Source organism: Dipodomys ordii, unplaced genomic scaffold, assembly GCF_000151885.1.
Source record: "Dipodomys ordii isolate 6190 unplaced genomic scaffold, Dord_2.0 Scaffold41, whole genome shotgun sequence".
Taxonomy (NCBI): Eukaryota; Metazoa; Chordata; class Mammalia; order Rodentia; family Heteromyidae; genus Dipodomys; species Dipodomys ordii.
Genome location: NW_012267257.1, coordinates 1,665,255 through 1,737,343, shown reverse-complemented (window position 1 = coordinate 1,737,343; position 72,089 = coordinate 1,665,255). Strand labels below are relative to the sequence as shown.

Sequence of the window (72,089 nt, the reverse complement as noted above, 5' to 3'; positions counted from 1 at the left end):
TTTCAACCCCAGTAACTCATATCTCCATGTAATGTTGCATATGTATAAGAAGTTGGAATGCATATTAATATATCCACTTTGTAAGAGTCACGTCTCAAAAATCAGTGTAAGTACAATCAAGTAAATCAAGCTCTACCATTGCTGCAAAAAGTACTTATCATCATTTTTCCTGACATCAAAATGTTATCTCTTTAATATTGGCAAGGAAAGACAGAAAGAAACAAATACAGCTGAGTGTGGTGGTACCCGCTTGTAATCCTAACCACTGGGAGGCTAAGGAGGAGAATTTTGAGACCATGCTAGACTAGAGAAAAATCTACCTTAAGGAAGAAGAAGAAGAAGAAGAAGAAGAAGAAGAAGAAGAAGAAGAAGAAGAAGAAGAAGAAGAAGAAGAAGAAGAAGAAGAAGAAGAAGAGGAGGAGGAGGAGGAGGAGGAGGAGGAGGAGGAGGAGGAGGAGGAGGAGGAGGAGGAGGAGGAGGAGGGAGCAGAGTGAGGGAAGAAGGGAGAGGGGAAGAGGGAGGGAAGGAGAAGGAGTCTCTTCTACAAAATCAGATTTCTTTCTTGCCGCAGTTAACTGCCCTTCTATCTTTGTCCTTCCCAAACAAAAATATATCTCCGCCACTCAGTTTTTATACCACTTGGTCATGCTCCCACCACAACTGCTCCCTGGTCCCTGGTCACTGCTTTGCTATGGTCACCAGTGACTAAGGACTCCAGTTCTGCTGTTTTCCTTGATGACACATGGCCTGACTGGTCAACCTTCTGAAAACCTTTCTGTGAGAACATTATTTACTTCCTGAGCCCACATCCTCCAGTCTCCATTCTCCTTTGATGACTTTCTTCCAACTGTCCATAAAACTTTCCTACATTTTTTTTGGATTTTGGTTTTGTTTTGAGACAAACTCTCCTTACATAGCTCAGGAGGCTTTGAACTCTCCATCCTCCATCCTCAACCTCCCAATGCTTTGATTAAAGGTGTGCACCGCCACACCAGGCTCCCCGTGGTTTAAATTTTCTCAGACAATTCTCAGCTTTCTCAGCTGCACAAATAGTGCAATAACAACCAAAAAAAGTTACTGTATTCTGTCCATGTGTACTAAAAGAGTTATACTTGATTACTTTTTTCTTTTATTTAATTTTTTTATTAATTTTTTAATTTTTATTTCTTTTGCCAGTCATGGGGCTCAAACTCTGGTCTAAGAGGCTGTTCCTGAGCTCCTATTTGCTCAAAACTAGCGCTCTACCACTTGAGGACATCACCTAAAGTGGTGATGTGCCTTTTTCTGTGATTAATAGGAACTAAGAGTCTCACCAGTTTTCCTTTCCTGCTTGGGCTGGCTTCGAACTACAATCCTCAGATCTCAGCCTCCTAAGTAGCTAGGATTGCACACATGATTATAGCCACCAGCACCTGGCTTGATTACATTTTTTTAAGTGCAACGAGTTTCAGATATATTAGGAAGTATGTGAAAATATAATGCTAATATTAACTGAGTGAGCACATGAGTAAGAAACCTACACTGATGAAACTGAGAATAGGTTGATATTTTAACAACTGATTGAGATTTTGTTATTTGATGCTTCTTCACGGAACCTAAAATGGGGTGCAGTAGCTATTTAATTGTGAAGTCCTACCTTTAAAGAAGTTAACAGTAAGGAAAACAAAATAAACAAAATACACTCTAAAGTTCAGCATCTTAGAACTATGTGAAAGAGCCATCATGTAATGACCTAGAACACATCATTTCAAGCTTTGGCTGTACAGCTAACATACAAGAAGTAGGTTTTGTTGGTAGTTTGGGGTTTTGTTTGTTTGTTTGTTTGTTTGGGGCTTGGGGAGAGGCTGGAGAAGGGTGTGACTTTTTTGTGTGCAGCTACTAGGACTTGAACTCATGGCCTGTAGTCTCACTCAGCTTTTTCTTCTCACAACTGGTGCTCTACCTTTTGAGCAATGTCTACAGTTCTAGCTTTTTGTTGGTTAATCAGAGGTAAAGAGCCTCTTGGATTTGTCTGCCAAGGCTCATTTTGAATCAAGATCCTCAGATCTTAGCTTCCTCAGTAGACAAGATTACAGGCATGAGCATTGGCACTAGGCTCTGTGCTTGTAAAAATTAAAAAGCTACAAAACAGGGCTGGAAATGTGGTTTGGTGGTAGAGTGCTTGCCTTGCATGCATGAAGCTCTGGGTTCAATTCCTCAGTACCATATAAGCAAAAAAGCCAGAAGTGGCGCTGTGGCTCAAGGGGTAGAGTGCTAGCCTTAAGCAAAAGAAGCTCAGAGACAGTGGCAAGGCCCTGTGTTCATTTTAGTCCCTTGTTCAGATGGAAGAAATCTCTGTAGCCGAAGCCTCAATTGAAGAGCTTGTCCTTTAATATCATAGAAGAGTTCTTATTGGCCAAATGACTAATAAGATATAACGGTTTAATAAAAATCAGTCAACATGGAATACATATCATTTTTATTGAACAATAATAAATTTGTTCTTTTAAAACAAAACTTAACAGCTTATTCTGCTTACATTCAAAGACCCTCCTTCCTAATACACATTCATGACTCTGTTGGCAAACTTCAAGAATAAAATACAAGTACATAGTGAAATAATTCTTAAATAAGTTCCTCACTGCAAATAAAATTACTTCTGTGAATATTTCCAAAAAGATCTAGTACAACAGCCCTATTTGCGCTAAGATTTCCCCCCAAGCATATTGCTAATTCCACTTGCCAATCAAGTTTGAAAGAAAAAAATGTGACAATGAACTCTACGTTAAAGTTGACATGCTTCCTGCTGAAAATAAACTCTTCTTTTCTCACACTTGCCAAAAATCTATTTTCTGTTTGCAACCTGAAATTATCTATGTCATGGAATTTATGTTTCAATATTTCCCCTGTTGTTTATGTTTTTGACTTTTTTAATCCAAGAGTGACTCAAATTTTCCATTCTGCTCATCATTGTTGATTATTATTACCATAACTATCAATAACAAATTAATCATGCCTCAGATGTTTGAAAACCTTATAGAGTTAGTGACACCTTTATTCTGACCACATAATAAACAAATATTAGGTTCATTTCCTCAAGAGGATGACGTGTTCTAACATAGTTGTTTACGTATATACCTTCATTCTGCCCACCCCCCACCTCAGGCAAAATACTTCCAGTCCTAGATGAGAGATAGTATTCTTTCTTTAAACAGTGGTGTGGATGGGTACATTTGCCCTCCCCAACAAACACAACCCTTAGTTAAATGGGGGTAACCTGAGAACTTCATGACCAGCCCTTGAAAAATTCCATTCAAGCTGAATTCAAGACTTGCTCAAACTCCCATAGGCTTCGAACATCCCACTTCCTGCAGTTCTTTTTGTTTTTTCACTTTTCCCTAAAGGATTTTAGAAATTGAATTCTACTGAAGCTACCACAAGGAATAGCTAAATGTTATACTAGCTCGCCCTTCCCCCACCCTCCTCTCTCTTGCTCCTGACTTCTTCTACCCCATCCCCACATTAATGCACATCCAAGTCAAAGAACACTGAGATTCCATGTGGTTTCAGTTTCCACAAGCTTCCTCTTTGACTTGACTCCACAGATTATCTAAATTGCATGTTTCGTTTTTCTGTATTACTATACACACACATTTCACAAATCTATATGCATTCGAAATATTTAACAGACAAATATCTAAAAGGGTTCAGTCTTATGCATTTTATAGATTTTTAAGTAGCCTACTATTTTTTTCTGGATTCACTCACATTTGCTCTCCAAAAATTACATGTCCATATGCCTTAACTAGACAGTTCTTAAAGCATTGGCTGAGTGTTGAACAATCATTAACATGGAGCCTCCTCTTGGAACTTCCACAGGATCAGCGGGGATTTAGCCATTTTGTTCCTGGAGACTGAGCAGTCTTCTCTTTCACAAGTTCTTCTCTCACAGCATTGCCATCTCCAGAAGCCATGTCACGCTCTGAAATTAGAAGAACACAAAACGTGTCCTAAAGCTTATCATTTGAAGATTGATCTAGCCATTTCTTTTGTCTTCTGTTTTCAGTGGAATTTTAAATAAAATCTTTAATAGAATCAAAATTCTATGCTTATAGTATTGAACTGCTCTGTATCAGTTAGCGCCTCTTCTTGCCTTATTTTCTTTATATCCTTATCATTACCCACTTTTATCTTATACATGTATTTTTCTTTCTCTGTGATATTTCACCCTACCACAGGAATTCCAGGTCCATCAAGGTAAGGACTTTCTTCATTCACTGGTATGTCTCTAGCACTTGTAACAGTGCCTAGAACATAATAGACATTGAAATACTGTAAAGATAGGTCTCTAATAATATTTTTTCTTTTTCTTTTTTCTTTAATAATAGCTTAATGCTAACTAGTATAGAAGAGAGATTCACTTGTGAGTATGACTCCAGAAGGCAGACCAAAGGGTAAAACTTTAATTTTTTTTAAAAAGTTCTTGATTTTTCTACAAAAAATGTATAATATTTAGAATCTTCTAAAATGAATTCTCTGATTCCAAAAGTAGTAAGCTGTGCTTGCTTAGTAAGACGTGTATGCCCTAAAATGAGATGCTACAATACAAATGTAGCAGTCTGGCTGGCAAATTCTTTTGAGTTTACCAAATATGCCAGACCTTGCTTCTCATTCACCTCACTAAAAATACGGCTTGTGAATGGGAATCCACCCAGACTTGGAACAATGACTACAAATTCATTCATTCATTCATTAAAAATAACAGGATGCCTAAGGCTAGAAAGCCCACCTGATGTGTGTTGAAACCAATGACAAGTGGAATTTGGAGAAGACAGCCTCATGCAAGGAACCTCCTATGGAAAGGACTTCTGCGATAGCCTGTGTTGTCTAACCTTGGAGCCGCCTGATCTCTTCTCAAAGAGGAAAGGGAGGGCAAAAGGCTCATGCAGACATGGTAAGAAGCCTGTGGCAGGACTGAGAAGCTAAACTCCCGCCTGGAAACTCTAGTTATGAACCCTGAAAACAAGAAGGGAGCCCCTACCAGCCTTCCCACATATCTCTAGAAAGTTCTTCCCTCCATCCTGAACCTAGTATTTATCAAGATCAATACTAGTAAAAGCAGGCACCAGTGGCTCATACCTATATCTTAACTACTCAGGGCTGAGATCTGAGGATCCTGGTCCAGCCTGGGCAGAAGAGACTGTGCAACTCTTATCTCCAATTGACCAGAAAAAAAAGCCAGAAATAGAAGTATGGCTCAAGTTTTAGAGCACCAACGTTAAGAGGAAAAAGCCAAGTAAGAGTATGAGACCCTGAGTTCAAGCCCAGTACTGGCATTAAAAAAATACACTAATAATAATATTTTAAATGCTGTGAAAAGGGATAAAATTTAACTATTTCATCTATAAATTTCTAATAAAAATCTCAATACCAAATTCTAGTATAGAAATAATTTGTGTAAAAACCAACCAGGAAGGAATCCAAAGAGTAGCCAAGATATCAAATTTTCATGAAGTTATTTATCTAGTGGGTTAAAAGGTTTGAGTTGGGAAAGGAAATTGAGACACCATTTTAGTTATATTAAATAGAGCTACTGTTGACAGAAGGAACATTCAATGAATAATAAAACATGTCTATTTACTTTGTAATGCAAGGGTGAAACCAGAAAGTATTAATGTTTCTAAATTTTTGTTGCTCTCTGTGACCTCAATCACACACACATACACAAAAAAAGCCTTTAGCATTTAACAAGATAATTTTTAGAAGTGCAAAAGAGAGCAATGGGTGAAGGAAAAGCAATACAGATGGGTTGAATTTGATCAAAGCACATTGCAGAAATGTTGTAAACATCCCAGTGAAGCCCCTTTGAATAATTACTTCATACTAATGGAAATTTTTTAATGGTTTTCATTTCAATTTAATGTCTAAGAGCATAGCCTTCCTTAACTGACCAGTTCAGTTCAAAGTAAAATATTTGAAGAAAGTAGCACTGGAAAAATAAGTACATTTGCCAAATATTTCACATTTTAACTAATTTAAAGTGCAAAAGACTAGAAACAAAATGGACTAGGATGACTATTTCTATCTGGGGAAAGGCATATAGCTTATTAATATTAGTTAGCAACTGTTATCAATAAACACTGAGGGTGTGGGGAAGCTGAAAATGTTTAATTAATTTTTCAACTTAATATAATTATATATATATATATATATATATATATATCTGGGGTACAATGTTATACTTTGGTGTATGCATCTATTAGAAAATAATTAAATCAAATTCATTAACAGATCCATAACTTCACATACCACTTTCAGTGGTAAAACTATTTTAAATCTATTCATCAATTTTGAAATACATAGATTTTTTTTTATGCCTTTCTCTGGGCCTGAGCACTGTTCCCTGGGCTCCTTTTGCTCAAGGCTAGTGGTCTAGCACTTGAGCCACAATGCCTCTTCTGGCTTTTTCTGTGATTAACTGGAGCATAAAACATTTTTGTTCATCATAGTCACAATTTTGTGCATTGGAGGAATAAGTTTTAGTGGCTTTATACACATTTATTTTGGCGTGCTGTTCTAAAGGAGTTTCTTTACACTTTTGTTTTCTAAGGGCCTCATGACTTAGAAAGAAGATAATCAAGTATTTGCAGAGCACCCTCCCACAGACTCTGTATTCCTCACACACGCACAAACCTGAGTAAGAAACACACAGAGAGCGCCAGCAGGATGTGAATATTACTGCAATTTCATTCATTCCCTGAGTTGAAATCATAGCTACTATTTATCTCCTCCAAAATCCACCCAAACACATGCTTGAAATTATTCCATTTAAAAACATGCTCTGTATTTTTTTTATCATAGCTCTTAAACTTTATCCAACAAATTCCTCATCATACTTTTTTCTCTGTGGAATTGGGAGAGAAATAGTTTTGTCTAGTAAGCATATAAAGCAGAGCACTGAAGAATTTAAAGAACTAGCATATCTCAGTTGTTTCTGTCTTCTGCATCTGACCTGGGTAAACGTTATGAGGAATGACAGCATATACTACTCAAGATGATTAGTAGAATCAATTTGGAAAACAGCAACAGTAACCAAACTCAACTACCACCCACCTTTCTCCAGAGGAAAACAAAAGAAGCAAGATCATCCAAACCAACATCTTATTCTGCTTGCTAATATTTTGTAAGTTACAACTAATATTCTGTAAGTTACAAAGTTAAACCACAATGAGCTCTTACCTGTGTGAGAGACAAATCTCCTGCTGGAAGACTTGGCTGTTGAATACTGGAAGAAGGGAAATTTCAGACATTTTCCTGTCACTCTGTCACAGATACCAGACTGGCAGTTGCAGGTCTCCTTGCATTCTATCCCAAAAGTGCCATAGGGGCAATCTGAGGGCAGAGAAAGAACTTAGTGAGGAATGTGTTGCACAACAACTTCCATCCCTGCAGTCCTGAGTGATAACCTTTGGATTTGAACCAATCTCACAGATCTTGAAACAAAATCTACTTCTCAAAAGCCAAGATTTTGCCTCATTCCTGTAATTCCATGCTTGATACATAAGTAGAAGGACTACAGTTCAAGGCCAGCCCAGGTAAAAGTGTGAGACATTACCAAAAAGATAATTCAAATCATAAAAGAGAAGGAAGGTGGCTCAAGTGGTAGAATGCTTGCCTCGCAAGAATGAGGCACTGAGTTCAAATCCTAGTACAAAAAAAAATAGTTCTTGAAAGTTAAAAGTCCGCATCATAAATGTGAAGTAACACATTCAGGCAAGATAATGAACATCTCAGGCTTGGTGTCAAGATTTTAAGTTTAGCTGAGGACAGCAATTCATAACCAATCTCCTTGAATAAATCTTATTTCTGCTTAGATGATGCTACAGGTTACAATAAACATAGTTAATTGAACAGAATATAAATTAACTCCTCAAAATATATATGCATCAGTCACCAAAGAGTTTCACGGAGTTGACGCTGTCTGAATCTACCATAATCACAGTGTACTATTTTTAAAGGTATACTAAAAGGCTTTGAAATAACCAAGGCTAAGACAGCTGACATCCCAGCCCACCATGAAGCAATCAATTCTCAATCTTTTCCAATCTTTGTATGGTCCCTTATCTGTTAAAACAGCAGTGCAAGCTGGGCATAGATCCATATGCCTATAATCCCAGACTCTCAGAAGATAGAGGCAGACAAATCATCCGTTCAAGATGAGCCTGGACAAAGTACAAAATCTGGGTGTGACTCAAGTGGTAGAGCACTTGCCTAGCAAGACCTTGAGTTCAACTCTCAGAATTACAAAACGAAACAAAACAACAAAACCAACATAGCAGTAAAAGATGCTAAATGAACAAGAAATGTCAGGGTTTGCCTACCTACTAAGAACTCCTCGGAGCTTTTACAACATACATAGTTTCATTCTTACACTAAAGACTAAAACCCACTGCATTGTAATAAAGAAGACAACGTCTTTTATTAAAAAGCTGTAGTTTTTATAACACAAATAGTATCTGATTAACTAGGCTTTGAAAACCAGCAGAATGGATGTGTAATGTTTATTCCCTGGGATGGGAATAACCTTGTAAGTGTACAGTCATACATGAATAAAGAAACAAGTTGTGTAGCACCTGAGCTCCACCAACCCAAGACAAGATGGAACAATCAAGATGGAAAGATTTAGGATTGCTCTTCTGGACATTTGTCAGAAGACAGAGGCCTCTACTTTTGTATACTGTCTAGTCTTCTGAGAAAAGGAGTTACTGAAAGGGATCCTGGAAAAGCCTAGAGCAGAAAAGCACTCCGTACTATGATTTGACTGTGTCTGTTGTGCTACATAAAAATGAAAACCTCAACCAAATATCCAGTGACACTTCTAACGTAGCTCCTGAGATATAGAAGAGTGCTGGGCATCTAGTAAATGTTCAGTAAATTGTTGGTTGGCTGATTGTATCAGAGCAACACAGTGACAAACATCTGACTATTTAGAAAACGGTTGATGAGCTGCCAAAGTTTAATGTTTTCATATAGGTATTCTATTTTCAAAAATGCTGAACAAGAGGAAGATCTCTTCCTAGGCTCTCCAATCTCATTATTTCCAGGGGAAAAAAAAGGTTTGAAACTATATTTATTGTCAGTCTGAAGGATGCCACAAAGGGCAACCCAAAATCCATTTTCTTTTTTTTTTTTCTTTTTTTTGGGGGGGGTCTGGTCATGGGGCCTGAACTCTGGACCTGGGCACTGTCCCTCAGCTCTTCAGCTCAAGGCTAGTGCTCTACCAATTGAGCCACAGTGCCACTTCCGGCTTTTTTCTTTTTGCTTATGTGGTGCTGAGGAATCGAACCCAGGGCCTTGAGCATGCAAGGCAAGCGCTCTACCACTGAGCCACCTTCCCAGCCCCCAAAATACATTTTCTAATGTGTCACATTAACATCTGCCTCAATCATTGAGTAGACTACTAGAGTACTAAAATCCCCAGGGACTTGATAAATTGACTGATTCCTAGCTAATGGTGCTTTGTGATCATATCAGTAAAGTCATTTTTATCCCAAGAGAAAAAGCAATCCACTGTGCTGCTCATATCCACAAGAGTGTCAACCACGTCCTCCCTCGTTTTCTTATGGGAGGAACTGCTTTCTTGGCTGATAATCCCTGTAATTTACAAAAATACAGACCCTGTTCCATTGAAAGAAATGTGTGTGTATGTTCAGCAAAGAAAAGTGTACTGAGTATTGCGCCACTTTATTGATTATAAGCAAAAACTAAGCAAAATATAAAATTCTCCTAATTCTCTTATTTCCTAACCTCTCATAGATTTTACATATTAAAGATGATTCACTTATAATTTATTTTTTAAAAGAATTGGTGAGATTCATTAAACATGATTACCATTCATAGAAGAATACAGTTTATTAAGCATATAAGATATCAGATTTAGAAGTTTTACATAGTTGTTCTCATTTTGATAGCTTCTTTGTATTATACATAGAAGCATGTTTTGCACATTAATACTATCTTTTAGTGATTAGATTATAGGGTCCCTATGTATGGAGGTTTCGTGTGTGTGTGTGTGTGTGTGTGTGTGTGTGTGTGTGTGTGTGTGTGGGGGGCCAGTACTGGGGCTTGAACTCAAGGTATAGATGCTGTCCCATAGCTTTTTTTCCTTAAGTCTGGTGCTTTACCACTTGAGCCAAAGCTCCACTTTCATGGGGTATTTTTAATCACCATTTTTTAAATTCTAGACATTTTTTCAATGTTAAACATTTCAAATGATAGTCACTACATTTTGAATAAACACTTCAAAAGATTACCTGCATCATTTATCTGCAATTTCAACCTGATGACGTTTTTCTTTAAATCTATAAAGCAGTCAAACATTCTTTAAAGACCTCTGATTTTACTTTCTCTGCTATTTCTGCTTGTCTTACACTATCTGCAATTTTTCTGATAATCGGTAGGATTTGTAAGTTATCTGATTAGATTACTTAAGCCCACCGTATACCATAAAGTGCAATAGTGTTCTTCAGAAAGACTTAATCGTAAAAGAAGCCCTCTGTCTTATGGATCCTTTCAAGATCAAAGCCTTATTAGATCTAGGAGCTGGGAAATCACTGCCAGGGGTGACCGAGTGAGAATCAACCTCTATGATCACAGCATTGTAGAGGAAAGGGCAACTACCTATTGCTAACAGATTACCTATTAAGTTGGTAAAGTTTGCTAGAAAAGGAGGCAACACACTCTTCTATTGCAACTTTCTGAAATCTTCTAAACCTAATGGGTGGAATGCTGCTTTTTTCCTGTGCCTTCCTGCAGGCTGGCTGTAAGGGCTGTTTGCAGAACTTGCCTCCTCTGTCTACCTGGGGTATAACGTGCATGGGTATGTTTCCCCTGGCAGTCCTGAGAGCAAAGCCACCTCACCTCCCAAGCTGGCAAAAATAAAGCCCTAAGAAAACCCTGGACAGGGAAAAGCAAGAGATCACTGTTTACCTTTGCAGATACCAAACTCGTCACCAAAATCATCCTCCTCACTGTAAAACTGACACCTCAGCCCGGGGCCACACTTGACTCCATCCATGCCTGAGACTGTGCGGTAGCACGTTTCTCCCAGACCTGCAGCGCACACCTGGCAGCAGCCACAGTCATCCAGCACTGTCCTCTTGCAGTGCAGGCTGCTTCTGCACTGGCTGCCGTCACAGTGATCTGGGCAATCCACCGCATACTTGGTGCTCCAGGCCATGGCCAGGTGAGCAGGGACAAGGAGCGTGGTCAGCAGCAAGAAGCTCTTCATGTTTCCCAGCTGGCTCGGGCTCGGCTCCCTGCCGTGTGGTTTTTGCTGGTGAAAAGCAGCTGTCCAAAGTGGTAGCTAAGCTTCTGCCTACACGTTTAGGAGTTTTATACACTGGGTTGCCCGCATGCTTCCCCGTCATCAATTTCCTCAAGCCAGCGGCAGCTCTGTCCTTCTGCCAGCCACTCTTGTTTTAGTTTATGAAATCCAGGATGAAGGCTGGATTAACACGTTGCTGCCATCCAGGAATTGAAAAAGCCCAAGCTGATGTCATCTGTTATGTTTAGATGGTTGTTTTGCATGAGGGCTGAAAACCTCGTTCACATCCGTCTCAAGGGCTCAAGGACGTCTGTGAAGGGGGAATAAAGAAGGTCGCATACCTCCCTTCAGGACAGGAATTGTTCTGACACCAGGCATGTCACTTGGGGTGTAGCTTTGTCTCCCGAGCCCCTGGAGTCAGGAAGAAAATGATATTGATATGAATCATCAAGACTGAAGAAGCTTTTGCAAAAAAAAAGGTTAATAATAATAACTACTATTATTATAAGCATTTGGTACTTCCCCTCAATAAATAGCTATGAGATCATCTGGGAGAAGAAAGGGTTATATTGTGCCTTTTCAATACTTAGAAAAAGGAAAATATTTTGAGAGGGTTGTTTCTTATTTTAAGACCTTCCTTCCTTCCACCCTTCTCCTGAAGCATTCCAGGTCACATATATTTAAGTCTAATAGCTGTGTTTCTAGTAAGGTATGGGATCTACAGCTGAGAATTTCCTTTAAAATCAATATTTAAAATACACAAAAGAGGTAAGGTCCCACAGGCACTGTTTCTTGGTACTCGATTCTGGAAAAACTTATCAGTTGGACTTCTCTAGACTTAGGGCTCCCTGAGGAGAAGGCTCATCCATCACTGAGTCTGACTATCCAATGACCAAGTCCATTCATAGCCCTTCCCTCACCTCCTGGCTTCTATCAGAGCCTTACTAAAAGTCGCCAAGCAAGGCAGCCAGCCCAAGGAAACAAGCAAGCCAGCAGGGAAATAGGAACATAGCCCTTCTGAAAGGCAAGTCATGTCAAAGGGAAAACACTACCCATCAGGAGACAAGGTTTTTATGCTATAAAGAATCACGGGGCATAGATCCCACAGGGAAAAACAGAACCGTCCTCTACAAATACAGACTGGGCCAGGACTTACTAAGCAAGATTTGTGGTCCAGAGAGAACAAGATAAAAGAGAAGAGAGAGGGGCTCCCACACCAACCATGTGTTAGAGTCTAAGGCTCATTTGTCAAAATAAAAACAAACTCACCATCATGTGGTAAATGAACAGCCCAGCAAAATAGGAAAGTCGTGGTCTATCACAAAGTCGTTGTGGGAAATCCATAGGACTCAGCTGCTTCAGTTGAGAATTGATGGTAGTAGCCTATTTGACCTCTGAAGTTCTTGTGCATTCTGACAGTTGAGGTGTAGAGGTTATTGGAAATACCTTAATGAGGGACCTTTGTAACTATGATTGAAGGGGATGGAGGGAATAGATGCCAAAGGGTAAGTAGCTGAGGAAGTGAGAAATGAAGGCAAGGTTTTGACTTCCAAATTTTCCATGATAGTCTATTTTAGAATGCTCTATATTCGTCTCTCCAGAAGGAACATACAGTTAGCAGCTAGAACCTTGATTCACTGCTTTAATAATGGAGAACACATTAAATTTTACAAATATTTCTCTGAAACATTTTCATATATGAACTCATTTGCTCCAGACCATAATATTTTGATGTAGTTACTATCATCCTATCATATAATTTTTTTGTCAGCCAGGGGGCTTGAACTCAGGGCCTAGGTGCTGTCCCTGAATCTCTTTATGCTCAAGGCTAGCACTCTACCACTTGAGCCACAGCGCCAATTCCAGCTCTTTTTTTGTCGGTCATGGGGCTTGAACTCTGGGCTTGGGCACTGCCCCTGCACTCTTCAGCTCAAGGCAAACACTCTACTACTTGAACCAAAGCGCCACTTCCGATTTTCTAGTGGTTTATTGGAGATAAAAAGTCTCACGGCCTTTCTTGCCCATGATCCTCAGATCTCAGCCTCCTGAGTAGCTAGGATTATAGGCATGAACCACTGGCACTCAGCTAACATATCTATTTTTAAATGAAGAAGCAGTCAAGAAGAGGTTAATTTGCCCGTTTCCCATAATGTCAAAATGTGATTTGATTCACAAATCTGATGTCAAAGCCACACATTCTGTTGCTCCTTGCAACACAATTACATTTCTTTGGCCAGTGGTTCCAGGCTGACCCTGAAAAAGGCTTCAAAATTTTTCAAAAGAGACTAATCAATGGTAATAGTGGTTAATAATAACGCCTAGCCTTTTCAGAGATCTTGCTTTTGATCTGATACTATATTCAGCACTTTACTATGTTAAGCACTTTCCATAGACTGTCACATTTAACTTTTCAAATAACATTACGAGCTAGGTATTATTCCTCTCTCTATCTTAGATATGAGAAAACTAAGGCCTAGAGAAGTTAACTCATCCAACATCACATGTAGGAAATGGTATAGGCAGGACTCTAGCCCTAGGACAAATGGGGCTCCAAAGACTAGAATAAGGATTTTTTTTTTAAATCTATACAGGAGATAAACAAGTAACCAAGTTAAGAGTAGTGGTGAGCTACACCAAGCGTAATTCAGAAGGCATGGAGTGGACTCATTCATCTGAACTGCAAACAAGCCATGAATATTTCCCAAATGGTAGACAAAGACTAACATTGTTTTAGTAAAAGAAAAACAGAGTTGTACACTAAAGGTAATAAATCCATAAGCGTAAGCCAAACACAGTACATTAAAGAGAGCAGAAAATAGGATCCATCTATGTATGGAACCATCATCAGGGTTCATCAATGGTGGAACTATCTCAACACTTAGTACCTAATGCCTCATTTTGTATGTGGAGGAGGGAGACAGAAATTCTTTCCAAGACCCAACAAAATCCATTATTCCCAGCACAATTACTAAAAAATCTTTTTTCTAGTAATATTCCTATCTTCCCTAACTTTCTTTTTTTGGCAGGGGGATCTGGTCATGGGGCCTGAACTCTGGGCCTGGGCACTGTCCTTCAGCTCTTCAGCTCAAGGCTAGCACTCTATTTTTGCTTATGTGGTACTGAGGAATCGAACCCAGGGCCTCATGCATGCAAGGCAAGCACTCTGCCACTGAGCCACCTTCCCAGCCCTCTTCCCTAACTTTCTAATAAGGAAAGTTAGCAATGAAGAAACCAGAATGTAATTAGCTAATATTAATCTGCAGCTCAGGAAAAAAAAGTTAAGGTAAAGGCAAAGATGATGACACTGAGAGAGTGAAGTGCACCTGGCTGGCTTTGTGCTAGAAGCCGGCACCTCTAACTTTGCTTTACCTATGCATCACTTACCAAATCAAAGAATGACACAGGACACACCTTCATTATTCCAAAAATGAAAGTTCAAGCTACAGTGGATCAAAACAAAGCATCTGTCTCTAGACACAAAGGATATAGCTAGTGATTACTGAAATGGGACTGAAGTGATATGAACAAAGTGTTAGTTTAACCTAGTACACTATGCACTTTTTAAGTAGAATTGTGACTGATTTTTTATCTCAATTCTTAAATTTTTCTTTTTCCTTAAACTCTATACTGCTAAGCCAAAAAAAAAATTCTAGATAAGGTACACTGGTATTTTGCGCCTTATCTTGTACAAAATGATTGCCTATAATCACATACCAAACATTAATTGCTGTATAAGCTCATGGTTGAGCCAACTGTATGATATTAATTGTGCCTTTCCAATGAGCTATGTCTACCAGGGAACTCTGATTTCAATGAAATTTCAAAGACACACTTGGAACGTATTCCCAAGTAACAAATGTGTTTACAAGCAGAATTTTGCTTATGAGACATTGCTTTGAGTTTATTTTTCTTTGGAAAGTGTGTCTGAAAATCTTCCTACCTTGACATAAGCTATGCCATTTTTACATGTGCCTAGTTCAAGGTCTACTATGTATTAGAAGTTGATGGTTAATAAACTCATAAATGAAACCAGCTCCTTCTCAGAATAATTATAAGAGGATAAATAATAAATTGAAATGGACATGAATGTGTTCCCTCTCTATCCAGGGAAGCAAGATGAGGGCCAGGCTGAACTGAGCTGCAGAACATGAGTGTTTCTTAATAAGAATGAGGTAGAAGCTTTCAGAAATAGCAAGAGATACTGGGAATTGAGAAGAATCTGAGCAAACTATAATCCTTCATGTCAGTTCCCCCACAGTTAATTTGGCCTTTCTGACTTTCTAGTCTTGGGTTTGGTAGTGTTATATGGATCCCCAAGAAGTTCATGGGAGCCAAAAGGCCATGATAATACTCATCTGCCAAACACTTGCTCTTTGTGGCAGTCACAGGTCAGCTACTGAAGCCAAGGGCCTAGGTGCTCTGGAAACAACTTACAGGCATTCTAGAAACATCTCTGCTACTACCAAATGACATGATTTTAGGCAAGTTATATGCCATATGGTTTAGACCTCCCCTCTTTGCTTTCTACCTAAATAATGAGTAAAGAGCAGTAAACAGATCAGCATCTGCGAAACATAAAGACTATTATGATCAAGGTTATAATTTTGATGATTTGTTTCATTCTTCAAAAATGCTTATGTCTTAGAGAAAGGTTTTTTTGGTTTTTTTTTGTTGTTTTTGTCAGTCATAGGGCTTAAACTCTGGACCTGAATGCTGTCCCTGAGCTCTTCAGCTCAAGCAAGCACTCTACTACTTGAACCACAGTACCACTTCCAGTTTTCTGGTGGTTAATTGGAGATAAGAGTCTCATGGACTTGCCTTCCCAGACTGGCTTTGAACTGTGATCCTCAGATCTCAGCCTCCTGAGTAGCTAGGATTACAGTCGTGAGCCACCAGCCCCAACAAGGAAACATTTTTTTAAGAAACATATTATAATTCTCTACATTTCAATTTATAACAAATACAATTTTCAAAGTCACAGGAAATTTACAAAAACTACATATACTCAGAAGAGTCAAGTGGAGGCCGGGCACCGATGGCTCACACCTGTAATCCTAGCTGCTCAGGAGGCTGAGATCTGAGGATCACAGTTCAAAGCCAGCTCAGGCTTTATCTCCAATAAACCACTAGAAAACTGGAAGTGGCACTGTGGCTCAAGCACTAGAGCACGTGCCTTTACCTGAAGAGCTCATGGACAGTGCCCAGGCCCAGAGTTCAAGCCCCACGGCCGACAAAAAAAAAAAAGAGTCAAGTGGAGTGGGCCTGTTTTAATTGGCCATTATGTGTATGTGTGCAGTATCATAGTTTGAACCCTTAACGCTTCCCACTCAAGCTTAGCTTTTCCATTCAAGGCTAGTTCTCTGCTACTTAGGCCACACCTCTAGTTCCAGCTTCTTTTTTATTTTTTTCTGTTAATTGCAGGTAAGAGCCCCTCAGATTTGTCTGCCCAAGCTGGCTTCAACCACAGATCTCAGATCCTCATTCTCAGATCTCAGCCTAATGAGTAGCTAAGGATTATAGGCATGAACCAACAGTGTCCAGTTCAATCAGGCTTGTTGAGTGCATACGCCTCTGAGTGAGTGTCAGAAGATAAGGACAGGACATCTACCATATGTGCTATAAACCTTAACCCAGAATCTCCCAGCAGCCTTCAGTCAATGTTGCCACCATATCCAGATCTTTAATGCCAATGGAGTCTGAGGAAGCAGCCATAGAACTCAGATATTTTATTACTCTATAAAACAAAGTTTACCAGGAAAAGAAAATGAGCCACTAGTAAGCTTTCACATCTTACTCAGTTCTTCATTTCCCCCAACTTTCTGCAGAATGATCCAGATTCTCATTCACAATTCACAGAAGACCACGATTACTTTCAACATTCTTCCATAAGGAGAGTGCGCCTAGTCGTCTGCCTCATACCCTCGGTGGGGGGGGGGGGGGTAGAGGGGGGGATGACTGCAAACCCATTAAGCTCCCTTCTAGGATAAAAGAGTTAAAAATCAAATTTCCCTCTAATAACAACAGATTCTGGAGATGTGGCCAGATGGGAACCCTACTGCATTGTTGTTGGTGAGAGTGTATATTTGTTCAACCACTTTGGAAAGTAGTATGGAGGTTCCTCAAAAGACAATACATAGAGCTCCCTTATGACCCAGCAATCCCACTTCGGGGCATTTACCCAAATGATCACAAACAAGACCATACTAAAGCTACCACCACAACTATGTTTATCACAGCATTATTTACCATAGTTAAGATATGGAACCAACCCAAATGCCCCTCAGTAGATGAACGGATCAAGGAAATCTGGTATATATATATATATTGGAATTCTATGCCTCCATCAGAAAGAATGACACTGCCCCATTTGTTAAGAAATGGAAAGACTTGGAAAAAATATATTAAGTGAAGTAAGCCAGGCCCAAAGAAACATAGGTCTCATGGTTTCCCTTATTTGCAATAACTAGTATATGTCTGGGACAAGCAGAAACGGTCAAAAGCATGTATATATGACTAGATACGATGATATTAAACAAAATGAACCCTGATAGGGACACAAGTTTTTTTTTCTTGCTTGCTATTGTTTCTAATGTATTTATAATGTACCATGTGATTTTTTTGTTTCTTTGTATGTTCCTCCCCCACAGTGTATCCCCTGTTATCACCTTATTTGATGTCAGTGCCCTGCATCTTGTATATACATTTCCCTAATTTGGGGAGGGGAAGGGAAAAAACAAAATGCTTAAATAGGGATACAGGTTGACCCATTGTAACAATGAGATGTACAAGATAGTATGCTGAAAAAGAACTTTTCAATTTAGGTGGGGGAGTGGGGGGGAAGGGAGTGTAGTTGTGGAGGTGGGAGGGAAGGGATGGTAGGGGAAAAACAAAGGAGGAGGCAATAATGCTTGATAGGAAATGTACTTATTACCTTGCTCATGTAACTATAATCCCTCTGTACAGTAATTTTACAATAAAAAAGTATTAAAATAAAAAAATCAATTTCTTAAATAACTAAAATATTAGTTTAGAGGTTGGAAGTCAATTAAATTTAGAAGCATCAGCCCCCCCAAAAAAAACCCAGAGATTTAATAAGTCATATTCAAAGTTACTACTAAGATATTTGGAATTTTCATTAGGGATTTTGGAAAGACTGCAACTTCTGATTACCCAAGAATCATAGGAAATGATTCTGCTACTTTACTTCTCTAATAATGTGGCATTTCCTTTGTCTAACCTTAGACTGACCCCCTTTTAGAATGTCATGTAATATTAATCAGAACCCCTCATCAGACTCACCAGTTTATCCAATGATGAGAGCCTTAGCCTTTTACATAACACATGGGCTGAATAATAGAATGTTGACAAAAGAACAGTTACAGATCCTCTGTGAAAAGAGAAATAAGAAACATAACTTCTAGGCTCCTTATTTGTGACTCTTTAAGAAATTGGAAGTTTAAGTCTCACCCTTTAGTCTGATGGTAAAATACATTGGCTCCTTTATTCCTAGAATGTTCACCATACAGTGCCACACTTTGACTTATGGCCAGGGTGAGGGACCAAGGGATGGGGAGTATTTTAATTTCATTTGCCATAGAGTAAGAGCTTAGTGCACTGTAGCTAAGGGCCCTCTGACTTGGCTCTGCACAATGCTCCTGGGAACAGCCCCGCCCACTCACCTGCACCACAGCAGCCTGGAAGCTTGTTAGAAACACTACATCAATTAGCTGGGTCTGCAGTGGACCTAGGAATCAAACCTTTTAGTTAATAGGTTGATTTTTTTTAATTCAAAGCCTTGAAAAGCCTCTAAATAGTTTTCTTCAGTCATATGTCTTCCTGTTGGTAGGATTTGTATTTAATAAGTATTCTAGAGATTTCTCACAGGAAATGTCTATGTTTAGGGGGTTGGCCCAGGTTTTTTAATTATGTAATAAGAATTATTTTTAACTTGCTTCACTGATAATGAGACACACATCCTCACGAGTTAACATCCATGAAGTTGGAAATCAGCCATGATTTAACTGTCTCATATTGCATGCACACATTAAAAACTACAGAATGGGTCCAAGCTTCTAAGAAGATACTTTCAAAGACACCTGTGGAACTCTCTTTTTTAAAATGCTGTATTATCAATGGTCTTATGGCACAGAAACCAATAGATGTAAAAAAATTTAAAAAAAATTAAGGCATGACATTGGTAGATAATACCTACTAATGTAATGGCATGATGTCATTCTAGGAATATTATATGCAATTTATTCAATTTAAATTTCCCTTCTTATGAATATAACAAGAGTTCTAAAGGATAAAAATATATATCCAAAGAAGCATAAAAGAGTGCTCTTGATACAGAATTAGGTGAAAAGTAAGTTATGGCCTATATAGCTTGCAACTAGAAGGATAACAGACAAACCAAAACCTGCCTGCAGTGAAATGGAAGCAGAGGACTACAAAAAAAAAAAAAATGGAGGAAACAAAAAGGACAAAAAAATGAGAAAATAAAATTGGTAAAATGTTGGTGTCACAATTTTAAAGGAAACAGAAAGGAGATCCACCAATTAGAAAGCCATCCAATTCTACTACTTAATTAAGACTAGTTCTGTAATGAAGAAGACGGCTGAAGCCATCCAAGATGGCAGTGATGGTCTAATGTGCAGTCTTCCAGTAGAATGTCTATGTTACATGCTATCTTTCTCTATTATAGTTCTTTTCTAAGAAATGTTCCCACAACCTTTGCTTTCTATGTTCACATTTTGCCTGAATTCTTCTCTTGCCTTAATTGTTCTAAACTTTCTGGCAACATATTTGATGCATTGGCCAGAAAGTTAGGAATTAAGTATGTCTTTTTCTCACTCATTGGAGGGTCCTACTTTCATTAAGTAAAAACACTAGCTCTGTAAAAGTATTATGTCCAAGTTTAATTCAAAATTTTCCTTCTTTAATGATACACACCAAGTAATGGCACATGCTATTCCAACATCCTAAAGTCAAAGAAATCCTTAGCAATACAGCACATTCTGTTTTATCAATCTTTAGTCTCCTACTAAGCTATTACATGATGAAACTTAAGATCTTCCTCTTGCAAGCTGCCTGACAAACATCATCCTAACTTGATCTGACTAGAGGTATTTTGGGGTTAAGATCTGTGTGTTAGAAAACCCAAGTTTAATATCCTACTCTCTGCTCCAAAGTGCAAACCCTCCTCCCACCAGCCTCCATCTCTATTAGTGGGCCTTGAGCTGGCTTCCATATCACTGTTCTGACAACATGCTGAGCCTGCCTTCCTTTGTAAATAGATTTAGGAAGTACTCGCTGAATAAAACATCAAACAATGCCCCTAAGAATGAAAGGAATCTCATCTTCTTTGTCTTTATGTACTCAAAGTGTTCTCAAGATGCCAAGTGAAAATTTCAATCTTCCTGTAGCCTAGTTTAGAAAACTGGTCTCTAGAAGATCATGTATTTGCCAGTGGATGATCTATGGAGCATTGACCCAGGCTGTTTTTTTAGATATTGATGTCTTCATTTTGTTCATTTAAAATAATAGAATTTCATTGACCACCTTCCAGTTAACTCAAACTCATTATCTAGGCAGCTGATTCAGAAAAAGTCCAACTTAAGAAGTGGTTCAGGAAGAATTGTTTATTCAACTTCCAAAGAAACTCAAGTTTAAAAAAAATAATAGATGGGATATTGTAATGTATTTTTAATTAAAATTATTTATTGGGATTTTGTAATGTATTTTAATTAAAATTATGTATAAATAAAATACGTCCTGAAGCTTTTTAGTTTTTCTTAATTTTGCTCTATAGTAGTTGTACAACATTTTTATTTACAAATTAATAACTTTACTCAATTTGTTTTCATAGAAACTAAATTTATAAAATGGACTAGATCATAGGCAGATGTATGCATGTTTTTCTAAGCTGAAATTGTTATAACTAAGTATCACACCTGGGTGGCTCAAAAACAATACCAATTACATTTCACAGTTCTGAGGACTAGAAGTCTGAGATAGAATGGTTGTATTTTGCTGAAGACATTCTCCTGGGTTGTAGATTCTCAGCTTCTTTTTGTATCATTATTTAGTGGAAAGAGGTCAATAGATGTCTCTGGAGTTTTCCCTTATAAGTATACTAATCCTATTCATAAGGGCTACTCTCATGCCCTAAATACTTCCCAAAGGACTTTCTCTTTCTCCTTCTCTCCCTCTGTCCCTCTGTCTCTCTCTCTCTCTCCCCTCTAGCCCTCTCTCTCTCTCCCTCACTCCTGCTCTCTTTCCTTCTCTCTTCTCATCCTTTCCCCTTTTTAAATGAACATGCTAATCTTGGGAAACTGAGAACAAGAGGGTCATAGTTGAGGCCAGCCCAGGCAGAAAAATCCTGGGTAGAAAAGACCCCATCTCAACCCATAACTGGACACAATGGCACCTGCCTGTCATTCTCAAGCTACATGAGAGGCTGATGTTGGGAAAGTCCTGGTTCCCAGACAGTCAGGCACAAAAACCCATGAGACTCCATCACACACACACACCCAGGTGGGAAGTAAGGTCTTATCATAAAAGTGGCCAGGGGAGGGGGGAGGGGGAGAGCTAGAGGAGTAGTCAACAGAAATACAATAGCTTTACGAGTTTGCAGCCCTAAGTTCAAACCCCTAGTACCACCAAAAATGAATAAGCAAATAATAAGATAAAATGAGCATGCCAGAATCACAATCATACGGCAACACATTTTTAAGAACTGATCAGCTTGCTTTGCGTTTTACCTGGTTCTAACCCCTCTCCATCCTGTCTTGAACCAAGTCTATAGCTTCCTGTAACCTCTATCTCTTCCCAGAATTTAGGAGCAGATTTATTTCACCTTGCAGAGGTTCAATAACCTGAGTCTGAGTTCTGAGTATACAGTTGTTAACAGGACAAACTGGAAATAATACTTAACTGAGCCTAGACCTCTCTGGATACGAAAAGGGACACATGAGGATACCCACTTCTTAAGGCTGGCTATGTGCACTGAGCCCAGTTCTTGGCAAGTAGTGATCACTCAGAATATATTAATGACAACATGGCCTTTGGAACTTCAAGAGATGCTCCTGCTTCCCTGGGTCCCCTTGGCCCCATGGTTCCCAATCTCCTTCGAGCACTAAACTGCATGAACACAATGGAAAAAGAGAAGATTCCCCAGGAAGTAACAGAAGCTCAGGCAATGCCTCCACTCACTAGACCCTCACACTCAAATTACTTAGGGAAGGAGAGGGTAAACAATATTCTTGGTTCATACGAGAAAAAGTCACTGGTATCCCAAACTGTTGAAGTGGTTTATTTTTATAGATATGGCCTTACACATGTGGTCAGAACCCTCGGTATTGGTCCAGAGACTTTAGGATCCAGCTAAGAGGCGGAAGGCCAAGAGTGGGCTTTATTTACAACAATCCAACAGTTTCCAAGGGAGTGAAACAACAAGACCTTGTATGGATGAGTCATACAGACTCACAGGATCAGAGAAGTCACAGAGGATCAAAGAACGGATGAGCCTTCCAGCTCACTGCCCCTCTGAAACCAAAAGGCGCATTTCACAGAGCTCTTGATAATCTGTTCCAACTAATTTTCAGGGATTGAGTCTAAAGGAAGATTCAACAGGAGATTTAGTTGCTACGGTTGCTTGGAATCCTCACAGGGTGGGCTTTAGCAGAGTAATGAAAAGCCTTATTTTCCCACAATACTTTCCCCTAAAGGAAGTGAATGAAAGTTGAAGCCTTCTTTATGCTAGAGGGATAAAAGACATAGTTGAGCAGTTCGCCAAGCATTCAAAACTAAACATGGACATCACGGAGTAACTCTCAGTGCACCACAAATAAGGATTACTAATACAAATAAGTATTACCAATTTATTCAACTGCCCTAGTTGAATAAATGTCACAACACTCCATATTCATTATGCTTATCATCTCACTTTACAAAGCAGAGTAGAGAAGTAGTGCACAATGCTCTTGGCCTCAGAGATGACATGAGTTGATCAAGGCAATATGAACTAGTAGTCTGGGAATTAGTGAACTATCCATGTCTTACTGATGCCCCTACTACTCTGAGCTTTTTTTCTAGTTATGTGGTGGGGAGGGGAGGCCAAATGGTAGCATAGTCCACTTGCACCAATTCTGAAAAAATAGAGTTCACTGGAAGGAGAAATTGCTTTCCCAATGGCCATGACTAGAAGCCAGATAGAGCTACACCTAGGATTGTATAGTGTTCTATCTCCTTTCCTAATGCAGTCAAGACAAGATACAAGAGTTAGACAATCTGTCATTACTTCATGTCTAGTCCTATCCCACTAGATGAACAATGCATTCTTGGAAGTTTGTTCTTATCCGACCTTCTAGGAGCTGAGGACTAAGTGTTTAACTCTAAGATGTCACAAACTGGCTGCAGAATCTCCCATATCAACAACTTAAGTGAGGGTCAGTTTCCTGATAGGAACTGTTAGGAGTAGGTTTCTTCCAACATCCTGTAGTTCTATCCTCATGGCTCAAGTCAGATGCTAAAACAATATCCTGAAGATAGCATAGTATGGGCACTTGATTTCCATCCTCAGATGAGTTTTCATCTGTCCAGAAGTGCAGTCATGTGCACACACACACACACACACACACACACACACACACACACACACACACACATACACACATGCATTATTTCTCTAACTCAGGATTTTAGACTACATACGGATCTGTGGATAACTCAATCCAATTTTACCAAGTCTACTAAAGAGTTACCTTAAAAATACACATATAAATATAAATGTATATTATACATGCACCAAATATATACAGCAGTTAGGGTTCAAGTATAAACTTTGTGTTCACTAACAAAATAGAAAAAACAAACTGCTGTTGTAGATGCATCTTCACTGTCTCTTGACTCTTACTTGTGTTGTCTACATACTGAAGGCCTTTCTATGTATGATACATGTTGATCTGATTTTGGTTCCATGACTTGAGATGTCGATAAAATCAATTTTGGCAAGATCTAAGCCTTCATTGCTAAATTTCTATGAAGTCTTGTCTTCACTCTGATTCATTTGGACAAATACTAGCAGCCTACTTCTTTCATTTCTTGCTTTCTATCTGCAGAAAAAACTCTTTATTTATTAAGTTGAGTATAAGACCAGATGTGGTACATCTATATCCCCAACTACTGGGGAGGCAGAGATCAGGAAGATGATAACTTGAGTCTAACCAAAGCAAAAAGAGAGCAAGACTCCCATCTCAACAAACAAGCCAGGTGTTGTAACACATGGCTGTGATCACAACTATCCAGGAGTCATATATAGGATATCTAAGGCCAGCCATTGCAAAATATATGACAACCTATCTGAAAAGTGACTGAAGTATAAAAGGGCTAAGGGCATGGCTTAAATGGTAGAGCATCTGCCTAGAAGAACAAGACCCTAGGTTCAAATCCCAGTACTGCCAAAATAAATAAATAAATTGAATTGTTACCAATGGTGACTATTACTACTTTTTAAATTAAGAATAATGATACTTCTCCAAAATGCCTAGTTTGAAAATAAAGTATAGATTTCTCATGTTTGGTTTTAACTCAGAAATTTCCCACCAATCTTCTGGTCCCTTCATCCAAAGGAGTATACATAATCTTTCTCAATGCCAGTTTTTTCTACTTCTGGATCTCTTCAAAGTATTCACAAAACAACGTTCTGAGGGAAAACAACAATCATAAGAATAAGCAATGAAAACTGTTCTAGACAGAAATTGACTCTTCTGCTAGGAAAATTTTCCTTCTTCTTAATGAGTTATTAGAAAGCCTCCTCATCTGTTAGAACATTTTGGATCCCTCAATAAACTCCCTTGGCACTGACTTGAGTTCATTTCTTTGCACAACGTCAGCTGGTATTTCAACCTACTAGCTTGAACCCTACGAAAGAAGTTATATAGACACTTCTTAAATTTTTTTCTGTCTGACTTTGTTATTAGAAAGTTAGGAACACAAGGAAGCGTCTGGGATGAACATTCTTCCCTAATATAATGCTAATCTACTATCTATTATCCAGTAAAGGGTGTGTGTGTGTGTGTGTGTGTGTGTGTGTGTGTGTGTGCACGCACGCGCATGCATGTGTTGTGTGTTAATGCAGCCTATAGAACTGGTAACCCATACAATTCCTGAGACTCTCATTTTTTCTTCAGAGAGGTGTTTAAAACTCATTTTAATATAAAGAGTATTTCCTGATTGAAAAATCACATTTTTCTAATCATCTCCCTATATCGTATATACACATTGAACAGAAATCTATGCACCATAGCACTTCTAGTGTGGCTGTTTTAAACATTCATCCAACAAGAACAGCTCAGGGACTTTGGACAATCAACATATACACCAACACATGCACACCCAACATATAACACCTCCTCCAGTAGCCTCAGTCACATGCTCAAAGCAGGTGATGCCTGTGTGCAGTGACTTGATGGGAACAAAGAAATATTCTTCTCCCAAACTATCTCCATCCATGCCACTACCCCAGATTTCTCACCATTAGGGGCACTTTCCTCTAAATCACTTTTTAAGAGTTAAGACAGGTTAGATGAGAATACACCAAACAGTGGAAAAACCTTAAACTGGTCTTCAAAAACAAGATGGTGATAGGCATTTGCTGACAATAGTTCTTTGCAGAAGGGTACTGTAGTTAGAACTAGGAACAATGGGGAAAGAAGAGCAAAATAGGAAGACTGATAGTAGAGATGTGAAGTCTTCCATGGCTAATTTCACCTGCTTCGGAAGTTGGGTTTGACTAGTTCTGATGATTTTTTGGCAAAATTCAAAAGTATAGAAACAACTAAAAAATATATACTTCAACTTCATTTTGTTTATTAAGGGAGAAATGAGCAGAACTAGATTTTGAAACATGTTCTTTCCTGTTGACACATGTTCAAAGAATGTCTGGAGGAAATACTAAATTAAAATACAGACTGATTCAACTATTGGCATCAAATCACTTACAATGAAATATGGCTGCTCGCTTGAATACGAGGGAAAAGAAGCTTCCCAACATTGCAATTTTGTTGAAGAAAACAATGAAAACCTTAATTTAGATTCTTTTTTATGTTATTTTGATTTCACATTGTGAATTCCCTTGGAGACATTCACTCAAAGTGACTCTATTATAAACTTGGTTCCTGATATGGTTGGTGTAAATAACATAGGGGGAAAGACTTTAATGTTTAAAATAGAGAATTAACAACTATAAATGTGCAACTGTAAATATTCCTCACAGAAAGTCAGGAAAGCTTTTAGACAGATAATGATTTATTAAATACTGACCAAACACAACTAGGTGACAGTCACTCATGCAGATAATCCTAGCTACCCAGGAGGCTGAGAGCTGATGATCAAGATTTGAATGAGACTTTTATCTTTAATAAGCAAAAAGCCAGAAATGGAGGTGTGGCTCAGGAGGTAGAGCACTAGCTGTAAGTGCAAAAGACATGTGCGAGGGCCTGAGTTCAGCCCCCATTACCAGCAACTTTAAAAATCTAGACTAAATGTATACTTTGACCAAGTTCTCCTTCTTTTCATTCATTCAGCACATTTGAGCGATATGAAGTGAAAGCTTAGCAGTATACTGAGATGTGGCAAATGTCATGTCTACTTCCCTAACAGAACCACACTTTTGGTCTGCTCTCCATAACTCATTGAAGATGAATTAACCCTAGCTTGACTTGTGTCCAGTAGAAATCCCACTCTCTAGCATTATGGTTTGAATCTGAAATGCCCCCCAACTCTTTCCTCTTCCCTCTCTTTCTCTTCCCTCCTCCTCTTCCTCATCTTCCTCCTCTTCTTCTTCTTTCTTTTTCCCCTCACTCTCTATCTCCTGCTTCCTGGCCTGTACCACATGCTCCTCCCACTGCTTTGACCATCTGCCTCACCATGTGCCCAGAATCAACATAGCCAAGGACTAGGGACTGAAACTTCTGAATCAAAATAAATCTTTTGGGACTGGGAAGGGGTCTCAAGGGTAGAGTGCTTGCCTCACGCGCATGAGGCCCTGGGTTCGATTCCTCAGCACCACATAAGCAGAGAAAGCCAGAAGTGGTGCTGTGACTCAAGTGGTAGAGCGCTAGCCTTGAGCTGAAGAGCTGAGGGACAGTGCCCAGGCCCAGAGTTCAGCCCCACGACCAACAACAACAAAAATCTTTCTTCCTCTTAAGTTATTTATCAGGTATTTTGTCACAGTGACATAAAAACTGAGTAACACACTTTGCCAGTTGTTCTTTGCAGGGAAAATTGGAGATTTGTCATTGCAAGGGAAAATGGTAAGATCCTAAAGAAGAACGGCTAGAACTGATTCCTTCTCTTTCACTTCATTGTAGCCAGGTAGAGCACTTAGAACCATGAGGTTAGCGGCTGAGATTCACAGAGCTACGCAAATTAATCAATCCTAGCCCTTGTATCTAACTTCTAAATTTTCTTTCACATGAGAAGATGAAATTTCTTCATTTGTTCATCCCTCTCTGAAAGGTTTCTGTTACTTTGCGGTTACTTACTTTCTGTTACAAAACGTATAAGTGCAGTCCTTAAGAAGCTAACAATCCTAGAGATGAATAGATTGAATAAATAGGGGACTATAAAAATATCACAATAGTATCAAGCAAGATATTAAATCTATCACTTCTAAGTTTTCCTCCTGCTTTGGACAAAGGAGAAAGCATTTCCACATAGAATGCTCAGGAAACAGCACATGGGAAGGTGATGTTTCTTAAGACTCAACTAATAGAGTAAGTACTTGAATGAAATAGAGTACACAGAAACAATCTATAATTGCAGTAAGGAGTCTCGAGGAATGTAGTTGAATAAAGGTTGTTGGAGCAGTGTTATAATAAAGGGCCAAGATGGAATAATAGTTTCACACTGAGGCTGATGGTTGACGTTCTGAGAGTAGGAAAGTGAAGTTTTCCATCACAAGTTTTGTCAAGTCCTAATTTGCTAATGTGCTCTGTAAGTAGAAATTTCCATAGTCCTGACAGTTTGAGAGACTTGGCTAACTACCTCTCTGAATATCCTTCTCCATGTTAACAATACAATTTAGCATTTAATGCTCTCAGAAGTCCTCAACTCCAAATCCAGCCTAGACTTTGATTTCCTATGTTCCCCCCAACTTTTGAGCCAGAGGACCCTTTTTCAGGAGAATGTATGCCTAGTGTTACATGGCCCAAATTCTTGAAAAAATTGTGTCAAAGAGAATAGAAGAAGAGTAAATAGAGAACTTGGAAGACAAGAGGAAAATAAAAAAGGATCAAAGGAATGAAGACTGTCAGTTCACACAGGCTAGAATCAAGGACAGAGAATGTGTCAAGGAAAAGCTGGTCAGCAGGAGGAAATAATGCCAAGAAATCAAAGACAATGAGTGGTAAGTAAAGATTCATTGTTTGGCACAGTAAAAAACAAACAAACATAAAAACAATTTGTCAGGATGACAAGAGAAAGGAAAATTTTCATTATGGAAATAATAATGATCATAAATTGAGAAGCAAACCTTCTCAGGTAAATATTATTCATAAACAGGTAAACCCATATGCTTTCAAATTTAAATTTTGTGCTATCTAGGATTATATAGAGAAGGATGCATGGATGGATGCATGGATGCATGGAAGACCCTGGAAGTGCTCCTTTTTCACCAAGAAGAAAAGGTCAGCAGTTAAAGAGACAGTATTCCAGTGATGAAAACAATTAAAGTGATGTGGTCTAGTCCAGGAAAGAATAAGATTAAGCTGAGTGCAGGTGGATCATACCTATAATCCTAGCTACTCAAGAGGCTGAGATCTGAGGATCATGATTTAAAGCCAGCCTGGGCAAGAAAGTTCATGATACTCTTACCTACAATTTACTAGCAAAAAGCCAAAAGTGAACCTGTGGCTCACACAGTAGAGTACTAACCTTGAGCAAAAAAGCTCAAGAACAATGCCCAGACACTGAGTTCAAGCCAGGACTCACTCTCTCTCTCTCTCTCTCTCTCTCTCTTCTCTCTCTCTCTCTCTGTCTGTCTGTGTCTCTCTCTCTCTCTCTCTCTCTCACACACACACACACACACACAATGTTTAGAAAGTTTTTTGTAGTTAATGATCCAGACAATGAACAAGAGATGAGTAAAAGACAATAACACAAATAACTTGTAACTTGCTCAAGCTAGAGTGTTAGCCCTCTCTAGGGTTCTCTGGTCTTCTGCAACAATATTCTTTCATCTAAAATCTGAGCAAAAATAGCAATAATGACCCAGGATTAGGCATTCCATGGTGAGACGGAAAGAAATCTGAAGTTGATATGTGAGCCTTGTTAACATAACTATCTGTGCAGACTGAAAAAAAAGTCTAGTGTTCAGAGGAGGCTCGTGGACTTGGCTAAATTGCAAGAGAAACAATGATTTGAAAATCATGAAGAGAACAGAAAGCATGCCCTCCAGACTCTGGAGAGGAGTTAGTTAAGAGATTATAACAGGAAAGAGTATTTACAAAGTTCAAGGTCTAAAAGAAGGGAATAAGACCAAAAGAAGTGAATTTCTCCCAAGCACATTGGATATGTGAGTGATCATTTCACAATGAAACCCCCTAATATTACAAATGTACACTAACTCAAAAAGAAAAAAAAAACTTGTTATGGTCTGACCATGAAATGTCCCCACAGGTTTTTGCATTGAATCCTTGGTTCTCCATTAACAGTGCTAATTGGAAGGTTCTGGAAACTTGTGGAGGTAGGGCCTCATTGAAGAAAGTAGTTCACAGGTGGTGTGCCTTTGAAGGTTATGCTCTGTTCCTTTTTATAGTCTTATTCTTTGCTTCCTGTCCACCATGAGATAAAGAAACCCCTTCACCACACACTCCGGCTGCAAGGATGTTTTGACCAAAAGGGATTCTTCCTGCCTTCTTCGTTGTTTTTCTCAGGTATTTAGTCACATTGATGTAAAAAGTAACCAACATAAAATTATATGTCATTTTCTACTTTAACTCAAACTCAGTGAAAAAATTATGGATTACTGAATTAATAAATAAAACTCATTAACTTCTAGTATGCCAATAGCAATCGCTGTGTTATCTCATTGGTAAACAGATTATTTCATTCAAATTTCCTACTATTTTGCCTGCAGTGATTTTTTTCTTATAAAACCAAGATAATCAGTTTAAGCAATTCAACTGCTTTAGCACATTTAGCATCCTCTAACCATTTGTTTTCTGCTATGGAGAGAGGATATCATTTGCCATGGGACATATCCTAATGTCTGAGATGTTCATATAGAAACAGAAGTGGTCCATTGAAAGGTCTCCCAATCTCAACTCATTTCCTTCTTTCCTCAACAATATTTCTTTGTTTCCTTACCTTCCTGCTTCCATCTTCTCTTCTTTCCCGCTATCTTGGCCATCATATTCCCCCCAGCTCTCTCTCCAAAGCGCTAGCTGGCTCACATCATCCTTACTTTTCTCTCTGTAAGGTCAATAACTCAACAAGTCTGAACTGAAGAGCTTCCTTTGGAAGTCATCTTTGCTGAATGGATTCTAACATATGTAAATCTCTTAAGACAAACATTGCAGAGAGTGTGGGCCTAGTGATACCACAGGGACTTCCCTATGTGGGACTTTCTCCATTCTTCCTATAATACTTTGGCTCTTAAAGTGAAGATTGAAGGCCACCCTGAGGAGAATAGAAGAAGAAGAGGTGTTAAAAAGAAAGAGCAGCTGGGTGCAGGTGGCTCACACCTATAACCCTAGCTACTCAGGAGGCTGAGCTGTGAGGATCACAGTTCAAAGCCAGCCTGGGCAGGAAAGTCCATGAAACTCTTGTTTCCAATTAACCACCAGAGAGCCAGAAGTGGTGCTGTGGCTCAAGTGGTAGAGTGCTCACCTTGAGCTAAAGAGCTCAGGTAGCACCCAGGCCCAGAGTTCAAGCCTCATGACTGACGAAAAGAAAAGAAAAAAGAAGAGAAAAAGAGCAATTAGGGAGGGCTGGGAAGTTGGCTCAGTGGTAGAGTGTTTGTCTTGCATGCCTGAGGCCCTGGGTTCGATTCCTCAGCACCACATAAGCAAAAAAAAAAACCGGAAGTGGCGCTGTGACTCAAGTGGTAGAGCGCTAGCCTTGAACTGAAGAGCTGAGGGACAGTGCCCAGGCCCAGAGTTCAAGTCCCACGACCAGACCCAAAATAAATAAATAAAAGAGCAACTAGGGAGTAGAGAAAAAGTTGAGATGGGGACATTGTGACCAGTCAGGCAGCTCCAGGCTTACTCAGATTCCCATTTGCCAGATCCTAGAGATGCTTTCCTGCAGTTACTACTTGTCAAGTATATAAAGCAATGAAGTTACTTCATAGTTATATGACTTAGAGAAGGCTAAAGAAGGAGGAAGAGGTTAAACTGCTCATATGTTACTTAGCTCAATAATAATCAGGAAATACCTCCCTATTTGATAAGGAACACAACTAATTAATTTTCTTCTTCATTAATTATTAAGAAAGATAATATAAAAATGTGTTCTGGTTAAAAGCTGAGGTGGAAGAGGATAAAATGAATTTTGTTTTACTCAATTTTCATCACCATTACCATCCCAAGGTGAGGTCATAAAGCAGTTCTCTGAAGTATTTGAATTTCATAGGCTCAGGGAAAGGCAGAGTTCCACATGCCCTAATCCAGCTTTCTCCGTTTCTCAGCAGTGAGTTAAGGTCTAAACCCCAGCTGTGAGTGGAGAATACTTTGTTTTCTTTTGCAATTGCACTTAAGCTCATTCATTTTAAGGGCCTCATGAGAAGGATAGTTATAACCAGCAGTGGGAACTTTGGACATGATAATCATCATATAGCATCCTAGCTCTTCTCCAACTCCAACTGTCAAAGCTGCCTTAGTTTCTACATGGTGAGCAGATTCTGTGGGTAACTTAGCTGAACTATCACTGGACGGCAATGAAGACGCAGCATAGTGAACTATGAGGACAGCTGCCAAATCTTCACCTCCAAAAGCCACTTCCCCAAAAGTGTCTGGGGCTGGGGAAAGGACACCCTCTGATTCCTTAGTGGTAAGAAATGTTTTCAAAAGAGGCTGAAAGAGAATTAATGAGAAAGATAAAACTAAGTTACTTCACAGTTGGGCCTACTGATCAGTTCTTCTGAGACCATGTCTTAGGAGTTGCTTACTAACCTTGTTTTTAGTTTCAGTTCATCATGGACTGATATATAATGCAACACACATAAATAGAATGATGAATTAGATAGCAAAGGCATATAAATTACATGCCCAACTTTTTATTAGATTGAATAAATTATGCTTCGTTGATAAAATTAGTCATGTTAAATGGTTGGAGCAGTTTTTTTAAACAATTTCATTTGTCAGTAGTCAATAATAAGCAGGTGAAATACTGTACAAGTTTGCAGGCCCCACTTTGAGGACATAGCCCCAGAGGGGTCTTGGATTCTTCGGGACAGCTGTTCTCTAGGAGGATTTCAAGAGGAGCTAACAGGAACAGAAACACACAAGCAACAAAAGAAACGCCTAGATGTGTGAAGCCATTTCCACGTTGAGCACTGCCTTTTACTTCCTCAGCCCAGCACAGCCACACAGCTGCTGCGAACGCCCTCCAAAGCAAACATGGCTTTCCCTACAGCAGACTCAACAGAGCAGAAACCAACACCCAGAAATAAATTAGATCGCCATGCTCATCATGTTACACAGCCCAGTGTCTTCAAATCCAGGATCCAAAGTATGATAACAAATGATACTATTAACTAGCTTCTCGGCCTAAAGCCAAAACGAACTAACTCATTACTATAAACCCACACAATTCTCAGAATTTTCCAGACCAGCTACAAGAAAGAGTTATGAGATGTCTTCTCAATGGTACTAAATCTCACTCACGTCTAATTGCAGTCTGCAAAGCTAAATCCTCTTTGTCTCCTGGGAGGCCAGCTTGCCTACTGGAACATGTAAGCCCCAGGGGCTACTCAAAGAAGGGCAGGTTCACATGAACATGAGGCCTGGAGCCAGCATATAGGTTTTGAGGAGCCCCTGCCAGCTGGGTAATCTCAAGTCAGCGTCTGAGCTTCAGATTCTTCATTCTTAAGACGAATGGCAGCCCCTTCTTGAAAATATGATTGGAAATGATTAGCACCTGGAGAAAGCTATGCAGCTTTAGTCCTTACTACAGAGAAATAAGCAGCTCAGAGTTGTCCTTCAGCACACCCCCACCATAAAGCTGTCTAGTAGAGTTTATTTTTTTCCTTATACTTTCCATTCAGGTGTCTTCTATATGTCACGCACCATCTTTCTTATGTTCCCAACACCACTGGCATATGACAGGGGACTGGCATTCTCATGCCCCCTGACAACATGGAGTAGTGTGGCACACAAAGGATCAGAGGCACAGTAGTGACTGGCTGGGAAAGTTTACAGGAACATTTCGGGGGGTGGGGGGGAGGTGACTAACAAGTTTGGTTTATCAAGTCTGTGGCTTTTCTCACTCGTGTTTCCTCTCTGTCTCATCTTTTACTCTCTCTGGCAGAAGTTACTGTTATGTATGCTTTGTTTATTTAGAAATCTTTGCTGCTGCTGCATCACTATAACATGGAAACTGACTGTTTATCAAATTCTGTGCTCTGCCAGTATTATGATTAAGATGTAAGTTACTGTAGGTCAGGCAAGGGATTTGGTCCAGCTCAGTTGCTGGGTGGCCTTTGGGCAAATTAACCTCTTTAAACTGATTTCTCCAGTTGTAACATAAATATAATAGTTGTCCTGCCCTCCTCACATCAGTATTAACGATCATATTAAGATATTTTACTTATATCTTATTAAATTATAATGTAGAATGTGCCATATTATTTATTCCTACTTTCTTGTCTAAGCAAAAAACAATTTGGCCAGAATCTCTTGCCACCTGCCAAACATAATAGCTTTGGATTTTAATTCCTGTTTATTTAAAAATTTAAAATTAAAGAGACATTGTGTATGTATTAGGGGGTTAAAGCTCTGTCAATTCAATGCAAATTTTGGTCAGTGATTCTAGAAAGTGTTGGGGTTTTAACGCCTGAGCTATCTATTTGTCTTTACTGTGTGATGTTTACATTGTGGATCAGTACCGTATTCACGGATCTTGGATGACTCTAAGTATACTGCCTTTTGTCACCAAAGACAGTAGAAGACCTCCCAACGCATTGGTGTCACATGATTCTGGGAAGAACGATGAAGAACAATGAAAGATATTATTGAAGTCCCAGGATAAACACAACTTAAAATGAGAAAAAGAGAGACTGAATCAAAATTATGTTGTCAATATTCTCCTTTGATATTATTATTAAATCTCTCCAAATGTAACTAATTATGACCAAATTTGGTCACATTTAGAGGAAATGGAAGACTAGGAATACATTTGCTACCAAACATACAGCTATACATTATTTTGTATAATATATGCTAAAAAAAAAGAAAAAAAGCAAATCCCACATCTGACCTCTTACGACAAACCACAGATGAATTAGGAAAAATGTATAATTTTTTTTAAAAACATATGATCTGGGTTTCTCTATTAGTGCTCAGGCGTTAGCTAAGCTATGTAAAGGAATCATGATTTGTTCAAGGCTTTCATGTGTATCTCCATCAAAAATGAAAGATATGCCCAAATGAAAAACAGGAATTAAACACAATCAATATCATGTTGTGCCAGGAAAGCTGCTTCAGAGCAATGAGCATCTTTGAACTCTGCTGCAACCTTATGGAGTTCTTATGGCTTGGATATTTTTTTAAATTTTTTGTCCACTGAGTATTCATTCATACAGATATCTGAGATGGTTGCTTCCAGCAATGAGTTCTTCATTGCACATATACCCCTACCAAAATGAAACAAAACACCATTAACAGCACAGAAACTCCCCCCAAACTGATATATACTTTGAAAACTTGGGTGTGAAAAATCTTACCATTAGAGTGATTGAGGTGAGAAAGTTAAAACTTGCAAGAATAAAACTGCCTTCATAATCTTCTTCCTCATTAGTTGAACCAAACTAGTTCATCTGGATTTCTTAATTCTAAGTCATAAAAATGACTATGTTTTCTTCCTTTTTGTTTGTCCTAATAGCTGGGGCTTATATTACTCCAGAGTGTAAGTATCTTCTATTCCTGCAACATGTCAACCTTAAGTGAATTTCTAGTGAGTATATGTTATATTGATAATGAACAGAACTTTCATGATTATTTCTGTCTCTCTCAACTGCTACATGTTATACAATTGTTGGTCAATAATATTGGAATAACTAGTTGGTAGGTTGCTTTGAAAATAATCTAGTGATTATCATCAAAAGAATTACATGTAACTGCTTGGATCTTTTATGTGAATTCTTTCTGCTTATTTTTATAGGTTTCAGTATGGAGATTATTGGAGGAAGACAAGTGCGACCTCATTCCAGGCCATTTATGGCTTCCATCCAGTATGATGGCAACCATGTTTGTGGTGGCGTCTTGATCCACCCGCAGTGGGTGCTAACGGCAGCGCACTGCCATTCTAGGTAAGTCACCTGCACTTTTCTACACATATGTCTTTCTATTTTCTTCCTTACATCCATACCTAGAATAAAGTTCAATTTATAAATTAGGCACAGTAATTGATTGGTGACAATAATAATAAAATAGAATTATTATAGCATACTATAGTGGAACTTATTTAAACTTTTATGTATTGGTCATTGCTGGATTTGAGATTTTTCAACAGCTAATTTTCACAAGTAATTGAAATCCAGGAGAGTGAACCTAAGGGTATTGAGAATTAGATATCTGTTCAGCTACTCTAGCGTGCTTGATGCATTTAGTAAGCACAAATACAGTGCAGCCAGTGGATTTTACAGACTCTTAATTAAGTTCCTTAGCCCCATCCTTTACCTCAGACATCTGAAGTCCACGGTTTGGAAATCACAGCTGTGAGGGGCAGCAGCTTTCCCGGGTTGGGCATAAGGCAGAAATTATACAAAATTTATAAAAAGGAGAAAGCTACTGCAGAAAGATCTTTAGAATGAGAGCTTTTTAAAGGCAGAATCAACTACCCCAAGTCCCTGTCAGCCTAGGAAGACCAAGAGATCTGCTTCAGCTAGTGAAATATAAAATCCATATTGATTACTACAGTCCTCACAAGAGGAAAAGCACTATAGAGCTAATTTGGTATTTGTTGTTGTGTTAGCTTCAGTTTTCTGGTGTTGTTTTTGTTTGTTTCCTTGGGTTTCTTGTTTGACCCAGCTGAGATGGAGCCTTCTCCTTTGCTTACAATCATTGCAACACTTAACTTACAAATCTCTCTTAAACACTACAGTTTGCTATATGAAATGACTTGCTTCTCCATGCTTCTTCAAGAGTGTTGTTGATGGCTCCATTTTAAAGGAAAAATTTGAATGCACACTGGAAGTTGTTTTTTTTTACACTGGAAGTTTTAAAGCTTGCAAATAGGAGAGAAGACATCTGTTTTATGTCTGACTAGCAAGATGCTAATTTCCAATTTCATATGGTTCCTTCACTTAACCACCACTACACCCCCACCACTATTGTCCTTCTCTCCATAGCGCTTGAAATTTTCATTCAGTAAAAACTATACCCATCTTCAACTATGCTTACAAGGCACATTCAAGAGACTCCACCTTCCCACACACAGATCTTCCCTTACACATGCTCAACAAATGCTACGTGGAAAGAAGGAAACAAATCCAAAGTTTGTTTTTACTAAGCTTGAAAGATGTGCATAAAGTCCTTCACAAATCAAAAAGTGCCATAGGATGATAAATAATATTAAGTTAAAATTTAAGTATACCCAATTCCACTTAACTCAAGAGACGTGGATTCCCAAATTGGAAAATAAGATTACTTTTTTTAAAGACTGAAGAGAAGTATTAAGAGTTACAAAATAAATAAACACAAACTATTGCTAAATATCATCGTAGATGGCTAGAGTGTAAAGAACTCTAAAATATGTGGATTAAATTTCTTCTACAGGAAACTTGGGTGTAAAAAATGTAGGCAGATCAGTGCTTGGAAAAATATTAAGCCTTATGAAATTCAAAATATTTATGAAAGAGTTCAATGATGGCTTCCCACAAATGTGCTCACAAGTGTCCTGTGAGAATAGTTCACTAACCCAGGCTGCCCGCTCAGCACACAGTGATGAAGTAGGTCAAATCTGGGATTGTGCTTCCTTCTCTCCACCCATCCACCCGGTCCCTTCCTTACTGTCCTGGCCCTTTATGAGTTGCCCTGACAAATACAAGATAAATGGGTACTAGGCATGGTGAGGTGTGCCTGTCACTGCAGCACTTAAAACACAAGCGAGAGTTAGGTTCGCCTAACTCTAGCTCTTTTGACTCTGTCAAAAAAGAGCAAGAAGAGGAGGAAGGGGTGAGCAAGAGGAAAGGAAAAGGATGTAGGAGGCAAAGAAGGGAGGGTGGGAGAGAGGAAGGAAGGAAAAAGGAAGGAAGGGAAGGGAAAAGAAGGGAAGGGAAGGGAAGGAAAAGATAAGGAAGGGCAGATCTTCCTGCATAATCTCATTTTCAACATTTTAACTTACCATAAGCAAAATTCTTACCAGTTTTCCACAGTCCTAGGACCCTCCAAGGCCCTCCCTCAACTGAGCCTGCTTAGCAAGTTATTAAATGGGACCTTCCACGGCCCCGTCTACACACCCTTACTCCATCTCAAATATTCCCCTAGCAGAGGGGGTAAAGAGCCTCCATGTCTCCTAAACCTCAACTTCTTCATCTGGAAAACGAAGGTCATCGTCAGACCTGTCTTCCTGGGCTGTTGTGCAAGAAAAATGTATAAAATGCTTAGCACAAAACAAATGGCCTTGAAAGAGCTTATCAGGTCTTAATATACTGTTACCTGTGCTTTCCATGGGAATAACTGAAGAACTTCTCATGAGCCACTGGTGTTGATGGGATGTAACCAGAAAGGTCTGGTTCTCATAGACAGCCTGGCCCTTGCCCCCCCCTTCTTTTCCTTCCCCCCCCCTCTCTCTCTCTCTCTCGCTCTCCTTCTCCCTCCCCCTTCAAAATATAGAAACCCTGACATTGCTACTAGCCAGACCTCAGGAATGGGACTAAGCAGGATCACTGACGAGAATCAAATCAAGATGACCAAGAAATAAAATACTCAGGAAGACTTGATACAGGGCTAAGAGCAAAGGAAAGAGCACTAGATTTGGAGTCACAAATGCTGGGTTTGGGTCCTAATTCCCCAGTGTGTGAGCTGCGTCACCTGGACCACTCTTCTTTTTTTTTTTTTTTTTTTTTGGGTCCGGTCGTGGGGCCTGAACTCTGGGCCTGGGCGCTGTCCCTCAGCTCTTCAGCACAAGACTAGCACTCTACCACTTGAGCCACAGTGCCACTTCCGGCTTTTTTCTTTTTGCTTATGTGGTGCTGAGGAATCGAACCCAGAGCCTCTGGCATGCAAGGCAAATGCTCTACCACTGAGCCAACTTCCCAGCCCTGGACCACTCTTATAAGTGACAAATAGCCCATAGCCTTAACACTGAGATGGGTGTGGTTATGCTCCATTGATATGTTTACAGACAATTCCAGCAGACAATGAAAGAAGAACCTTGCTATAAACAATACTCTGGCTTCACTCTCTATGTATTTCCATTCTGGATAAGGCTGTGATGGAACACAAGAAGCTCCTCCCCTTACCTTGACAGTACTAGGACTTGAACTCAAGACTTTATGCTTGCCAGGCTCTATCCTTTGAGCCATACCTCCAGCCTTCTTCACTCTGGTTATTTTTGAGATAGGAGTATCACATTTGCCCAGGCCAAATTGAACTACAATCCTTTTATTTATACCTCATGCCATTTCTGGGATTCCAGGCATACACCACAGTGCCATGCTTTTTCTGTTGAGATGGTATCTCCCAACTTTTATTTCCCAGTCATATCTAGAACCACAAACCTGAGCTCAGCTTCATGTGTGGCTGGACATACATCATTGCATCCAGCTGTATTTGAGAAGAGGGGTTTATGAAGTTTTTGCCTAAGCTGGCCTCAAACACCAGGCCTCCTGATTCCTAAGTAGTTAGGATTACAGGTATGAGCCATCAGTAACCCAACTAGGAAGCTCCATTTTAAACAAACACTTCCAGGTGATTCTAAAATAGTTCTAAAAACTATTCTTGGAGATCCCTGTGTTGTACAAATAAGTAACTCTGCTATTGTTACTTCTCTCCGTGAGTTCACATCTAGGTTTAACTAAAAAGGTAGAATCTTACAACTCAGGTAATTCCACATATGCCTGGCCAGAAAACTTGACTATAATAAGACAGATAACAGTTGAAGGGTCTGTAGAGTTGTAAATTCAGAAATGCTTTGGTTGTTTGAGTGTTAGCTTGACCCAGGGAAGACAAAAATATGCAAAAAAATATTTCAAAAGCAATTGCTAGTCAAGAAAATGAATAAAAGATGAAAGAAGATTAGACATTTCTCAGCACCTCCTCCATCAGAATTTACACTCCACGTTTGTACCTCACAGCCTCCCTGGGTGTTATTTCTATGCTTCCTCACTTTTCTGTTAGAGCGTTAATCCTGCAACTTTTATATTATTCTTACCCCCAAAGCTTTAGTGTTAGTGAGTACACTGAACTTGAATTTAGATCCATTTTTAAGAGCTCCAATCCTTACCCTATGAGAAATTTCATCCCACTCTTTCACAATAGGCTAAGATTCCAACAGATAGAGCTAGAATTCCCAAAATAAACCCTTTTGGTGAAAACCAAGAAAGTTTTTAGGCAATCACAGGCCTGCCATGTGCCAATCCTCCAAACCTGAACAATCATTTCTCCCATTTCTCTTCTTGCCCTTCATATCGTCTAAAGAATCTCTACTAATCTGTATACATGAGTGCTTCCATTGGACTCTGTCTTGATGGAGTAGCAAAGAGTTATATGTAAATGAAGAAATATAATTGTTTTTACAAGAGAGGCTCTAAGGTGGTTTCTACAAACACAGGTTTCCAAAATCTCCCACCCCCTACCCCCACCGGCAAATAATCACTTCTAGTTGTATTCATGGCTATAAATGTAATTTTATCAGATACACAGACAACCAGATCAGTTGCAGTATCATTACTGAAACACTCATAGTAAAGCCGTGTACAGTCAAGGATTTACAAATTAAAAAAAAAAACAAACAAGTATTTCCTCACCTGACTCTCCAATTTACACTCTATAAATCTCCGCAATGGAATTACTGGTGGCTACAGCCTTGCTGTATCTTCATTTTGTTTTAGCATGTATTCAGGACCTCCGGAAGTTTTCCTTTCGTGTTTCTAATTCGGGGACAGGGCTTTGGGCTTATTTCAGTGCTGTGTCACAGCCTAGTGCTGCGAAGTGGAGTTCTCCACAGACAGACAAGCAAACGTAGAGCTAAGCCTTTACCTTCATTATTGAAACACTTCATATTTGGAAGATTGAAAAGTTCTGGAGATGAATGATAATCACAAGCAACAATATAAATGTAGATAATGTGATACTAAACATATACTTCAAAAGGGTAAAAACAGAATATTTTGTTGTATATATTATTTCTTTGTTTAATAGCGTATATTAAATTGTATAGTAAGGGTGTTCATCATGACATTTCTGAATATGCATACAAATGTTTCAACACAAGAATCCAATGTATATCCTATGAAATGAACAATTGTGAGGGAAGGGGTGGGGAAGAGAGTGGGTAGGGATGTTGAAAGGGGTGATACTGATAAAGATAAATTGTATTTATCAGCTGACTTGCTAAATGGCAATTCTTTTGTACAACTACTTAATTTTTTTAATGCTTAATGGTAATTGGTATAAATCTTCAACTATAACTCAAGAATATAATTTCCTGTTATATTCATGTAAATGAGCTCAAGTTTGATGTATGTCGTTCATTTTTGGTGTAACAAATGACACCTCTGTTGGTTTACCAAATCATTTTGAATTTCTCTCTGATTTTGTATGTGTATTTCTACCATGTCTGCTCACACCAGAGGATTCGGAAATCATTGCATTATATCCATTCTCTTTGCATTTAGTAGGTTTACCAATGGCCAGACCCCCGCAGTGGTTTTAGGAGCACATTCTCTTTCAAAGAATGAGCCCTCCAAACAAACATTTGGGATAAAAAAATTCATACCATTCTCAAGATTGCCCTCAGAAGCTAAGTCGAATGATATCATGCTGATAAAGGTATGTGACATTGATTTTCTTCCATTTGTATTACATTCTATACAGCATGACCTAGTTAGTTAATTAGCTACTTGGAAAGATTTGATTAGCAACTTTCCATGTTTGAATGCATATAATATTATTTTGTATGTTATTCCATATACTTTCTTAGAAGAAAGAATAACATATCGCAAATAGATCAAAACTATGTTTTAGACATGAAAACCAACTCTGGTGCTCACACATGTAGGAGGAGACTAGTCCAGTAGGCCCAGGAATTCACGTTAAAAGCTCTCTTCTCCCAAATGTTTTTCTCATTATCCATGAAAAATGCAGCAATTGTTTATACAAAAGAGCCAACCAAGTGACTTCCAGGCTCAGAAGTGAGTTACAACCTAGTCTAGACCATTCTTTGATAGTCCAAATGCAGTCTAGACCATACTCCAGAGTTCTATCCAACAGGAAACAGCCCAGCCCTCAATGTCAAGACCTAGGGTTGTCAATCCACAGAAAGCCACCCAATGCAGGGCAAAGGCCAGTTTGCTTGAGACTGGACAGAATTTTTTCTGCTCTGCACATTCTCCCTCCCTAATCATCAGTGAGCTCCATAGGGATTGCAAAGCCTGTTCAGAAAAGCAAAGATCACAAATCTAGCTGTAGGCCCCCATCAGAGTAGATTCAAGAGAATGGGAGGCCCTCCAAAGGCAGGGAACACACACATAATGCATTGTAATGATGGAATGTTGCTGAAAAAGATGATACTTTACTCATTTTTCCACCTATCAGCTTCACACAGCTGCAGAACTCAACAAGCATGTCCAGCTACTCCCCCTAAGATCCAAAAACTATATTAGAGATGGAGCCAAATGCCAAGTTACTGGCTGGGGATCCACCAACCCAGATTCGTTAACCATCTCTGATACCCTGCAAGAAGTCACCATTACTGTCATAAGTCGAAAACGGTGCAACAGCCAAAACTTTTACAACCACAATCCTGTTATAACTAAAGACATGATATGTGCGGGAGATGTGAGAGGCCAGAAGGATTCCTGCCAGGTAAGAGTTCTCATTCATACTTCATTCAGATTGTTGGAACTGCTCTCTGCCTGTTCATGAACACTGAAGAGACGCCTGGAGAATAGGAAACCTCCATTCCAAAACTTCATTCTCCACCCCCAGCCAGTGTTCTCTCTTCTACCACTGTCAATAGGAAGAACTTTCCCTGGTGCTTCAGAAGCACTCATTGAGTGGTAGTTAGGGTAAGAGACTACTGTTACAGGCTTTCTATGGGAGGTTGACCATCCTTAGAAAGACTACCAGTCCTGAGAGGACTTTTACTTACCCAAGAAAGAATCACCCTTTAATCAGTAGAGAGGTCTTTTAAAATTCAAATGCAAAAGGCTCAAATACGCAATATTTGTTTCTTAAATAATGTTGACTATCTTAGACTATTTTGGCTACTATTACAAAATACCACAAACTAGGTGGTTTATAACAGAACTTTATTTTTCATAGTTCTGGGTTCTAGGAAGTCTAGATCAAGATGCCAGCAGAGCGATGTCTATGAGGGATTCCTTCTGCTTCATAGATAGTTTCTTTTCACTCCAACCTCCCATTGGAGGAAGGTGGGGTTCTCTCAGGACTCTAATAAAGGCCCTATTCCCATTCATGAGAGCTCCTCCCATAGCCCCTCCCCCCTTTGCTACCACCATCCTCGAAGGAGTACTTGAACATCCATGTCCTTTGGAGGTAGGAGATACAAATATTCAGACCACATAGCACTGACAAAAAGGAACAAAGATCATTATTTTTTAAGCCTTTAGTTCATAGCAATAGTAAGAAAAAACACTGGGTACATGTTTATAGGTGATAAATGCAGTACCGGTAGGTTACTTGTTTTTAAAAAATAAGAGTGCAATAGTCACCTCCTATTTCAGTAAGCATTAGGGTTCTATAATGACTTCCTCAGTCCTAAGAATCTACAGTGTTCCAAGGCTGTTATCCTCCTGATAATGTGATCACGGCCAGCAGGCCTAAAGGCCCTGCAGTTTGCCATGTGACTGGCCGCTGAGTCAGGTCTTCACAGATGAAAAATGGCTTTTTGCCTGAAAGTTTATACTATCCCCGCCAAACTTGTTCACATGTGACAGAATTGAGTTACCTGTTCTGTTGTTTGAGCGGGTCCTCAGAAACCATCTCATTTGGCAAATGCAGAATACATGCATAGCGCTGCATCTACCATCTGAGGATGCAAAAAAAACAAAAAGTAAAAAGATACAAAAAAAGACACAGCCCCTGCCATATAGTCATTTACTATACTATGCCATTCTTTTCTGCTGTTCTCAACTTTATTGTAGGCTCATAAACACCAAAATGAAATGGAGATTTTCATTTCAATGAATAGTTTCATAATAGACCCACCTATTCTTTAACAAATAAATCTCTGTAGACACTGATTACCAAAGGAAGGTATGTGCACATACACATGGATACAGACAGAACAAAGACATAAAGTGAACATAGACAAAGTCATAGAGACAGAGACAAAGAGAACAACAGACAGAAACATTCTACTAAACATACAGAGAACCTACATGAATAAGAGGCAGTATCTGGTACTTTTCAGATCACAAAGGCCCAGGTAACAATACTTGGATCCATTCATCTATTGTTGTGTACCTCTGCTAATTCCATAGTGTGGTAATTGTGAATAGTGTTGCTGTAAAGGTGGGTGTGCATGCATCTTTATTGTATGTGGTAAATAGATACAATGGAGTATTCTTCAGCAATAAAGAAGAATATGTTGTCTGCCGGAAAAATATATGGAACTGAAGATTGTTAAATAACCCAAGCAAGACAAATATCACATATTTTCACTCATCTGTAAACTCTAGATCTAGAAATAATGACCTGATTATAAAGAAAAGCAGTTTGGAGGGGAACCAATAGAAGGGATATATGGAAGACAGAGGATGATGGGGGTTCAACATAACCAAATGTATGAAAATAACATTGAAGCTCACTGAAAACTGTTCAAAAGTAGAGGAGAAAGAAGGGTTAAGAAAGAAAGAAGATGGGATGAATTTGATCAAAGTATATTTTATGCATGTGTTGAATATCACAGTGAAACCACTGTACAATTAATTTATGCCAAGAAAAATATAATAAAATACTTGGACAATCAACAGTTGGTGACAGAAACATCTCAACAGCTTCTCACAAGTATCTGCTCATTTTCTTCTCTCCAGGGTGACTCAGGTGGCCCCTTGATCTGCAAAGGTGTCTTCCATGCTATAGTCTCTGCAGGTCATAAATGTGGTATTGCCAAGAAGCCTGGAATCTACACCTTGCTAACCAAGAAATACCAGGCTTGGATCACCAGCAAGCTTGCCCCTTCTCATGCACGTTGAAACTGAAATGACTTTCTCACATCTGCCAGGTTCTTGCTTCATTTTTTTTCCCCATGATATTCTCAGAGAAATGGCAGGATATACACACAGCAGAGCACAGGCAGAGTAAATTTGTGTACCCTGAAGACTCAGTTTATTAAGAAATCAAATTCTTTCTCATGTGTATCACGGATGTATTTTTACCATGTTGATATCATTCTAAATAAAATTTAGAAGACTCTGTTTGTGTTTTATGGAAACAAAGTAATATCCACCCCCATTCTGCCCACAGTCCCTAAAGGACAATTAGGTGACTACACAAGAGAATAATGGCACCATCTTCCACATGTTTATAGTGTGATTTCTGCCACATCATTCCAACTTTTGGGGTTGTTTTAACTGTTGAAAGAATGTTTAATGTAGTGGTGCTGTGGCTGAAGTGGTAGAGCACTAGTCGGGCTGAAGAGCTCAGGGACAGCGCCCAGGCCCAGAGTTCAAGCTCCATGACAGACCAAAAAAAAAAAAAAAGAATGTTTAATATGAGAGCCACCCTCTTCAGAAATGTTTATGGGTATAATACAGTATCATTAATTATAGGCAAGGTCACCTCCAATAGATCTGTAGAATTTATTCATCTTATAAAACTACAACTTCATATTAGGTAAATAATAGCATCCTATTTTCCCCACACATACTCACACACCCTTACCCACAGCAGCTACCCTTCTACTCTGCTTCCATGAATTTGATTATCCTATGGGAAAATAATAAATACAAACACCCAATTCAAAAAGAATCAAGATCTATACAAATATTCTAGTCATAATTATTTTGTCACATTTTGTTTCAGAAAGAGATTAATACCAGGCACAAAAAAAATACATGGTATAAAACAAAACTTAAAGTAAATTGAACTTAAAGTAAATTGGTAACCATTTAGGAGCAAAAAGAAAAGGAGAATAAGAAAAAGGAGAGGAAAGCCACCTCATGTGGCCTTCTGAGTGCAGTTTTACACTAAACATTAGCTAGCAGGATTCACATTAACTCTATGCTTCATCCACTGTGCAAAGATGGACACAACCTGCTCTGTCAACTGCGACATCCAGGATATAAAAATAAATCATTTGCCCAGAAGTAAGGTCCCTGGTGATGGAACTGTGACCTAGAGAGGATTTTCTTTCACGGGTCTCTTAAGAAGGACACTGTGATGATGTACACAAGGTGAAATTATCACATGAGGCCTCAAAAATATGTAAATTTGAGGTGCCAATTAAAAGGTATATATAAAACTGTACCAAATTTTCCACATCTCTATCAACTCTACCAGTTTCCATTAAGCAGAAATTATTTGAAAAACAAACTGTGCTACCCTCTTGGCCAGAAATTCAGATTGAATAGGCTTGAGATGAGTCTGAAAGTCAGCAGCATCTTTTGAAAATAATTCAACTGACTCTGATACGTTAGAAAATCTGAAAGACACTGATACTGAGCATTCTTAATAATATCCTACAATAAAGACAACAGTAAGTGTCAGGGCATTTTAATATAAATCCTGATAATGGCTGAAGACCAAAGTGCAAGTCATTGGAGGGCTCAGCTGGGTTGGGCTGTCATCATCCAGTGATTATTTTAAAGAACAACATCCTTTAAATTCTTTTCATTTAAATTCCTTTATGAAGATTTATATCATCATAAAGCTATGGCTAATAGGACTGCTGAGATTGTCTCTGGTCCAATGCATGAGTACCCTGAGAGTTGTATTTAACTATTGGATGTTAATAGCCCAATCAGACCAGAGTACCAGAATAGAAACTATTTTGAATAGATACAGAACAGCTGACAACTCTGAAGTGGTAGGCTAAGCAGTGTCTTGACCAGCTGCTGCTGATGGGGGAGTCTAGACTCAAGAGCACCTCTATCCTTTCAGGGAATTTGTATATTGTTAAATTGATTGTTTTTTTGTTATGTTTTTTTTTGTCAGTCATAGGGCCTGAACTCTGGGCCTGGGCGCTGTCCCTCAGCTCTTCAGCTCAAGGCTAGCGCTCTGCCACTTGAGCCTCAGCCCCACTTCTGGCTTTTTCTGCTTATGTGGTGCTGAGGAATCGAACCCAGGGCTTCATGCTTGCAAGGCAAGCACTCTACCACTGAGCCACCTTCCCAGCCCTGTATATTGTTAAATTTATAACAATATTTCCCATAGCTTTCCTTAGCTCCTTAATAAAGACACATAGCACACAGTATTTTAAGTTAGAGAGGTTTGTTATTGATCGTTTTTTAATATATATTTTTTATTGTAAAGATACTGTACAGACGGGTTACAGTTACATGAGTAAGGTAATGAGTGCATTTCCTCTGGAGCATTGCTACACCCTCCTTTGTTTTTCCCCTACCATCCCTTCCCTCCACACCTCCCCAACTCCTCCCTCCCACCCCACCCCCAAAGTTGTAAAGTTCATTTTCACCATAGCGTCTTGTACATCTCATTTTTACAATGGGTCAGCCTGTATCTTTGTCTCAGCATTCTGTTATTTCCCTTCCCCTCCCTAAATTAGAAAAATGTATATACAAGATGCAGGGCACTGGAATCAAATACAGTGAAAACAGGGGTTATACCATGGGGGAAGAATATACAAAAGAAACAAAACAAATAACATAGTATATTAAAAACAATAGCAACAAAGACAAAACCTCTGTGTCCCTATCTTAGGGTTCATTTTGCTTAGCATCATCTTATATGGTCATATGTACATAGCTTTTGACCTTTTCTGCTTGTCTGGTAAGATTATCCTAGACATTTTCTTTGATTCTTTTTCTATATGGAAAAGGAAATCGAGACAAGTGCTCAGATTTTAAAGCTGCTTAAAGACTTTAGGGGGAAATGATTTACTGTTATCATTCTGAGTCATCTCACAGGGTCCCTCCTTTGAAACTATGGACATGGGGTATTTGCCTTCCCCACAGATACAAAAGAAGGCTTCATGCTTAATGTCTACCCTGCTTTAATAAAGTGACAAAGCTAAAAGTCATTAGTTCAAATACAAGACACCAAATAAATCAGTACTGATTCGGATAATCCATTAGTCCACTCTGGGAACAGTTGGCAGAATCAGCCCTCCCTTGGGATTCTGCCTCTGCTTATACTGAAATTAAAAAGCAGGACTTCAAACTTGACTATCGAAAGAATTCATTAAAGGAATGCTGTTCTTGGTCAATCAAAGCATCTCTCCTCCCTTGGTTAAACTCTTAACTGGGAAAGAATACTGCCATAGACTAAATTATGTCTCTCTCTCAAAGTTCATATGTCCTAATTTTCAGTGGAGTGTACTGGAGATAGGGACAGGAAAGTAATTAAGGTCAATATAGCTACCTAGTCTTTGATAAGGGAGCCCAAAAAAATAGAATGAAAGAAAAGACAGCCTCTTCAGTAAATAGTGCTGGCAAAATTGGTTAAACATCTGTAGAAAACTAAAGTTAGATCCTTGCATATCACCCTGCACCAGAATCAACTCCAAGTGGATTAAAGACCTTGAGGTAAAAAGACACCCTAAAAACATTACAGGAAGGAATAGGAGAAACTCTAGGGCTCTTTGGCTCCTTAATAAAGACCCAGAAACACAACAAACCAAAGAAAGGTTGGACAAATGTGATTGCATTAAACTGGAGAGCTTCTGCATGGAAAAGGACATAGCCAGCAAGATCAATAGAAAGCCCAGGAATTGGGAGATGATCTTCACTAGCCATAAAGACAAGGATCTCATATCTAAAATACACTTAGAACTCAAAAAATTAACTCCCCCAAAAACAAATCCTCAAAGAAACAACCACACCATTAATAAGTGGGCTAAAGACTTAAAAAGAAACTTCTCTGAAGTGTAAATAAGAATGGCCAATAGACACATGAAGAAATGCTCAACTTCTCTGGCCATAAAAGAAATGTAATCAAAACACTGAGATTCCACCTCACCCCAGTTAAAATGGCTATAAGCAGTAACAACAGATGCTGGAGGGGATGTAGCCAAAAGGGAACCCTACTGTACTGATGGTGGAAGTGTAAACTTGTTTAACCACTTTGGAAAGCAGTATGGAGGTTCCTCAAAAGACTGCACATAGAGCTCCCCTATGACCCAGCAATCCCACTTCTGGGCATTTACCCAAATGATTACAAACAAGGCCAAACTAAAGCTACCAGCATAACTATGTTTATCACAGCATTGTTCACCATAGCTAAGATATGGAACTAACCCAGATCCCCCTTAGTAGATGAATGGATTTAAAAAATGTGAGATATATATATAGATAGATAGATAGATGAATTCTAGGCCTCCATCAGAAAGAATGGCACCGCCTATTTGTTAAGAAATGGAAAGACTTAGAAAAAATAATATTAAGTGAAGTAAGCCAGATCCAAAGAAATATAGGTCCCATGGTTTCCCTTATTTGCAATAACCAGTATATGTCTAGGATAATCTTATCAGATACACGGAAAAGCTCAAAAGCTATGTACATATGAACATATAAGATGATGCTAAGTGAAATGAACCCCAAGATATGGACACAGAGGTTTTTCTTTGTTGTTGTTGTTTTAATCTACTGGTTTTTTTGTTTCTTTTGTATGCTATTCCTCTATAATATATCCCCTGTTGTCACTGTATTTGATTTCGGTACCCTGCATATTGTATATACGTTTATCTAATGTGGGGAGAGTAAGGGGAACAACAAAATGCCGAAACTAGAGCACATGATGACCCATTACAACAATGATACTCACAAGATACTATGCTGGAAATGATCTTTACAACTTCCACAGGGAAGCGGGGAGTGGGGGAGGGAAGGGATAGAAGGAAAAAAGAAAGGAGGAGGTAAAAATATTTGACAAGAAATGTACTCATTACCCTACTTCTGTAACCTCTCTATACAGCATCTTTACAATAAAATAAAATTTTAAAAAAGAAAATAACTAAGGTCAAATATGATTTCAAGGGTGAGACACTAATGAAATCAATGTGTAAATCAGAACCTCAGAAAGCCCATTAATGGTTCATGGTCAAGAGCTTCCGCTTGATCATGGGAAGACATGTTTGATGGCCATAGCCTTCAAACAAGTCAGGAAATGGACTTTCTCAAAAAAGAAAAAGAATCAGCATCTTGATCTTGGACTTCACCTCTAAAACTGTGAGAAAATTTTAGAAGCAGCCCAAGCTATCCATGACACACCTGTGAGGAAGAAGAAAGACAGCTTCCCAGGGCCAGGCACTCAGACCCAGAAGTTTATAACTTCTAAGATTACTAAGAAGACATTCGTAGGCTGTCTGATGAACTGTTTTTTAGTTCCCTGACTTGTGAATGATTCAGCCCTGAGTGAAAACTTTCACACATTAACTTCCTGTTGACAAAACAAGATTGACTGTTGATTTCTTGGGTCTTCTACTGAGTCATCATGCTACCAATTTATGACCCAAGCTGCTTTCTCCCTTTGGGAATCTCAGATCCTATAACAAAACTAGGAGCCCATTATGCAGTAAAATGAAGTTTATTCTTTGGCCAGAGAATAAGCAAAGCTAAGATGAAAAGATTAACCATCAGCCTCTCTTCTAAACAAAGGCCAGGATCCATCTAAGAGTAAATTTTTTAAAAAGAGGTGAATAGCAAGTCCATGGGCATCCTTTCTGGCTGGAACCAGTTTGTCCAGTTCCATTCTGCATTTGAGTTTTGTGAGTGTCTGGGTTTTTTTTTTCAGGAAATTAATTTTATTATTTTAACTTCATGTAACAGACAAACATATAACTAGGGCTATGCATATTAGGAACAACATGACAAAAAACAAACAAACATCTCAGAAGCAAGTTGATTCTTCTTTTTTTTTTTGTACTGTTGGGGAGTATACTCAATCTTCATGTTCAAGATTCTACCTGATTCTACCTTTACTTCAGGTTTTTTTGCTATGAGTTTGTCATATTTGTCCACCCATGCTCTCTTCAAACCTCCATCCTCAGAGTTCAATCTCCTGAGTAGCTAGGATTACAACACACATTGAATTTTCTTCTTTCTCTCGCTATAGTTGTTCTGCTTAAGTGTTATGTTCTTGCCTTAAACTTTCAACAATATTAACTCATTCCATAAAGGAGGGTTTTTGGATTTCAAAAGATTTGGGAACTGAAATTTTCATGCAAACAAAAATGTACACTGGACATCATGGCTACTTCTTGTGATTCTTTGTATTTTTCTAACATTTTTATATGTTTAATCTGAGTGCTTTCTACTAACACACATCATCTGAAGCTTTATGAACTCTCCTATTAGTATGAGTTTTCTTCTGCTGTTTGCAGTGGACAAGCTTTTCAAATCATAGCCTTCTGGCTCTGCAATTGACCAAGATCACTGGGGTTGCAGCCCTAAACAGGCAATGCCCTTAGCTCAGTGGCAGGAAATGCCTGCTAGCGCTGCGCCTTTACACTGCTGCCATTACCTTTCTCCATTTCTTGACTCAGGAATTTGATGAGTGGAGTCCACTTACCACAAAGGGTAAGCGCAAAGAACTTTATTCAGAAGAAAAGTGTCTCTGTTGAAAGCCTCTGCTACTCTCTCTAAGCGGCTGAGTCTAGAAGTTTTTATACCTTAGGGTATGCTTTGATTATGACAATGCCCCTTTTATAAAATGTGATGTTTTTTCCGGTCAAGTCCTGGAACATATTGACTAGATGGTTTCATAGTGACTGTAAATGTACTCATAGTCAATGTATATTATATAAAAATTGAACTATGTAACTTGGGGATAGGTATGGGAAGGGGAAGAATGGGGGAGAAGGATGGAGAGATAACATTGATCAAGATGGCATTGTACTCATAACTTGATATTTGGGATTGAGACTTCTTTGTACAACTAAATAATAATAATAATAGTTGAACTCCTACAGACTGAGCAGAGACAGATAGAGACCTGGAGGCCCCCATGCCTGTGAGCCTTCATGGATGTCTGCTTCGAGATTAACAAGTCTCAGGCCTCAGCAGTCCACCTAGAAGGGAGAAGCATAATCATGGTTCGGGAAGGAGCCAGCACAGGCTTTGAGTCACCAAGTGTTGCCAGAGCTGAGAGGGAGGCTAAAGCCCATCATTTTGTTTTAAATACCCAGACACTTTATCTGGTCTTTTTCTGATTCAATTCATGTTCCCCAAGCAAACTGCTAAACAATTGCAACTTAACAAATATTTGGGTTTTCTACTTGATAATATTGACCTCTAAATTGGGGTTATTTGAATTTGAGAAACAAATACAGATGGGATGCGCTAAGGGAAAAAAGTCAAGTTCCAATTCCTGAAGCAATAAAGTACAAACCCTGTATTTTGGTGAACTCACCAAGATCGTGAATACAAACTACTCCCTGGGATTTTTCAGGAGATTGACAGTCCATTTTCCCCCCTAGCAAGTCCACATGATATCCTCACAAACATTCTTACTAATGTCCTGTCATCTAAATCCAAGAAGCAGTACAGTGTTTTACCTGTGGTCTATCTGATCCACTTAGTAGGAAAGTCTATGATTTTGCTACTCAACAGTCATTTGTTCTTCTTCCCCATAACAAAAATCTGATTTTACTTCCGGTCACAAGTATGCATATTCTAGTCTCTCTCACTGCCATCAGTGGTTAATAAAAACTAAGTGGCTGGGGGCTCCTAAGGAATTCCTTTGAAGAGAGATGATTCAGCAGGAAGGAATGCTCTTCCTCTTCCTCCTCCCTACTGTCTAAATTACAGATGTGGTTGTTGCACTTTTGGTGACAGTGAAGAACTGTGAAGCAAACTTGGACAGAAGCCAAGTGCTACTGACAGTGAAGCAGAAAAGAAGGAGATTGAAGTGAAGCCTGGACTCTTGACCTGAGGCCTTCTTTAACATGAAAGAACAAAGAAAATGAAATATTAAATTGGCTGTTGCTTGGAGCTTTTTGTTATATAGTAGTCTTTCCTTCTCTGTGGTTTTTCCTGTCATGGTTTCATTTAACCATGGTGAACGGTAGTCTGAAAATATCAAGTGGAAAATTTCAGAAGCATACAATTTGTAAGTGTTCAATTGCATGCCATTTCGAGTTGTAGGATGAAATCTCACACAGCTCCACTCCAGCCTGCCTGGGCCATGAACCTTCCCTTTGTCTAGCATTTCTACTCTATACCTGCTACCCACCTATGGGTCATGTCGAGACCACCTCCGTGAGGCCTGGTCTTTGTGATTAGATTATCACAGTATTTCAGTGTTTGTGGTCAGCTAATCCTTATTTTTTTAATAATGATCCCAAAGCACTTTTTTTTGGTAGTGAGGTTTGAAATCATGGCTTCACACTTGCTAGGCAGGTGCTCTAGTGCCAAGCCACAGCTCTAGACTTTTGCATTGCTTATTTTTGGGACAAAGTCTGACGTTTTTGCCTAGTTGCCCATCAGGACCACATTACCCCTATTTTATACATCATATGGTAGCTGGGGTGACAGGCATGTGCCACCTATTGGGTGAGAAGGGTTCTCATACGTATGCTTGCCCTGGCTTTGAACCACAATCCTTCCAATCTCAGCTTTCCCAAGTAGCAGAGGCAGGAGCCACTGGCACACAGCTCCCAAGTACATTATTAAAGGGATGCTGGAAATTTGGATGTGCCAAAGAAAAGCCACAAAGTGCTTCCACTAAGTTGAAAGTTTAAGTTCTCAAGGAAAGGAAAAAAATATTGTATACTGAGGCTACTAATAAAGATAACATTCATTAAATAATTAATAGGCCATTTCCTCCTCACTGTTCCAGCTATGACTTGACATGAGGAAAATGTATCTTAATCTTAGCCACCTATTGCTATATGGCAAGCATTGTTATTCTTATAAAAAATAATAATACTTGAGCCAGGTACTAATGGCTCACACCTATAATCCTAGCTACTCAGAGGCTGAGATCTGAGGATGGAGGTTCAAAGCCGGCCCAGGTAGAAAAGTCCCTGTGAAACTCTTATCTCCAATTAACCACTCAAAAATTAGAAGTAGGGGCTGGGAAGGTGGCTCAGTAGTAGTGTGCTTGCCTCTCGTGCATAAGGAACTGGGTTCCATTCCTCAGCACCACATAAACAGAAAAAGCCGGAAGTGGTACTGTGGCTCAAGTGGTAGAGTGCTAGCCTTGAGCTGAAGAGCTGAGGGACAGCGCCCAGGACCAGAATTCAGACCCCACAACTGACAAAAAATAACAACAACATAGAAGTAGAGCTGTGGTTCAAAGTAGTAGAACACGAGGCTTGAGTAAAAGAGCTCAGGGACAGCACCCAGGCCCTGAGTTCAAGCCCCACAACTGATAAAATAATAATAATAATACTTGGGACAGGTGCTGGTGGCTCATCTTGCAATCCTTATTACTGAGGAGGCTGAAATCTAGAGGATCGCAGTCCAAGGCCAGCCTGGACAGAAAAGTTGGCTAGACTGTATCTCAAAAATAACCAGCAAAAATTAAGGGTTGAGGTATGGGTCAAGTGATAAAGTGAAAACCTAGCAAGCAAGAGCCCTGGGTTCAAACTCTATTACTTAAATTAAAAAAAAAAAAAACTTGGCAGACAGTAGTCTGTAACAGTATATTCTCCTTTCATTTTGTTAGTGGATCTTGTAGAACTGCTTTCCATAAAGTCCCATAAAAAAATAATTCTTTCTGGCATTTGAGATTATTATTTGCTTTATTATTTCACAATCATTTGAAATAATATAGCAGTTTTTCCATTCAAATTATTAAAGCAACTCCACTGGAAGATAGTGGAATGCAGCAATGTCCTGAATATTAACAGCATTATTTGAAAAAATAAATCAAAACAGTCCCACATGTTGTTAGACCAATGGTCAAAATGGGTGGCCATGTTAACGACATCTAAATGAACCCAGGATCCACACTATTTAGCAGCCAAAGAGAGCCATTTATTCATTTACTCACTCAACAAACATTTTTCAGGCACTACCATTTTCCAGGCTCTGTGCTGGTTATAGAAGAGCCTAGAAGACAGGGACAATTAACAATCCTGTGGGAACTCACAGAATAGACATGTTAATATTTACATACAAATAAATACAGACATGCAAGTACATAAACACACTGTTGTTATACTTTGGATATGAAATGTCCCCTAGAGGCGCATGAGTTAAAGACTTGGTACTCAGCTTGGCACTACTGGAAAGGAGTGGAAACCTACAAGACCTATGAGAGGTGGAGCCTAGTGGGAGGTCGGAAGTCACTATTCCCCCTCTCTCTCTTTCTCTGCCTCTTTCTCTCTCCTCCTCTCTGCCACTAAACTTCTCCCTCTTCCTTCCTCCCTCCATCCTTCATCCTTTTATCTTTCTTTCCCAGTGCTTGAGATTGAACCCAGGACCTTAAGCAACAGTTCTACCACTAAATTATAACCCTGTTATAATTCATAGCTCCTGTTATAAATTACAACCCTGATATAAATGATCGCTATCTCTCTTTTACTTCCTGTCTGTAATGACATCAGCAGCTTCTTGTGTCATGTGTTACTGTTCTGCTTCACCAATGGCCCGAAAACAATAGAGCCAATCAACCATAAATGTAAACTTCCAGAACTGTGAGCTTAAAATACATTATTCCTCTTTTTAAGTTGCCTAGCTCAGGTATGTTGCTACAGTACCATAAAGGTGACTGACACAACTGTGTCCAAAATATGTAATAACAAGAGTCACTCAAAAAAGTGATTATAATAGAAATGTAAACATTGGATAGAAACCTCATTCAAGCATGAGTCCCTCAGAATTCCTAAAGGACAGTTTTCCCTACCCAGGTGGGTCTATTCAGATGAAGCCTGATTCAACAATGTTTAAGGGCAGAAAAAGGAAAAGTTTAAATCACCAGATATGTGCTACTCACCTCTGACCAGGCAAAAGAAAGCAATAACTACAAAAATTGCTACCATAAAACCATACCAATAGAGGTAAGAGGTTTGCTCCTTTTGAGAACTTGAGCTTTCTCTCCCACTTACCCACACTATAGTGATGCCCAAAGCTAAGCAATGTGAGCTACAGGTAACTGTTCTATTCCCTCAACTAAAGATGATTTGACTAGTCTGGTAGGTCAAAATGGCTATTCATTTGACCTTTCTGAAACTTTGACAACTGAGAGAGCAGAAGAATAATTTACAAATCCCACACATTGACACTGCAACACTGGGATATACCCATCCAAAACTGTACCTGCAACTACTGTGTTCTTAATCATAAAAAAATAGCATTCAACAACACGGTATAAATATAGAGTGGGCTGATGAACTAGTTTCTGTGGTTCAGTATCCTGCCTTGCCCAATGAACGCTAGGATTGGTCAGTCTCCTCCCCTCACAGTAAGATCCAATCAGAAATCTGCACACACTACAGGTTCAGGCCTGTCAGACTCAGCTTGTTTTACAAGGCCTCTGCTCATATTCCAAAGATTTTCACATTCAAACCTGTGTAGGCAAAAATATTACCTTAGATTAAGCATCAGAGTCTTAATTAAGAAATACTAGTAAATCTCTATACTGGAACCAATCATGAATGTAACAATTGAAATCACCTTTGGAACTCTTTCATGAAGACAAAGGGCTAAGGATTGTGTGGAGTATGAAGTAGATAATCTAGAAAGTTCCATGGTTGTCTAATAAAATTTGGAGTTCCATGGTGGAAAAAAAACACCACATATAAACATTGAATACTATTATTTATTTGAAGAGCCATTCTTTTTCTTCTTCTCCACCCCACCTTTTTTTTGTTTTGTTATTGTTATTGATTGTAGGGCTTGAACTTGGGGCCTGGGCACTGTTTCTGAGCCCTTTTGCTCAAAGCTAGTGTTCTACCACTTTGAGCCACAGCACCACTTCTGACTTTTTCTGTGATTAATTGGAGAGAAGAGTCTCACAGACTTTCCTGCCCAGGCTGACTTTGAACCACAATCCTCAGGTCTCAGCCTCCTGAGTAGATAGAATTACAAGCATGAGCCACCAGCACCTGGTCTGATGAGTCGTTTCTTTTGAATAAGGACAAAAAGTTATAAAAGTAATTAGTGTACCTGATCTGAAAGTGAGTATGTTCATAGTTATTTATTTTGGCCTTGTCATCATGATCTAAATTCTAGATTTGTTTTGTGAGACTTTAGCAATATTGAACCTTATGCTGTAAATTAGCTTAGATTTTCATAAATTAGCTTTATATTTTTCATAAGATAAATTTTCTAAGTTCACTATATCCTTAAAGGATTATGAATGCTAACATTTTCCAGTTCTAATGTTATAACTGCCAAGGAATCTGTGGCTTCAACATGGACCAGTAAATCCAAGGATGGCTAGAGCCTACAAATCTTGCAGATGGTGATACTGATTTTAGAAGAGATGTGAAGTAATTTACTTCTTGCCAAATGCGGGTCTTTCTTATTTTATTTAGAAATATGTTTTCTAAGGGGATTGTCTTGAGCTCTGCAGAAAAATGTTGTATGAACAGTGGCATTGGTAAGCATTTGTTTCAAATACCCCATCCTTACTTATCCTAGGAAGACATCGTCATAGAAATTTTGAGACCAAGAAGGTGTCTGTCTCCTACTGCAATAGTAACTAAATTTCTAAAAGAGAAAAATAGCCCTTACATTTTTGGGAATGTAGATTGGAATTGTGGATGGAAATGTGGAAAAAAGAGAGAGGCAGAAAGAGCAGACATATGGCAGACCTCAATCAAACAGGGAAGGCTGTTATCTTGGTTTTGATTCCCCCATGAAACAATTCATCTATTTAAAAGGCAATAGCAGGCCGGGCGCTGGTGGCTCACACCTATAATCCTAGCTATTTAGGAGGCTGAGATCTAAGGATCACGGTTCAAAGCCAGCCCAGGCAAGAGAGTCGGTGAGACTCTTTTCTCCAATTAACCACCAGAAAACCAGAAGAGGAGCTGTGGCTTAAAGTGGCAGAGCACTAGCCTTGAGATGAAGAGCTCAGGGACAGTGCCCAGAGTTCACGCTCCACTACTGACAAAAAAATAAAATAAATAAAAGGCAAATAGCAGCAATCTGGTAGATGAATAGAATAATAAAAAGGAGAAATAAGAAGCCAATTAAAGAAGTCAGGCACAGTGGCTCATACCAATAATCCTAGCTATTCAGGAGGCAAAGATCAGGAAAACTGAAGTTCAAGTTCAGCCTTGGCAAAAGATTAAGATCTGATCTCAATCAGTAAAAGTTGGGTATGGTAGTATGCATCTGTGATGCCAACTTCACAGGAGACATAAATAGGAGGGTCATGGTCTAGGTGATCCCAGGCATAAACCTCTGAAAAATACTGACAGCGGGGCCAGGAAGGTGGCTCAGTGGTAGAGCGCTTGCTTTGCATGCATAAGGCCCTGGGTTTGATCCCTCAGCATCATATAAGCAAAAAGAAAAATAGCCGGAAGTGGTGCTATGGCTCAAGTGGTAGAGTGCTAGCCTTGAGCTGAAGAGCTGAGGGACAGCGCCCAGGCCCAGAGTTCAGGCCCCATGACCAGACCCCAAGAAAAAAAGAAAGGAAAAGAAAAATACTGACAGTAAAGTGTCGGAAGTTAGTAGCCCAAGTAGTAGAGCACCTGCCTGGCAAATTTAAAACTAGCCAGTGGTTTTCACTAATTCTCCAGCACTTCCAGCTTATTCTGCTAATAGATTGGACTTGTTCCCACAGCTCTGAGAAGAAAATGCCTTTGGGGAGAGCTACAGGCTTTTTAGTAAGAGCTTTTGTTGTGTGGAGATGAATGTAAATGCATATGAGTACTAACAGCACCAACTGATTTTGCTAGATTTGTTTTAGAAATACTTGCCAGACCTCCCTCCACACTGCCTTTAACTTTGATTATGATTCCCAGCATAGAGGCTTGGCAAGATGACTAGTTTTTTTTGGATTGGCAATGCAATGTTAATGACTCCCATGATTACATTTGCTACATGTTCGATAACACATTTGATTATAACATCATCTTTAATATCCTAATCCAGGGCTGAGACTTTCTGCCTCTGTGTCACTATGGAATGAAGGAGATTTTAACATCCTCAAAGCATATCCTACAATTCAAATAGCCCTATATGAATTTCCCAACAAACCTATTGGTCATACCCATTTCTGCTGCTTGCATCCAGAGTCCTCTCTGAAGACCTAGAAAACATTTATTGAATAATGCCAGCTAAATTGGTCTTTGAACTTTATATCTACTACTAACTCATTAAATCTTCACAATGAGATTGTAATGTAGGTGCCAGTATTGGTCTCATTTAATAGGTGAGATACACAGAGATTGATAACTTGTCCAAAACTCAGATCATCTGACTCTAGAGGTTGCCTATCCTATCTCCTCCTTCTTGGGTATAACAAGCAAAATTCACACAGCCTTATTCACAATCAAGAATGAGTCATAACTTCGTTAAGGAGAATTCTCCAGCCAATTACACCAAGTGCTTTAAAGTCACACCACCCCACCCCAACACCAACACACTTCCCACTAGCCACTCTATCCTTTTACTGAAAGGATGGAAAGTCCCAAAGCCAGTAGCATATGGCTCTAGAGAATTGGTGGTAGAGAGTTCATGCTGAAAACAAAGGAACAAATCGCGGAGCCACCACCCTAGATACTACGCGGAAGAAATGCGGTTCTGGCTCCACCGCTGTTATTAGCTATACAATCTAAACCAAATCACTTTATTTCTTCAAGCCACACAAATGATCTGGACTAGACAAGATATGAGGCCCCAAAGGGTCCTAAAAACCCACACCTTGTAGTAAGAAATGTTTCTCAATTACTCTGCTGCTACATTGAGGAAATGTTTTCTTCATGGTTGTGATTGCTATCATTATTATCTTTAAGTCCTTGTACAAAAGAGGTGCCATTCAACAAAGCAGTTGATGAACACAATGCATCTTGCTCAATGTCACCCCTTTCACCATTCCCCCCATCCCTCCTGAACCCACCACTTCCCTTAATTTTCTTAATTTTGAAAGATATGTTTCGCATTTTATGCCTGCATTCTTCCCCCCCCACCCACCCACCCTCCTTCCTCACTTTATTGGTCCACCCTCATGGAGGTAATATTTTCTTGCTTGCTTTGAGCAACTGGCCCGATGCTGGACTCCCCTCTTCTCAGATGCCACAATGTTTCCAAGCCACAGCCACAGATGGCTGTTAGGTATCGGTATCAGAGACCAAATGGCAGAAGCAGAGCCCCTAAAGAGCAAGTCAGCAACCACACAAGGCTCCTCACCCCAGTCTCAGTTTCACAGGTTTGGCAACCCCCAATTTTTCTTACATGAGGGGAGCATACGGAAAAAGTATCTCAGCAAAGTCATTTTTCTTTTTGTAATAATATTTGTTGGTATCTAAGGAAACAGGAACCAGATGACAGATCATAAACATAGACCAAGCCTAAGTGAAATCAGAGAGTAAACCTTGCATTCAACAGGCTGCTTCTTTCATGATCAAACTTCTGTTATAAAAATTTTCATCATATGGAAAAAGTAGGTACTTCAATACTCACCGTAAACCTATCCCCTAGCTTCAACCATATTCAGTTCAGGGTCCACCTTGTCTCCCCAACTCTGGATTATCTTTTTCTTTCCTTTATGCCAGTCCTGGAGCTTGAACTCAGGACCTGGACACTGAGCCTGAGCTTTTTAGCTCTAGGATCACTCTCTACCACTTGAGCCACAGCTCTACTTCCTGATTTTTAGTGGTTTATTGGAGATAAGCATCTCACAAGCTTTCCAGCCTGGACCAGCTTCTAATCTCAATCCTCATATCTCTGCCTCCTGAGCTAAGATTAAAGGTATGAGCCATCAATGACACTATCATCATGTGATATTGCGTATAAGCAGTTCACTCTGGAGCTGGAAAAAACAAGACACTTTGAAAGCATAACCATGAAGCCATTATTGTGGTTTTTACAAATCCTTAATTTGTACCCTTTGGAAAATTAATCATTTGTCATGTTTGTTGTTTTTAATTTGTAGTGTTTTGTTTTATTTTGTTATGGTGTGTTTGAGACAAGGTCTGCCTTGAACTATGATTCGCCCTCCTCAGCCTTTTGAGTCCTAGGATTACAGGCATGTGCCAGGATGCTTGTCCAACAATAGTCAATGTCCAAGGCTCCCTGATTATTCCCGTTTATGGCCTACATACTGAAATTGATCAACAGGTATCTTACATCTTTTTAATTTAAATTTATTGTCAAGGGGTTATTGTACAGAGGGGTTACAGTTACATATGTAAGGTAGTGAGTACATTTCTTGTCAAACATTGTTACCCCCTCCTCTCCCATCTTTTTGACTATACAAAATTGCCATTTCCATTTTCTCCTTACATCTTAGTCAGTGGGGAAACTGGGGCATTTTTTTTTCCTATAGTTGCCCAGAGTAGATTGTTTTACTATGGCCTCATTGAAAATGCTCTTACCTCTCCCTCTTCTGCTTTCTATGAAGTGACATTCTTGATTAGATTAAAGTTCCATTTTGTATCAGGGTGTGGTTCCTACTTCTATTAAGAGCACATACTAAATTCCTCTCTTGGTGTCAGACAGCAGCTATTGCGCATTGTCTAGGACCACAAATTTACTAGAATACTCTTTATTGGATTATTGTTTCTATTAACCAACTGATTAATTAACAATGATTAATATTAAACATTAATTTTAAACCATTAATTATTAATTCCATACTCCTTACTGGATTAATCACTCTTCTTCTTTTTGGCTTTGTTTGGAAGAAGGGGTGTTTGTATTTTTTTTAATCATATAATAATTTTATACTGATCCTTCCTATTTGAAATCAGGTCCACAGGATAGTCATCTGATTCTTGTATTCATATGCATTACAAAAAGCACAATTACTCATTTAATTTTTTCACAAAATATACATATAGTAATCTCACAATGACAATATCAACATTACCAACAAAAATAGGATTATTGGATGCGTTAAAGATTTTTTTGCTTGTTGACAGAGATTTGTTTACTTTTGTAGAGATTTGTTTTCTCTATAACATATGCTACTAAATATTTATAGACAAATTTCTTTGATTTACAGTCACTTAAGCTTATGACATTGGACATATCCTCATTGTTGATCCATTGAAAATTTATAGAGTTCTTACCACAGACACAAAACTCACTGTCACAGTCCAAAGAGGGGGAAGATATAAAGTAAGGCTGGTTGTGACAGAGATCTGTAAGGAGCTGGCGTAGATGGCGTAGAAAGCGGTTCACTAGGATGAGACAGAAGTGAGCGTGGAGCAGAGCAAAGGAAAGCTCTATAGTAGAAGAGAACCTAAACGAGGCTTTAATATGAGCAGACTTCCAAGTAGATAAAAAAGAAGTCGTTATAAGCAAAATGAACAGCATGAACCAAGGCACAAAGGTAGGAAGAAAAGGAAACAGCAAGCAACTCCATATAGTTGGACCATGGGATGGGAGGTGAGGAGGGAAGTCATGAGAGAGAAGGATGTAAATGAGGTAAGAGACAGAATGTGCAGGCCTGCATCAAATGTTAGAACTGTAGTTTTCCTCAAGAAAAAACTCAGGTAGTTCCAGCTATAGGAAGGAAAATACTGCACACTTCCCCTTTGGTTGTGGCAGAATTGAACCTTCTTTCATGCTTGATTGTTATGACTTACTCTGTTTAGGTACCAAAAATAGTCCAACAGAATCAGAGAATGGAAATAGTTGCCAGAAGACAGAGGAGGGATGATGGGGAATTACTAATCACCAAGCCCCAACTTACAGCCCACCAAGAAGAACACACTGCTCTGCAGATCTGATGTATATATGCCTATGGCAGCTCTTATTTAGATAAACTTTCTTTTAAATAATCCCCTCTTTACCCAGCCAAAGCCCATTTCAGTCAACAGTCCGACAATTCCAGGTTCCCCACGCACTGCCACAATCATATCCCAAAAGAGAAAGAACCACTTAGTGGTCCATTTGGGTCTGCCAACAATTTAAAGTTCCAGAACACTTTGCCATGAAGTTTATTTATGTTACACTGCCCTGAAAATGAAAATGATAAAATAAGAAAGTGAGAAAGTAAGATAAAGAACTAAGGCTGAAAGGAAGGCTCCACACTTAATCTTATCATGAGTGAGGGACCCACATATAAGAGTGTGGCCTGAAACTGATGGGCTCCAGTCAGAACACCATGTTCATCTGACAGGCCACAGAGAAAGCAGCTACAATCCAGGGAAGGATTTGGCCCTCTGATGCCAACCAACATTGCTGCTGTAGACTCTCCTGCACTGGCTGACCCCCTGCTGTGGGCAATGTGATGAATACTGGGTCCAAAGGCCGGACCACAGACTCCACTTATGTTCCATCTACTTCAGTGTTCATGCTCTTGGGGAGGGGGTAACAACCAAGACTACACAATGTTTTCCCGGAGCTGCAGCTCAACCTCTAACTTAGGATCGTCATGTAATACTGTTGAGTGCACAAGCTCATAATTTAGGAGATGCAAGAGAAGGAAAATATTCTCTTCCATATTTTGTTTACTATGTTCTTTCTTTTTGATATTCCAAGAATACTTCCCTTATTATTTTCATTCTGTGTAAAGAACTTTCTTTAGCAGATTCCATTCTTTTAAGGTCAGTCAAATGGGAAAGCACTAGCCTTGAGAGGAAAAAAAAAAGCTCAGGGACGGCACCCAGGCTCTGAGTTCAAGTTTCAGGACCAGCAGACACATACACACACAAAAATATATAAAGCTCATGTTTAGTTTTGATCACAACCCCCAAGAGATCTCATTATATACACATAAATATTTCAAAATATCCCAAAAGTCCAAAATCTGAAACACTCTTGTTTGATCCAAAATACATTAAACAGGAATATATAATTTATCCCACATCAGTATATATTTGCAAATTTCTATCAAAATTTGTTTAACTGGTGTACCCAATGATTTGTTAAATTGTGGCTTCTTGTACTAAGCCCTCACCAAATATATTAAAGGCCCAAAACAATATGTTTCCATCATAATAAACTATAGCAAGTACTAGCTTTATGGTGTAATCTGTTTCAAAAATAACATCAGTAGGGGATAGAAGGTGGATAAAGAAAGATTAATATTACTTCACTCTCAGAAAAGTAGACTACATTTACTACTAGACCTAAAGAAGTAAAGGGAGACCAGCAAATTGTGCTTGATTATTCAAATCAAAGCAACAGATAATCTTGCTCTTGAGGATTTTTGTGTATTCCCAGGGCCCAACGCAATATTTAGTACACACATAGCAGATATCAGGTTTTCTGCCATTGGCCATTGTTTCTCACAACCTTCAGTAGCAAGTTCAATGAGCTTAGCTAAGGAAGAAATGGTTACAAGAAATAAATTCCAGGCACAGTGCCCACTTCTCCAGAAATCTAAGGAAAAGCTTCTTGGAAATTTTCAATGTATTGGAAGGCTTGCAGGAAATTTTTTTTATTCTATATCTCACTTCTAAACATCCATTAATTATTAAGGAAGATCAACTAACTACCACCTATCTGTAACAATTCAGTGAACAACCATATAAAAGTCAGTTTCTCCTTAGACTGATAATGTCTCCACTACTGATCAATTTTCCTTTTCTGAAGAAATATTCATGTTGGTTATAGGTTTGTTAGCCACCAACTGAGGCCAGCCAATGCTTTGCCCCAAAACTCTAAGGAAAACTGATCTTCCCACCAGTCACCTCTTCGGGGTCTCACTTTTCTCCCTCGGCAAGATCTCCTTCTCTGAGTGCCTGGCTATAAATTTCATCTGCTCTAAATTTTTTGAGTGAGGTTTCTATGAAATATTCCCATTGCCAATAGCATCAGTGTAAAAAAATAACCCCTCTCCACATACATTTCAGGTCCACATAAATCCTCCCTTAAGAGATACTCAGTGTTCTAATCCCTGCTAGGTTCAGTTTTACTCCCAGCAGTTTCAGTTACCATGGTCAAAGTGGTCAGAAAATATTCAATGGAAAATTCTAGAGAGAGGAAGAAACCACATTCACATGACTTTTATTAAAGTACAGTGAATAATTGTTCTAGGTTATTATTAATTATTGTTCATCTCTTATTATTCCTAATGGTAAATCAAGCTTTATACATATACATGTATACACACATGTGCACATACACAAACACTTGGATTCAAAAGACTAAAGTTAGCCTTCTTCAAAACAAACAGTAGGTGTCTCCATTACCCAAAATATTTACTATTATAATTGTGTCCAAAGCACCAGTGAATACACAGACATCAACCCAGCCAATGTGCTGTCATTCAGCTGTAAATAGGAAAAGAAACCCTTAAATGCCAAGCTGCCAGACAGTGTCTCCAAAAGACAAAAAAATCATGCAGCTCACAAAACCCCAGGCGGCTGCCCAGTGGGTCACCTTGACTGGATTCCCTCAGCTCCTGAACCCCAACATCACCTCTGTACTTCACAGCGACTTTCATCCAAAACAAAGTCATAATAAAAATGTCAGTGTATATTTGTCCAAAACTTCATTTTGCCAGATGAATTTTACACACTTCACTAGACTCTAAGGCCTAGAGTGACTTCACGTCTAACTGTCCTCCTTTAAGAGACAGAACTGTAGTTACAAAGCAAAATAAATGAGTAGGAATACGGTAGTTAACAGGGCACTCACTGAGAGAGCCAGGGTTAGTATCCATATTTCCTGCAACTCTGCATCTACCATAATCACAGGCCAGCAGGTTGACTAGCTCCTTCATGTTAGAGATGAGTTCAGACATGACCACTGCTCCATCCTTCTTGTAGACTTCCTGATTGCCCAGGTGTCACCATATGCATGGCAGGCTGCACACACCTCCTGAGCACACAGCCTTCACATAGCCCCCACACAGTGCTTAAGAAAGAGCATGGGCACTCTGGATTTGTATTCCAGATTACAACTCATTATCTATGCCAAGTCACTTAGCCTTGTAGATAATGACAGAAACTAGATCACTGGGGAAACCTGTAAGATACCACAGTGGCAAGTCAATATTATGTGTTAATTTTTAAAGAGAACTCTCTCTTACAGTTGAGCTATGATAAATTCTGTTCTAGCTTTATTCTTTAAAAAATAATAATAATGGGGGAGGTAAGGGATACAAAAGAGGGGGTAACAATGTTCAACAAGGAATGTACTCATTACCCTACTCATGTAACTGTAACCACTTTGTACAGCATCTTTACAATAAAATAAAATTAACTAATAATAATAAAAGGTATTACCTTGGAAATTTTCCTACCCAACCTTTTCTCATGAACTACTTAACTTTTCATTATTTTCTTGGCCTCATTAAAATTGTTTGTTAAACTACAGATATCTGAATGCGCCTTCACTTTCATGACTGATCTGTTCACACCCTCCTTCCTATATCATCCTGGCCCACTACTTAACTTCTCTATCTGTCGATTAAGACAATAAAGAGCTCCTGTGGTTCATTTGCCCTCTCCCAGTGCAGTTTATGTTTTGCTAACAAAATACTTGAGCTGAGGTGCTATTGTTTGGACTTTGGATGTCCCCTAAAAGCTTACCTGTTGAATGCCTGATCAACAGGCAAGTGTTAGTAGGAGATGGTGGAAATTTCAAATGGGTCACTAGGAGTTCTTAATAGGAATACATTTGAGAGGAACGGTGACCTCACCACCACCCCCTCCTTTGTTTCTATTTTGCTCCCTGACTGTTGATAGAAGTGATTTTGCTCCATTACACACTCCCACCATGCTGTGCTATGCTGCCTTGCCACCAGCCTAAAAGCAGTGCATCACCCCGATTTGAGACTGGAACCTCTGAAACCATGGGCCAGAATAAACTTTTTTTTCTCTCTCTCTCTTTAATCCCACTGCCCATTTTGTTGTAAGATTGGAAGTTGACTAAAACTCTACAATGTATAAGGAATAGAGATTTACTTCTTATCATTCCAGAAGTTGGGAAATCCAAGATGGATAAGGTAATGGTCTTGCACTTAGCAAAGACCTTCTTGTTGGAGGTATTGGGAGAGAGGAAAGAGAAGGAGGTGATGGAGGAAGAGGAGAGGGAGGAACAGGAAATGGAGGAAGAAATGAGGAGACAGAAGAAGAAATGAGGAGGCAGAGGAGGAGAAGGGGAAACTCATCCTTTTATAAAGAATCCACTCCTGCCAGTCACAGTGGCTCATGACTATAGTCCTAGCTACTCAGGAGGCTGAGATCTGAGGATCATGGTTCAAAGCCAGTCCATGCAGACTGGCTTAACCTCCAATTAATCACAGAAAAATGGCAGAAGTGGTACTGTGGCTCAAGTGGTAGAGCACCAGCCTTGAGCAAAAATGCTCAGGGACAGTGCCCAGGCCTACGACTGACCAAAAAAAAAAAAAAAAAGAATCCACTGTATGATAATGGTAATAGTATTCATCTATTTATGAGAACAGAAACGTCATGACCTAATATTTCTTAAAGAGCCAATCTCTCAAGACACTTACATTGAAAAGTAAGTTTTCCAACCCATAAATTTGAGGGACACACTCAAACCACAAAATTACATCATTGACCCTCTTCATATGCAAAATATGTTCATCATATCAACAGGGTCAAAGTCTCAATTCATTCAGTTTAAGTTCAAAGTACAGGGTCTCATCTGAGTGAGACATGGGTGAGACTCAATGCATGATTCATCCAGAGGCAATTTCCTCTCCAGCTGTGAGTCTGTGGAATTAACAAATCGCATGCCTCCAATACAATGGTGGGACAGGAATACGATTGACATTCCCATTCAAAAAGGGAGAAATGGGCAAGAAGAAAGGATAACTGGTGCCCAAAGCCTAAAACCCAACATAACGGAAACAACATAAATTCTTACAGCTAGCTAGCAAATAATCTCCTTTTGCCCCAAAGTCTGCATCCTAAGCACACTGTCTTTGGCATCCATGGCTTGTGAACTCTGTGTGCCCAATAGACGTTGCACAATGAAGAGATGTTGTAAACACCCAGTGCTTGCATCTGAAGTCATAGCTGGGCCTGCTTGAGCTGTGGCTGAGACATCAAGGAATACAGCTTATTCAATGTGAGGAGCAGAGTCCCAAGAGGGTCATGAGCATCAAAGTCTGAAGTCCCAGGATTCTTTCTCATTACATTTTGTCCTCAAGGTTCTATTCTGGACGTGTAATAAGAGGGACAGCCTTGAAGATCACAAGATGCCTTCAGAGTCTTTATCCCATTGATTTAATGAATGTCACCAAGTCCCATTCTTAGCAAAGGGTCCCTTGGCCAGCCCTTTGTTTGCTCATCTAAACATATCTTTGCATTATTTACAGGGCTAAACTGGGATTTTTTTTCAAAACTTTGCTCTGCTTTCCTTTTCATTAAAAAAAAACTCATCTTTGAATTAATCCTCTCTTTTATATCAAGTGCTTAAAAGAAACTGTGCTGTATCTTGAATGCTTTTCGGCTTAGCTATTTTTTCTGCTCAGATATCCTAGTTCATCACTACTAAGTTCTACCTTCCACAAAACCCTAGGTCTAGAACATAAACCTGCAAACTTCTTTCCCATGGTATAACAAGAATGGTCTTCATTCTAATTTCTCAGAATGACCTTATTATTCACATTTCTACCACTATTTATTTTTGTCAGTCGTGGACACTGTCTTTCAGCTCCTCAGCTCAAGGCTAACGCTCTACCACCTGAGCCACTTCCAGCTTTTTCTGCTTATGTGGTGCTGAGGAATCGAACCCAAGGTCTCATGTATACAAGGCAAGCACTCTACCACTGAGCCACCTTCCCAGTCCTCTACCAATATTTTTATCAGAACCATTTAAGTAATTGCTAAGAAGCCTCAGACATTCTCCATTTGCAGTAATCTAGAGTTGTTAGGTTTTGGGGTTTTTTTTCCTAGCCTTCTCCTCCAAAATCTCCCAGCCACTACCCACTACCAAGTTCCAAAGCTGCTTCCAGGTTTCTAGGTATTTGTCAGTCACAATCGTACTTCTCAGCACCAATTTTCAGTCCCAGTTTTGTTTGGCAGCTATAGCAGTATATTGGAAACTGGGAAATTTATAAAGAACATAGATTCTTAGAAGTCTTAGAAGTCCAAGGTCATGGGCCCACATCTGGTAAGGGCCTTCTCTTTGGTCCATCTATGGCAGAAGGCAGAAGAGAAAGAGAGCATGCACAGAGTGGAAAGAGACGTGAGGGGGCTGAACTTAATTTTATCAGGAACCCACTCCCCAAACCTGCTCCACTGCCACACTAACAGCATTAACTCATTCTGAGCACATCCAAAGCTCCTAACACAGGAACATTCAAGCCATACACCATCAACTATCTTTCTTGAGAAGTAATTAAATCTATTCTAATAAAATATTCTGGTGAGCCAGGCACTGGTGGCTCATGGCTGTAATCCTAGCCACTTAGGAGGCTGAGATTTGAGGATCCCAGTTCAAAGTCAGCCTGGGCAGAAAAGACTCTCTCTCCAATTAACCACTCAAAAACTGGAAGTGGAGCTGTGGTTCAAAGTAGTAGAGCACTAGCCTTGAGCAAAAAGAGCTCAGGGACAGTGCCCAGGCCCTGAGTTCAAGCCTCAGGACTGACCAGAAAAAAAAATGTTCTGATGGACAAAGAAAAAGATCCTACTGCCCACAAGAGCCCCCTAGCAATTAACTTTATTCTCCCACCACATGACATGTGGTTTTCAGTCTGAACATTTATTGTAGTCAGATTCAGTATCTAAGCTATGGAGCTATAACTTCCTGCCCATCTGCTGTTTTCAAATGACTAAGTGTGTGACCACAGAAACTGTATTGCTGTCTATATACACCACAGAAAGTCAAATAAAACTATATATTTCTTCTGGTTCACTCAGACCAATTAAAAACACCTCTATTACCTTTATAATAACAACAAAAAAATAAACTTTTTTTAAAAAGCATCCATCTATCTCAAAATTACCAATAAAAAAAATAAAGACTAAACGTTTAGGGGCTGGGAAAGTGGCTCAATGGTAGAGTGCTTACCTTGCATGCCTGAGGCCTTGGGTTTGATTCCTTAGCACCACATAAACAGAAAAAGCCGGAAATGGCACTGTGGCTCAAGTGGTAGAGCACTAGCCTTGAGCTGAAGAGCTGAGAGACAGCGCCCAGGCCCAGAGTTCAGGCCTCACAACTGACCCAAAAAAAAGAATAAACATTTAAAATACAGTAAATGGGACTTGACCTTTTTTGTGTCTTATTATAATTGTCCAAATTTCTTGTCAGAAAAATATGAGATGTTTAGTAAACTGATAAAAATCAATAATGCCTCACTGTATGAATGATGATGATAGATTACAAGCTCACTTTTTAAATACTTGACAAACTTAGGAGGAAATGCCTGGGAAGACCTCAGGCCAAGTGTTTAAAAGTCAGGACCACAGTCCCATGAACCAGGGTCTATGGAGCTCACTCGTGATATCGGTAGTCAATTGTTGGGCTAGGGTTAGTTACTGCAATATTATTTAATATGCTAATTCATATTTTAATATAATAATGATATTTTGTGACTCCAGCTGAGAGACCAGGGAGTACCAGATCTATCTGGACAGTTAGCTGCCAGCTAGAGTTAACCCATAGTAGATACTTCATCGAAATCTTAGGTTGAACACATGAATACACTATCTTCTAGAATCAAATTAGAGAGGTAAGACTGTTCACATAGTTCACACTAATGAAACCAAGAATAAGGAGACTGCACTTGGGATAAAAGGCTCACCCTGCCTATCATGCTTCAAATACTCCTCCTGCCCCTTTTTATTGAGGTTCCAATGTCATGATTATTAGTTTGATATTGTCCTACAGCTCTTGGATAAGTCTTCGCTGAAATTGTTTTTGTGTGTCTCATTTTGTTTTCCACTCTTTTCTCTCTTCCTCCTTCACTTGGGGCAATTTTCACTGACTCACCTTCAACGCAGACCTCATTTCCTCAGGTGAGCTGAGTCCACTAATAAACATATTGACATTGCTAGTTTTTCATAACAGCTTTTATCTCCAGGTTTGACATTTCCTCCTTCTTACACCTTCCATCTCTCTACTCATATGCTCACGTGAGCAACCTATTTTCACACCTTAGATGTAAACATTTTAACTGTAAGTATTTAAATTCCTACCTCAGGCCAAGAATTCTAGCTACTTAGGAGACAGAGTTTGAAAGGATCATGGTTCAAAGCCAGCTCAGACAAAAAATTACATCTCAACAAATAACTCAGGCATAATAATGCATACTGTAATAGCAACAACACCAGTATCTGAAGTAGGAAAATTGCGATCCAAGGCCAACCTGGGCAAACTATACAAGACATTAACCAAGATGAGTTGTATTCATAACCTGCTTTACTGAATGACAAATCCTTGCTACACTACTTAAAGATAATTTTTTAAAATACAAGACACAATCCAAAAAATAAAGCATACAAGGCTGGGAGAATACCTCACGTGGTTAGGCACACATGAGGGACTGAGTTCAAACCCCAGTACCACCAAAAAGTTAAGCTAAATCCTCTTTCTGATCATTCAACTATCTGGGCCATGTGTAAGCATGCGTCAGTCGAGTGCTATCTCTTGACTGTGTGCTGGTCTTCCTCAGCTCCGTGCCTCAAAGCATGCAGGTCAGTAGCTGCTAGGGTAAACAGCTTCATGTATGGGCATGTGAATAACTTCTCTTTATCTGGGCTGCTGCTGTGTGGAACTGAGTCACTGTGGTCAGAGTTCGTATCCGATCGTGTTCATTGTCATTGCTTTTACTCTAGGTACACCACAGATTTTCCATCGGTCCAGTATGACCTGTACTTAGCATGAGGTGGGTTACCAGAGAGGTTGGAGGAAGGAGAGTTTATTGGTTGTTTATTTGTCTCTTTTCTTCTTCTTTTATTTTGTGGTGGTATTGGGGTTTGAACTTCAACTTGCCAGTCAGATGTTCAACCACAGCCACATCCCCGGCCCTCGAGTTTCTCACAATGTTCTATTCCACTTCAGCCTTAGGCTTTCACCATGATCTTGGACCTCAAAGAGATTCTCTCTCCAGGCTTTTGTGCCTTCCTCTAGTAGTAAAGTGTTTTGTCTGCTCTTGCTAGCCTTGTTCATTGTGTGCCTTCTCAAAAGTTGGACAATCTCAGGGGTCCTACCTCCCCCTAGTGGTGGAGAGTTTTATTCGGCCTCTTCCCACATTGCAATCTT

General features: G+C 39.2%; 2 protein-coding genes and 1 long non-coding RNA gene across 3 annotated transcripts; 1 reads left to right on the top strand and 2 right to left on the bottom strand.

The window, feature by feature from the left end:
- Nucleotides 1-2,444: 2,444 nt before the first annotated feature.
- On the bottom strand, nucleotides 2,445-11,463 carry Esm1 (endothelial cell-specific molecule 1). Its single transcript, XM_013018545.1, has 3 exons — nucleotides 10,969-11,463; nucleotides 7,219-7,371; nucleotides 2,445-3,961 (listed from the first exon to the last, which is right to left on the bottom strand). Exons 1-3 carry the CDS (start codon nucleotides 11,267-11,269, stop codon nucleotides 3,861-3,863), a joined length of 555 nt encoding a protein of 184 aa, XP_012873999.1. The 5' UTR covers nucleotides 11,270-11,463; the 3' UTR covers nucleotides 2,445-3,860.
- Nucleotides 11,464-34,836: 23,373 nt separating this feature from the next.
- On the bottom strand, nucleotides 34,837-44,739 carry LOC105987407. Its single transcript, XR_001175159.1, has 3 exons — nucleotides 44,496-44,739; nucleotides 35,640-35,645; nucleotides 34,837-34,848 (listed from the first exon to the last, which is right to left on the bottom strand). It is a non-coding gene; the product is annotated as an uncharacterized LOC105987407 (long non-coding RNA).
- Nucleotides 35,314-45,134, top strand: Gzmk (granzyme K (granzyme 3; tryptase II)). The gene is made up of 5 exons (XM_013018672.1): nucleotides 35,314-35,434; nucleotides 35,690-35,837; nucleotides 41,373-41,523; nucleotides 42,289-42,558; nucleotides 44,751-45,134. The coding sequence occupies exons 1-5, from the start codon at nucleotides 35,374-35,376 to the stop codon at nucleotides 44,910-44,912; spliced, it is 792 nt and encodes a 263-aa protein (XP_012874126.1). The 5' UTR covers nucleotides 35,314-35,373; the 3' UTR covers nucleotides 44,913-45,134.
- Nucleotides 45,135-72,089: the final 26,955 nt, after the last annotated feature.

Coding starts and splice junctions, on each gene's coding strand:
- Esm1 (XM_013018545.1), bottom strand. CDS start 11,269: ATGAAGAGCTTCTTGCTGCTGACCACGCTCCTTGTCCCTGCTCACCTG. Junction 7,372..10,968: donor CGAGTTTGGTATCTGCAAAG/GTAAACAGTGAT, acceptor CTCTGCCCTCAG/ATTGCCCCTATGGCACTTTT. Junction 3,962..7,218: donor GAGATTTGTCTCTCACACAG/GTAAGAGCTCAT, acceptor TTCTAATTTCAG/AGCGTGACATGGCTTCTGGA.
- Gzmk (XM_013018672.1), top strand. CDS start 35,374: ATGACTATGTTTTCTTCCTTTTTGTTTGTCCTAATAGCTGGGGCTTAT. Junction 35,838..41,372: donor GCAGCGCACTGCCATTCTAG/GTAAGTCACCTG, acceptor TGCATTTAGTAG/GTTTACCAATGGCCAGACCC. Junction 41,524..42,288: donor ATGATATCATGCTGATAAAG/GTATGTGACATT, acceptor TCCACCTATCAG/CTTCACACAGCTGCAGAACT.